General features: G+C 36.8%; 2 protein-coding genes across 2 annotated transcripts; both read right to left on the bottom strand.

Annotated features, from left to right (window-relative positions):
• Positions 1-1,757: 1,757 nt before the first annotated feature.
• LOC127550426 (lipopolysaccharide-binding protein-like) lies at positions 1,758-29,804 on the bottom strand. Its single transcript, XM_051979361.1, has 15 exons — positions 29,604-29,804; positions 27,515-27,629; positions 26,375-26,503; positions 24,025-24,180; positions 22,477-22,540; positions 19,990-20,053; positions 18,429-18,520; positions 15,224-15,400; positions 13,048-13,107; positions 11,829-11,996; positions 10,287-10,354; positions 6,907-6,952; positions 4,871-4,934; positions 4,211-4,287; positions 1,758-2,235 (listed from the first exon to the last, which is right to left on the bottom strand). Exons 1-15 carry the CDS (start codon positions 29,728-29,730, stop codon positions 2,191-2,193), a joined length of 1,452 nt encoding a protein of 483 aa, XP_051835321.1. The 5' UTR covers positions 29,731-29,804; the 3' UTR covers positions 1,758-2,190.
• Positions 29,805-39,260: 9,456 nt separating this feature from the next.
• LOC127546770 (bactericidal permeability-increasing protein-like) lies at positions 39,261-69,570 on the bottom strand. Its single transcript, XM_051973717.1, has 13 exons — positions 69,449-69,570; positions 68,115-68,270; positions 64,605-64,668; positions 60,798-60,861; positions 58,536-58,627; positions 52,819-52,995; positions 51,806-51,865; positions 49,483-49,653; positions 46,500-46,567; positions 44,593-44,635; positions 42,438-42,501; positions 41,445-41,521; positions 39,261-39,664 (listed from the first exon to the last, which is right to left on the bottom strand). The coding sequence occupies exons 1-13, from the start codon at positions 69,568-69,570 to the stop codon at positions 39,626-39,628; spliced, it is 1,197 nt and encodes a 398-aa protein (XP_051829677.1). The 3' UTR covers positions 39,261-39,625.
• Positions 69,571-72,089: the final 2,519 nt, after the last annotated feature.

The raw sequence follows: 72,089 nt of genomic DNA, 5'->3' as shown, positions 1-72,089 counted from the left end.
GGGAATTCCAGTATTCAGAAATTCTTTTACCAAGAAATCACAATCAAGACCAAAAGGTAAAGAGAGAGTTTAAGCTGAGTATAATCCTACAGGAGAAAAAAAATAGATTTTAAATGTAATAGAGGATTTTCAATCATCTCTGATCAAAAGACCAAGGCTAAGTAGAAACTATAGGTTATCTAGCCCAATGGTTTCCAAACTTTTTTGATCATATATCCTTATTGTTAAAAAACTTTTTGAGCACAAACTTTTAATAAATACCTATTTACTTACATATAAAATATCTACATGTACTGCCATCTAATATATTACATGGAGTATAAAATCTACACAAATCATCGAAATTTTCAAAAAGATCATATAAAAATTATATGAATATTTTTAAAATTTATTTTAAAAAAATTTACCTATTAACAGTAGGTAACTAAAAAATGAAAATTATGTGATTGAATATGCTTCATTATTTTTTTAAAGTTCTTTTATATGTCTTAAGAGTAAGTAATAATTTCATTAGTATATTGGATATTGGATTGGAGTATACTTCATGTCACTTCCAGGAGAAATGTCCTTAATAATAAGAAAATGGAGTTTTGGAAGGATGAAGTATTCCCTTGATCCTTATGACTTACACGAGAAGATGTATACAAAAAAGGGAAGGCCACTGAGTCAGAAAGACCTGTATACTTTAAAAAGCTTACTAAATTTTAAATTTAGTAAATAAATCCTACTTTTGTTTTCTTTCTTTCCTCTGGTGTATGTGATATAAATATTTTCTGGGCTTCCTAAGATAGAAAGAAAAGAGACCCAAACTAGAGTGGTAGCTGAATAAAGAGAAGGGGATAGAGGTGAGTTATTGTGATTTTGGTTTTCTAGACAGAAATAATGTGCTTTGGTCATAAATAAGATGTGGGGATTGGGAGGGGGAAGAGGGGATTGAAAGTGAGAAGCTGAGTTTGACTCCAAAGTTGTGAACCTAAGTGACTTGGAAGGATAATAGTTTTCCAACCAGAAATGAGGAAATTTGGAAGTGGGGTAGATTGGGGGAAGGGAGAGGGGAAGGTAATATAATTATATTTCTGATGTACAGCATAACTTGTCCATGTGTATTTATTCCAAGGAATGAAAAGTGTGAGAGAAGGTCAGTCATTGTCTTACCAATTAGTATTTTTGATATCAGAGCTTCCTCCCCTTCCAACCTGAGACTGCTTATAGCCAGAAAGTAGTCCCATAAAGTGGGGTGGGAAGAAACAGAATTTTCCCAAAGACATCTGCACACCTGTGGCTGTGTGTAGGTCCCAATTTCCCTATAATGTCCCTGAGGGATCAACAATTCCTTGTGTAGAAAAGGGGGAGTGAGAGCTTATACAGCAGCAGGAGAGGGAGGAATGGAGAAATGTTGGCAAAGAGGAAAGAGAAATATGATTATGTTCTCAATAAACTCCACAATTTACAAAGAATGAAGGATGTCCTCCATCTTCCTGCCTTCTCACTGATTGATGGCACTTCCTGGGGTCATACAAAGGCTTACTTTGGAGACTGCTGCTCTAATATAATTCCCTCATTTTATGAATAAGGGAATGGAAGTCCAAAAAAGTTGCCCTTAGTCACAAAGGTATCACATTACAGAGCTAGGATATGAATCCAGAGTTCTTCAACTCCAAATCTACCACTTTCTCTGAAGTACATCAAAACCAAAGATAGACAAACCTGAAATGTGTGACCATGTCTGGGAACAATATGGACCAAGACAAGAGGGATACAGTCATTCAGTTTTTTTATTGAGTCATTTGGGAGTGGGGAAAGATTTATTGGATATCCACATGGAAAAAGGAAGAGTACATGGAACTGGGGGCAGAGAGAGGAATGGAACCAAAATGCAAACAACAGTATACAAACTCCAGGAGAAGCCTGCTGTCCTGGAGAGCAATGGGTGTCACTGAAAAAGCTAATTTATACAGAGAAGGGCATGGCAGTACCACAAGGAACCAGAACTTGGAATCCGCAGGCTGAGTCCCACAGTGACACACTTATCTTCAGCAGATCCATGTCATAGAACAGAACCAGAGAGATCCAGACCATGGGAGAAAGAGCCCAGCTACAGTGTTTAATTCTCCATCAGAAATGAAGCCTTTCCTGCAGAAGAGCAATCTTTCCATATCCAGCTATGACTCCTGTCAGTTCTCTTCCTCTTCAGTTTTTAATGTACTGGACATTGGATCCCAAAAGCAGAAAGTTCTAGAGATAAAAGTAGAGAGAACACAGAAGAGAAAAATCATGCCCTACTTTTCAAAGAGACAACTCTAATTTAAGGAGAGACAAGTCATTTCCTTTGGAAACCCTTGGAAAATGGAAAGTCCCATTCTAACTAAAATGAAATCAACCCCTAGAGGTTATAAATACTCCCCAGACCCTGTGATCTTAGTAAAACACAGTCTCTGTCAGCTGCTTCGCTATTTATCTGTCATTTTATAAACGGATGCCTTTCTGGAGGACCGGCATAAATGCCACTTTCTGTCACCTAAATTTTCCTTCCCAAGCATACAACAGCAAAATTGTAAGCTGTCTGGCATTACACTCCTGCCTCCTGATTCATTTCCCTTCACCCAAAAGAGAATCTATTTCTAAAACTCAAGGCAATGTCAGCTGTTGTTCACTATTGGACAATAGCAAGTAGACACCATTTTCAGCTTTATCAGCTTTATCATCATCATCATCACGGCAGTTTGATAACAATGGAAAGAATTTTGACTCTAGAGTCAGAGAACCTGGATATAAATTCAGCCTCTTAGATTTAGTAAGAAGCCATATGACCTTGGGCAATCAATCCACAAGCATTTATCAAGTGCTAGTTACGTGACTGAGTGAGGTACATAAAGGGGACATAAGACAAAAAAAAAAAAAGGAATAATCTCTACTCCCAAGGATCTTCTAGTCTTTCAGAAAAGTAACAGCCTCTCTCAGGCTCAGCTCCCTCATATATAAAATGAGGACACTGGGCTAATTGATCTCCAAGGTCTCTTCAGCTTTATATCTCACCACTCTGAGTGTACATTCTAAGTTTCTATTAATTATGTGCTTCCAAGTAGTGTACCCAACACAAATGAATAATGCCAGAGTTACCTGACTTTTGCAAATAAGAAGTGAGAATGTATTTGCTGAATTTCCTTTGGGTACTAAGCTCATTTTGCCATTTCTCCAACCATTGGACTGATAATGGCTAATGGCATGGAAAATTGATCAATATTTTAATTCTTATTTTGACACTGAGTTATGTAGGCTGGATTTTTATATGTTCCTTATTTCTCACATCATTTCTTATTCATCCTATCCAGGCACTAAAGAAGAGCTGAGAAAATGCATCTCTTCTTTACAGAGTTGAGAAACCATAGATATAGAATGTTACATAGATGGTTATGTTCAAGTCATGTGATCAGTTTGCTAAATTGTTCTTTTTTCCTTTATCATTTGTTACACTGAATGGCTTGCTGAATAGTAAAGGAATATTATAAAAATAAAGGTGAAAATAAAAATATCAATAAAAATTTTATTTGACTCCTGGGTACCTACTGGGCATCTTTGCAGACAGAGTGGATTAGGAGTGTGGAATACAATACATAATGTCAGACTTAACTGATGGTGATTAACTTTGTTACCCTTTCTCTCCATCCCCTTCTTTTTTATTCTTTATCATAAGGAATGGTTCACTAGGAAAGGGAGCAGGCAGGGAAACATTAGAAAATATAGTTGTGTTAAAAACAACCAGAAAGATGCTAATAATTTTTAAGAATCCAAGGACCCTGTCTTCAGTTGTTTCAGGAGGTATTTCAAGTTCTATTCTTATCCCTTCTTCTTGGGTCCCCATTCAGTTTTGGGTTCTTTTGCCAATTCAAAAGTTCCAGTTCCTAATTCTGGCACCCAGAGAGAATATGCCTCTGAATCTGAGCCATTTGCTGGAACTAAGGCAGGTGTGACAAAAGACAAGCTAATAGCAAAGATATTCAGATCAGTCCCCCAGTTCCCCCTTAATAGTAGTCCAAACATCCAAACCTAATTCCTCCTTGAGATTTCCCATGCTGCCATTTTCCCCTTTCCCTCAACCCACCCATCCCATCTTCTACTCTTGCCACTCTGCTCATAATCCCTAAAGGAGCCCCCTCAAATACATTCCTACACATTTTTCCATCTTGGGGTTCAGCCTCTTCTCACTGACCTGATAAGGTTGAACAATAATGTCATACAGGTGAATATTTCTCGGCACAGGGAGAGGAAAACCTATCTCCAGATTTTCTGAAAATTATCACATAACAAAGAAGATTATTACACAGAGAATTCAGGAAAAGTAGAGAGACCACCAAGAGTTGCTTTGTACTATTAAGGTAAATAGAGCCCACCTCCTCTCCACTTCTTTATTTTAGTATTTCAGAAGTTGTAAAATTTTTACAAGGGTTGCTGTTAGTTACTCCACCAACGCTGATTACAACCCCTCCAAATGATGAGCCTCCCATTTAGTGAAGCTAGTCACTGGGCCCAGGCGCAAAAGCTTTCTACCTCAGCTGGACATAGAATCTGTGCTCAGCTTTCCCAGACCTTGAGAGTCCAGAGGATACTCCACATACCCAAAGAAGACACTCCCCATGTGGCACTTGGTACTTCTTAAAAACATTCATAATCTCAGTGAATGCCACAAATGTTCTGAGAGGGAAGCTAGGAGTTTCTAAACCCATTTTATAGATGGAGAAGCTGACAATTTGCTTAAGGTAAAGTGAGAAGCAGAACAGGGAGTAGAACTGAGACCTCTTGACTCCCCAACCTTTTCCATGTCCCCCACCCAAAGGGGATGGACCAAAGAAGTTTCCCAGCTGCCTCTTACCATTGACAGCAGGTAACAAGGTGCTCAGAGCATAATAATTCAGGATAGCCTGGATTAAGGGCACCTGGAGGAGACAGGAGATGCAAAATAAACATACACACAATGCCTGAACTGAAGCAAAGGGAAATAAACAGAATCAGGAAAACAGTATCAACAATGGCAACAACATAAATAGAAAAAAAAAATGGGGCACTATTTAATTACTAAATTTGGTTATGAAGAAGGAAAAACAAAATATGCTTCCTTCCATTACAGAAGTGGGGTACTGCAATATGAAACACAAAATCAATTAATATATTAGTTAGTTTTGCTGAATTGTTTTTTTTTTTTCCTTTCATTTTTATTTCTGAGTTCAAATCTGATCCTGGATACTTACTACCCATGTGACCCTGGGCAAATCAGTTAATTTCTGTTTGCTTTAGTTTCCTCCTCTGCTATCTGGGGATTATAGTTATTTATTATTTCTTCTTACAAGTTTCTCTGAGAAGGGAGGGGAGGGAATCTATACAAGTGGTATGAAAACAAAAGAGAGCAATCAAGTTTAAAAGAAAAAGATTAAAAGAAAATCCACCCACAATGTATATGGATATCATAGTTAACTGGAACGGCCCTTAGAGATCCTCTTATCAAGAAGTGTAAAACTCAAATAGAAAAGAGAGCCACAATGATTCCTTTTACAAAGAAATATTTCCAATGATATAATCACAAATGGTGGGGTTGATCTCAAGCATCTCTGACTAGTAGTAGAAGTTGCCCCAGTGGGAACCCAATTGGAACTAGCTATTTGGGCAACACCGCTCTTTTCTTTCTTTTCTTCTCTTTTTTGCTTTCTTCTTTCTCTCCTGTTACCTCTATCTACATAAGGTATTATATTTTTATCTATAGATACTCTACTCAAAAGAATGTAAATTTTGATTTTTGAAGCCTCCCAATGTCTCTTGGTATTTACAGGCTAGACTTCTGTTTTAAGGACCATGCCTTAAACCTAAATCCCTCTGGCTCTCATAGATTGACCAACAATAAGTTCCAGATCAATACCCATTGTTAGTATTGTCTGGGTCCTGATTTGTTCAGAGTGAAATCTCTGAGAGGGAAAGACTCTCTCAAATTGATTTTTTTTTTTTATCTAGGAAAAAGATCCATTTTCTGCCTCTTTTCTTCTTTTCTTTCCCAGTTTTTTATTGGGTGTTGCCTCAGTTAAACTAAAATTTATTAAAGATCTTAGCTTAAGAGCTTTAACAAGATCTCCCACTGTGTCTAGGACCATCTCCAGTCATCCTGATCTTGACACTGGACCCACACGACTCCAGAGGAAAAAATCATACTGGTAACTTTGCACAGTTCTCCCTCACTTAAATCCAATTCACTTGCAGATCATGGCATCACCTCCCAGATATCATGATCCTCTTTGAGAATAAAAAACCAAACAACAAATACAACACTGCTTAATGACTCACTCAAACCCCATCCTCTACAGAAAGACTTCCCAAATCTCTCCACTATATTCTAACTTACTCTGAGATCCCAAGACCCTGATTCTCTGTTCCTTCGTAAGGCCTTCTTTAGTCTCCTTACTTAACAACTCCTTCTTCCAACCCATACTTCCTACAACACTTTGTTTCTACTTTTCTCACATTTATCAGTAATGTTGTATATTATGGTTCCCTATATTTGCATTTTGTCCCCTCCTAAACTGGGAAGCTCACTGAGATTAGGAACCAATCATGTTCTTTCTAAACTAATCCTCCCATTACTCTGAATAAAGCAAGCCTTTAATACATGCATGCTGAATAAATGAATATATGTGTTTGTGTCTTCATTTTTAACTCTTTATTCTATGCTAGTTTATATTATTTCTTAACTTCTTCCTATCTCTATACTCTGTCTCTCCAATTAGACTATGATGCTATATTCTATAGGAAAGAGAAAAATCTCTTCCTCCTCACTTTCAATTGCCATAACCCAGAACCGAAGTGGGCACTGAAAGGAGATCAAGAAAGATGTAGAACGAATAACAAAGAAAAAAGATAACTTACATTGATTGGACCGATGTCTGAGTGTATTAGTTTCATGGTCAATGGACTATGTGAGAAAAGAGAAAAGGATATGAGTTAGCCCCACAATGTAGATTTTGCCACTATATGGACCAATATATGGGCAATCTCTTTGCCTTCAACCCACCTCCACCCTTAAAGAATTCTTGGGAAGAGTGTATCTGGCACTATCAGGCCAGAATGTTTGGAGTCCTAAGAATTTTCTTTCTCATGTTAGTTCCTGCATTCCCTGAAGAGTTCTATGCTTTAAGAAAAAGCATAAACATTTGAGGATGGAACAAAGTAAGATGTGCATCAAGGAAAATCAATATTTACTTAGAAACCTGTAGAGAATCAACTAAAAATTAATTGAAACAATTTAACAACATCATCAATGTTACAAGATATAAAATAAAACCAAACAAATCATCCACAACATTATGTTACCAACAAAATCCAGTATGAAGAGAGAGAATGATAAATTCCATTTAAAATAATGATAGATAGCTTAAAATACTTAGAATTCTATCTGCTATGTCATATATAAGTCCTATATGAACATAATTGCAAATGCTCTTTATGATAATAAAAACAAACCTAAATAATTAGAGAAATACTAATTCATGAGTAGGATCAAATCAATATAATTAAAATGACAATACTACTTAAATTAATTTGTTTATTTAGTGCTATGCCAATAAAAACTACCAAAGGTACTTTATAAATTCATCTGGAGGAACAATAGATCAAGAATCTCAAGGGAACTAATGGGAAAAAAAAAGTAGACAGAAAGTAGACTTAGTAATACCAGATTTCAAATTATGCTACAAATCCATAATTATCAAAAACAATTTGTTTTGGGGTAAGATATAGAGAAATTAAACTGTGGAGCAGATTAGGTATACAAGGAAATGAGCACAGTAACCCAAAGTTCTATAAATCCAAAGATCCCAGCTATTGGGGCAAAAAAACTCACTCTGACAAAAACTGCTAGGAAAGTTGGAAAGTAGTCTGTCAGAAACTAGGCAGACTAACATCTCACATCATATATCAAAGATAAACTCAAAATGAGTACAAGATTTAGACATAAAGAGTGACATTATAAACAAATTGGTGAAGAATGGAAGAAATTTCCTGTCAAATCTATGGATAGGAGAAAAGTTTATGACCAAATAAAAATGAACTTATCTGAACAGCCCTTGACTATATAATGTCCTACATCAGGGAGCAGAATTCAGAGGTAATAAGACAAAGTTTGTTGGATAGGATGAAGGTTGGAGAAAGTCTAAACAAGTCAGGGTATTTTTGAAATATTATTGTGGAGTACTTGTGGAATATTACTGAGAGATTAAAAAATGACTATAATGTATATAGGAAAACATGGAAAAACTTAAAAGAACTGATGCAAAATGAAGCAAGCACAACCAGGAAAACAATGTAGAAAAGAGGTATTGTGATAAAAATAGAAAGAACAACAACAAAAATCAAAACTGAATACTGAGAAATTACAATAAGCAAGCTCAGACCCAAAAAACAGATATGAGAATCTATCTCCCTCTTGCCTTTTTGGAGATAGAGAAATTGCACTATATATAAGGCTAGATTTTGTTAATGCAATGCTTGTTTTTTGAGTAGTTTTTATTTTTTAATCTTTGTTATAGGCTCTATGGGTTAGAAAATAGTTGGAAAAGGAGGAGATATAAAAAATTTTGATGCAGATCAAAGTCAAGAAAGATCAAAGGATGAGGCAGAAAGGACAAGTGCTGCTCCTGCATCAAAAGATCAAATCAAGTAGGAATCCATAACAGTGACCAATAGCATGATGAAGAACCTAGAGACCTTATATAAGGATTGGTTAGAACAATGGGAAAACTGGTCTAGTTAATTTGGAATTGTACCTCAAAAGTTGCTAAATTGTGTATATCTTTTGATCCACCAATACCACTAATTAAGTCTAAAAGAAATAAAGAAAAAAGAAATAAGATTTTATAGACAAACAATTTTGAAAGACTAAAGAACCTTGGTCAATCAAATGACCAACTAGAACATCCATGGAGCTATCTACTTTCTAACAAAGTGGTGTATAAGCTCATGTTGCAAAATAAGACATATTTGGGGGCATGGAGTATCATGCACATTTAATATTGTGGTTTTATTTTTCTTTTTCCCAATTAAAATACAAAGGGGGAAGAGAGATAAAACAGAGTCTTTTTCATTGAAAAAAATTAAGTTAATTTATTTGTTAAAGGACATAAAGGAACTAGGAATGTTTACCCTGAAAGAAGACTTTGAAAACAGAAGAAGTAACACTATAAATTTGAAAGCCTGACATATGGAAAAAGTTAAACTTTGGCCCCACAGGATAAAATTAGGAGCATGGAATGAAAATTGCAGAAAAACAAATAGATTTACACTCAATAAAAGGGAAAAAAATAGTTCCATCCAAAAAATGGAATGGGCTATCTCAGAACATTCATAATAGATTCCTTTTTCTTATTTGTTTCCCCAGATCTGAGTATAGTGCCTTCTGCATAATAGGCGTTTAATAAATGTTAACTGATTATTGATTAATTGATTGTTTTTCCCTTACTAGGGATCTTCAAAAGAAGGTCAAGTAGTCACTTCTCAGGAATACTATAAAGGGAATTCCTAATCAGGTATAGTTTGGACTTGGATGTTATGGGAGGATCCTTATAAATGGAAAAATCTAAGGTTACAATCTAGAATTTTTTCTAGAGTGGTAGAACAAGCCCCAAAATTTTAAATTTAATTAATTTTTGCTGGCACTAAATGTGTCCATTCCTCTAAAGGAAAGTTTACTTATTAGGAAGTCTTACTAAAATTGCACTTTCTTTTCTTGAAATACACCAGAAAATCCAGGATGTATGATTGCCAAACCCTCCTCTCACCATTCACTCATTCCATAGCCATTAGAAAAAAAAAATAAGCTAGCAATTCCCAGAAAAAGTACAGAGGCTAATCAGACATAAGGAAAGAAAATTACACGTTATAGAGCAGAAAGACACAAACTTTCTTTCTCACAGTGGGTTGACAATAATAACGTATTGGAACTATTTTCATTGTCATGTCACCAATCCTGGGGAATTAGGTATAACTTTCCACAGCAAACTGTGGAAAATTGAAATTATGAGTTATGTGTAGGTAATTTATTGTTATATATTTTTAATTCTCCCTGATGTTCTGCTGGACACATCAAACTGCTGTGTTGTTTTATTTTGTTTCCCTTTTCTGTCTTTCTTCTTTTAATTCTACATTTTTAACAAAATAAAAAAAATAAAGTGCTATATAAATAATAGCTACAAAAAAAATAAGAAATTATGAGGTTAGAGAATAAAATAAGAGGACCATCCCTTGCCGCTTACCTTCCTGGATTCACAGAGGAGACAAGTCTGCTGGCATTCACATCCATGGTGGCCCAGACAGTGGTTGTCTAGGAATAAGGAGCAATCTTGTTAGCACCTACACTTAATCTGTGATTAGAATACCAGCAAAGGGATCTGGTGAGCCCTCTGGGAATAAAACTTAGAAAATCAGTGGGAAGGAAGTGGAACAGATGGTAAAGTAACATCTATCTAATCCTAGATAGTTAGAACTGAAAGGAACCCGAAACTATGACTGACAGACAGACAGGTAGATAGATAAACAGATAGACATATGGAAATAAATAGCTATATAGATAGAAATCATTTTGCTATATAGAAAAATAGATCAAATCTTAGAACATAAAAAGTCAGGTCTAAAGGATAGTAGAACATAGCTTTTTATATATTTTCACTAACTTTAAACAAAATTTAGCATTTCCTTCAATTACTAAAAATTTTTAAAGCATGATTCTAAGAAAGGGTCCATAGCCTTTATCAGATTGCCAAAGGGGTCTATAGCACAAAAAAGTAAAGATCACCCAATCTAATATTTTTACGTTTTACAATATGTTCATTTTAGAACATATTTTACAATATATCCAGAGACTATCTTGCCTAAGTTCTTAGAGTTAATTAGTATTGGATTCTGGACTAAAACCTAGATCAGAAGCAATAGATTTGGAATGATGGGGAAATGGATTTGAATACTGATATGGCAACTTTCTATGTGACCTTGGACAAATCATTTGACTTCTCTATATTTCAATTTCCTCATGTGTAAAATAGGAGTGTTGAATTAGATGATTTATAAGGTTCCTTAAAACTCTTTATCCTACCAGCAGCAAGCAGTCTTGTATTCTTGTCATCTCTGCTGTTTAAGCTAAGGCTGGTGAATCATATAAGCTGGGGAATCCCGAGCTTCAGTAGAGCTAAAATTGATGGGATATTCATACTAAGTCTGTTGCTGTTATGGTGAGCAATGGACATCTCCAGGCTGCCTAAGGAGAGTTGAACCAGTCCAGATAAAAAAAAAAAAAACTGAATAAATTAAAGTTTTCATGCCAGTCAACAATGGCACTGTCCCACCAGTGGCTATCATACTTCCACCCTGAAATAAGGAGAGCCAAAACAAACAAAACTCCTCTAAATCCCATGATCCCAGTGTATTTTTTCTTTATCATTTTCTTTATCATCTTTATCATGTCTACAATTTCATAATTGTGTAAAATTTTTTAATTCAGCAATATTAGGAGGGAGTCAACAAAATCATAATTGAGGGGAGTAAACATGCTCTGATTTTGTAATTGACTGCATGTATGGAATACAGATAATTCAGATAATTAGGGTATAAATTAGGCACCCCTATCTACAAGGTAGCAGTTTATCCAAACAACAAGAATGATGCTTAGAAGAAAATAATCTCTAGTGCAGCAATTTGCAAACCCAAATCAGTGACAGCAAATGTCAGTACTATTGAAGAGCTCCCTACTTCTTAGGGATTTGTGAGTCAATTCTTCCCATATTGGCTAACCCCAGACTGACCATACTGAGCAGGAATAAAGGCACCCGGAGGGAACTGGGTAGAATGACAAAGGCCTGGAGCTCCATTTCTGGTGTGAGAGTCACATTCCCTTGACTGAAGACCATGACGGGAGGTGAAGGAGACGATATCTGAAGTTCCATTTGCATATTGGGATACAGCTTGCCCAACTACAGAGGTCAGAAAAGGAAAGTCAAAGACACAGGCAAAGGGAAAGGGATGCATTGCATGCTTCAGATAGATTCATCCCTACAAGTTCTCTAGAAAAGTAAGTCTTAATTTTTTATAATCTTTTGATAAGTTACTGGTAATGGGAAGGTAAAAAAAAAAAAAAGGAATTGGCATTTAAATAGTGACTAATTTGTGCTAGGCATTGTATTAAATGCTTTATGAATGTTATCTCAGTTCATCCCTGCAAGGTAAATACTATTATTTCCCCCATTTTTCATTTAAGGAAACTGAGGCAGATGATTGACTTGTCCAGAGTCACATAGCTGATTTGAACTCAGATTTTCCTGACTCCAGGCCCAGCTTTCTATCTACTCATATGACATAGCTGTTAGCTCTTAGTAGTTAACAAGGAAAAAAAAAAACTTAGGCTTCACATCTAACTATTGATATCTATCTACTGTGTCTATAACTCAAGTCAACCTTGATCACATTAATCAAGATATTAACATTTACTCTTGTCCAAATATTGTGATTTTGCTACTTACTATTTGAGTAGCTTTGAGTAAGTCATTTATTTTCTCAAGATTTCAATTTCCTCATCTGAATGAATTGAAAGGTGATTTCCAGTTCTAACCTACAAAGTTTCTACTGGAAATGAATTCTTTTCAACAATAGCACATTCTCGCAGAATTGTGGGAGCCCCAGGAGGCCATGGATGGAGTACCAGGCCTATAATCAGGAAGGCTAATCTTCCGGAGTTAAAATTTGGCCTCAGACACTTACTAGCTGTATGACTTTGGACAAGTCACTTAATCCTGTTTACCTCAGTTTCCTCATGTATTAAATGGACTAAAGAGTAAAATGGCAAACTCTCCAGTATTTGAAAGAGTCAGACATGACTGAAAAATGGCTGAACTGAAGGAGGCTAAAGGATTTTCTTTTAAAAGGATTTTTCTTTTCCAGGATCACCAAAGGTTTGGAAGGACATGTAACTGCTTTGAGATTCCATGAATTTGTGTTATTCTGAAAACTGTGAGAGTGGAGCCTTACCTGAGGGATCAGAGCTCGGAAGGAAGAGGTGACCAGTCGGATGTGAAAATTCGAAGGAATCTGGACCAAAAGAAGCATGGTAGAAATTAGAACTGGCGGAGGGCCCAGAGCCCTCCTACTAAGAGGGAAAGACTGGCAGTTGGCTAGAACTAAAAGAATTGGGATGAGATGAAGGTTAGCAACCTATCTATTTCTCTCCCACTCCCAACCAGTGGGTGTTGCTGTGGTAACCGGGAGCAGTACTTAATTACTGGAGTAAGGGAAGGGGGTCCCACCAAAATCCAACATATTCCCACCCACTTTATCCTTTTGGTTAAAGGGGGATAGATGATCTAGAGAGAGACATTTTTACATATAGGCACCTTCCTTTGCAGTTGACACATGGTCCTTGAGTTTATTGTGAGCAATAAAATCTTGGAAAGAGTCTTCATCAGACACTCGTTCCAAGAACCCAAAAAGCAAGATACCAAAGGCTTCTCCCTCAGCTTCCCTATCATCCACTACCCTATCCTTGGGCTGCTGGTTAAAGTCAGATTTTCTCAGAGAAAAAAATAGAAGTCCTTTTGCTACTATCACTTTCTTAGAAAAACGTTTGAAATTTCAAATTCACCTTTTTATCCAAACCTTTAATGATCACAGAATCCTAGAACTTCAAAAATATAATGGAATTTCATCTAGTTTAATCCATACCTGATAAATTCATTTTGTAAATATAGTGCTCTACCTCCCTCCCTTCCTCTTCCCCTCTCTCTTCTGTCTCTTTATTTCTCTCTGTCTCTCTGTCTCTTTCTTTCTCTCTGTCACTGTCTCTTTGTCTGTCTGTTTCTGTCTCTCTCTCTCTTTCACTTTCTCTCTTTTTTTTCTCTCTCTCCTCTGACTGCCCCAAAACAAGAGTGAAGGTCCAGTTAACTCACAGCATAGAAATCATGTACTGCCCTGGATGAAGGAAAGAACTATCTTTCCCCATTCCCTTTTAAGCTACATGACTCTGAGAAACAAGCATGGGGTTTTGTTTATTTTAATTTGTCCCTTTCAGCTCTAGCTGCAGGTAGTGGAATTCCTGGAACTGTACCCAAAGCATGATGTCTTGTTGACAGAATTCCAGACTGAGTATTGCAGCTGGCTCAGCAAGAAAGCTTGAGAAGCCAGGTTTACTGGGACTCAACCAAGAAAAGCTTCAGACTTGGAATGTAGTGGGATTAAGTAAGGTAGGAACTGAGTTAATTTATGAACTTAATTCCCTATCTGCTCAGAGAGTCAGGTGGTACATAGGTATACTACCACATATTGGAAAGTAGGTATGTGTATATTTGTGTTTATCATGCTTTTGAAGTGAATATTCCTTTATAAAAGTTAATCTGATTGTTTAGTAATTAAATGGACCAGCATCAATAGGAGTTTGGGACAGTAGCAGAGAGATTTGACTCCCTCATCTCCTTTTAGGGTACCAGAAAACCCTGGGGGAAGGGGTGAAATATATCTATTCTTTAGGGAGTCAGTGTTACTTGTATTTTGTATGTACAAAGTTGTTTGTTTATTCTTTTCCCTATTATTAGAATGTAAGCATAAGCAGGAAATATTTTTTGCCTTTCTCTATCTCTCCCATACTGAGGAAAATTGCCTCATAATAAGTACTTAAAAATGCTTATTGATCAGTCGATTTTTGTACCTTCCCTTCCATTTTAGACTGTAAGCTCCTTGAACAATTTACATTATATTAATATTGTAAAAATGAACAATTTTAAAAGACTTGAGGACTCTAGATAATACAATGACCAACTATGATTCCAGAAGATTAATGATGCAGAATGGTACCCATCTTCTGATGCAGAGGAGTTAGATTCAAGATAAAGAATAAGACATATTTTCATTATTGTGGTTGTACATGACAAACATAGGAATCTGCTTTTCTTGAGTTGGAAAAAGGAGGCAGGTGGGAGGGAGAAAATATAAATTCCTGATAATTGGAGAGGAAAAAAAACCTAAAAATATAAGGTACTTCCGAATCAATGTCCTAGCTATCTTTGTCCCTTCTAGAGCTGTAATTCTAGGAATTCTATTAATTTGCTGTGGTCCTTTCTGGTAGAAAGATAATGGGACTTTAGTCCCAATATAATCAAGCTCTGATTGTACCTTCTGACCCTAGGGATCACTTCCTTTAAACTTCCTTCCTTACCATGTCATCTGTGATGGTATAATTCATGGTGCCTGCCTCCCAATAAACTTGGCTGGCTGTATTGAAGACGCTATCAGAAATTCCAAAGTAAACCATGAGATCATGGTCTTCAGGGAGATTCATGGCAGCAGGTACAAAGGGAACAGAGGATCGATGACTTTGCCTGAAAAACTCTCCCTGAAAAAGAGAGAGAAATATCATTACCCAAGGTTTTCATCTGAAAATGTTTTTAGTTTTAATCATTAGTTTTCTGAAATCATACAAAGATGCAGAGTAGGTAGTCACCCATATTGTTTTGATATGAAGGTTGCCTTACATGACTGCCAAATTCTCTGTCCCTCAAAATCTCCCTCCTCTAGTGCCTACAAGTCCAACCATTAGAGATTTATTCCTTTTCACCAAATATAGTCTTTGTTTCAGAGCGTTAGTTTCTTTTTCTTCTATAAAATAGCATTTGAACTGTCCACCTCACAGGACTGCAGAGAGGAAAATATTTCATAAACCTCAAAGTGCTACAGAAATGGGAGCTATTATTGCCATGTCCTAAATAAATGTGACCATTCCTAGGGATCATTATATGCCTAATTATAGCACACAGGTAAATTCTTTCTCATATTCAAAGGTCAAAATAGTCTGGAAAATAATTTTTTACATAGTACTTTGAGACGTACAAAACCTTTTCTTCACAACTGGTCCCTGAGGTAAGTAGTGGCAGAATTCTTATAACCTGTTTCATGGATGAGGAAACTAAAGTTAACAAACTAATTGCCTTGCTCATCACATAGCTTGTAAATTCTGGAACTACAATGGATGGAACTTCCAGTGCTATTTCCTCTATATTTCAGCTCCTGAGTTCCTGAGAGTGGGGAGAATCTGGGGTTACAAATGATATCTGAGAGGGATTTTTATATTCTCTAGTGCCATGACCACAGGACAAATCAATGAGCAATAAAGGAAATCTATAACCGAGGTCATCCAACAATTAGGATGGCTCTACACTTCAAAGGTTCTGATGTGCCCTAGGGCAGAACTAATGAGAAATACAGTCTCTCAGGGTGAATAGCACCTAAAGATGGAACCATCTCAGAAGTCACCTAGTCCAAATCATACCCAGATCGTGAATTCCATCTTGATCATTCTTAACAGTTCTATGTTGTACATAACTTGCTCTGTTTCTTTTGTCTTGCTTCAAATGACATTTTTTCTTAAAGTTAATTCATAAACATACAAAATTCAATTCATCAAACATTTAAAATTCATTGTAAACATGTAAATGTCAATGCAACAAATCCTTGTGTGCAAGATTCCATATGAGGTATTCCTGATAAATTAAAAACTTATCAGCCCCTGCCTACAAGGAACTTATTTTTTTATTGGAGATGAGGGAGAAAGCATGTAATATGAAAACAGATAAATGTATTAAGGGGTATAGACTGAAAAGGGAGGCAGATAGAGCACTGGGCTTGGAATCAGCAAGACTCATCTTTACAAATTGAAATCTAACCTTAGACACTCAATAGTTGTCATTATAGCAAGTCACTTAAGCCTGTTTGCCTCAGTTTTTCATCTGTAAAATGAGGTGGAGAAGGAAATGGCAAATGACTTAAGTATTTACTCCAGGAAAATCCTAAAAAGGGGTTCACAGAGAGTCAGACATGACTGAAATGCCTGAATAACAATAGCAAGGCAGTGGTGAAGCCATGATCACCCAGAATATTTAAGAGCCCAAAGAGCTAGGTGAATTAAGGAAGATTTTATACACACACACACACACACACACACACACACACACACAGAGAAAGAGAGAGAGAGAGAGAGAGAGAGAGAGAGAGAGAGAGAGAGAGAGAGAGAGATAGGAATAATAAAAGAAGGAAGACATTACAAGTAGAAAGCATGGCTGATATAAATATATGGAGGGAGAAGATGGATCTTAAGCTTAGGCAATAGCCAAAAATACAGTTTAGTTTAAAATATAGAGTAGCTGAAAGGGAATAATATAAAATAGACTGAAATGTTAGTTCATATCTATATTTCAGAGGATCTTAAATGTCAAGTTAAAGAATTTGTATTTATGTTGAAGGCTATCTTTGCATGTGTTTAGAAAGATAAAATACTGTTGAGAAAAAGAATTTATATTTGTTGTGGAATCATAGATCTTGAATTAGAAGGGGCCCTAGAGATAACTTAGTCCAAAATCTTCATTTTATAGATTAAGAAGCAGACTCAGGGTGTGAAGTATGCTGGGTTATCGCCTCAGAAGATTCACAAACCCTTTGACAAAGAGAAAGTGTATTATGGTTACAGAATATGGGATATTCTTAAAGACATGGCTACTGTGCTTATATATTATGAAAGGGGATTCTTGAAGTAGCTAGATGGTATAATGGATAGAGTGTTGGACTTGGAGTCAAGAAGATCTGAATTCAAATTCAACCTCCCTTTATTAGCTATGTAGTAAATTAGCTCAAGTGAGCTAATATTTGTAAAGTACTGAGCATAGTGCCTGGCACACAGATGTTTGTTCTCTTTCATTAATCATTGTGCAACCCCAGACAAGCCATTTATTCTCTGGATGATTTAGTTTCTTTATCTATAAAATAGAAATAATAATATCTACTTTCCATGATTATTATGAGGATTAAATGAGATAATACTTTACAGTGTTTGCTCCCTTTCATTATTCACTGGGCAACCCTAGACAAGCCATTTATCCTCTGAACGACTTAGTTTCTTTATCCGTAAAATAGAAATAATAGTATCTACTTTCCATGATTATTATGAGGATTAAATGAGATAATACTTTACAGTGTTTTATAAACCTTAAAGTGCTATGTAAATGCTATCATCTTCATGTCATCATCATCATTATTTTTGGACAGTCTTTGGTAAATAGCCAAAATGTTAAAAAAAAAAAAAGAACATCAATAAAACTTTTTTTCAAATAAAGTAGAAAACAGTAAGGGGATCTTGAAATGGATAGATAGGAAGCAAGGCATAAAAACCATGTCTCATGCCTTCCTTTATAGTACCTAGTTCTAGGCTCTGTATAGTGCAAATCCTTAGTCAATAATTCAAACTGTGGGATAGGCAAGGCAGCCTGGTGACTGGGAATATAATTTCTCCAGCCATGCTCTTTGAGGAGGATCATCAGGAGGATTCTCTTCCTGCCTTAGCTTCTCAAAGTCTGCTGAATGGAACTCCTCACCTTAAAGAGGGTGTCCAAGCTGTGGGATGAGGCCTGGGGCGGCCCAGTCAGGGAATAATCCATGCCGGCAATTTGGTCAATCTTGGCAATGACTAGAAACAAAGAAAGAGAAATACAGTCAGGTTTTATCTGTTATTCCCAATATTCTAGACAACTCTGTCTGACCTGTGGTTCCCACAAGTCCCACCCAGAGCCCAGATCTTTGTTGGGCCAAAAGTAGTCAATGTATCATCAACATTCTACTTCCCCATTCTATATGTTATCCCTAGAAACTTTATAAAAAATTTGCAACCTGTCTATCCTAATCATCACCAAACACCTGCTCCTCCAGACCTATCACTCAGCCAATGGTTCTCTCTGAAACTATATGATGGAGAAGAGTCTCCACTAACCACTTCTGCTTCGGAGTAACTGGAAGCTTTCCCTGGTTCTGCTTGGGGAAAGCAACCTCTCTACCAGAGTTGAAGACATGACCTTCTTTCCCTTTAATGAAGGGTAGGGAACTATGAGTATGAATATTGCATATACAGTCAAATGTGATGACGTTCTAGTTAATTTTGCTAGACCTTTTTTCTTTTTATATTTGTGCATATTTACTTCAAAAATGATACTGTAGGAGGATGTATTCTGATGGAAGTGGATCTCTTCGATAAAGAGAAGATCTAACTCAGTTCCAACTGATCAATGATGGACAGAAGGAGCTACACCCAAAGAAAGAACACTGGAAATGAATATAAACTGTTTGCATTTTTGTTTTTCTTCCCGGGTTATTTATACCTTCTGAATCCAATTCTCCCTGTGCAACAAGAGAACTGTTCGCTTCTGCACACATATATTGTACCTAGGATATACTGTGACATATTTAACATGTAAAGGACTGCTTGCCATCTGGGGGAGGGAGTGGAGGGAGGGAGGGGAAAAATTCACAGAAGTGAATGCAAAGGATAATGCTGTAAAAATTACCCTGGCATGGGTTGTGTCAATAAAAAGTTATAATTATTTTTAAAAATTGTGTATAGTTAAATCTGTACAGGGAAGAAATATAGAATAATGATAGAGATCTGATCTGGAAGCCAGGAAGGTTTAGGTGTGAGCCTTGCCTCTTACACATACTGGTTGTGTGATTCCAAGCAAGTCACAACCTCTTAGTGATGTAGGCAACTCTCTAACACCCTAAGCTTTAGAGAAGGTGCTGACCTGCACTGGTAGAGGAAGTTTCCTCATTCAAAAGTTTCCCAAACCATTGAAGTCATGGGGCTAGTTCTTATCTCTATCACAGAGTCCTAGACTGCATTACACATGACCTTTCCAAGGAATTCCCTTCCTGCACAGGTATAGAAGAGATATTATAATCAATGAGTCTCCAATCAATAAGCAGAACTGACTTCATTTTAACCAAACAAATAGGAAGAGAAATCTGATGTGATTTAATCCCCAAATTCATTACAAATGAGATTGATATCCTTCTTATCTGTGCCCCAGCTTCCACGTTATGGATAATGGAACTGTAGCTTTCATTTCCCACACATAATCCAAAAATGGAGCCAAGTAGGATCCATACCTGGGAGAGTCTGAAGATAGGGTTGAAGGTCTGAAGCAACGGACTTCTTGACTATCTCGCAGATCTAGGGAAAGTGAAATAGGTCACAGAGTCAGAAGCTGTGGGTAAAACTGCCCTGGGAGCCACCAGCACCAGGGCTGAAGGTCTGCCCTTGACCCACATTGACTGTGTAACTCTGAGTAGTTACTCATTGCTCCAATATGAGTTGAGGAGAAGGCGCCAGAGGGACTCCATTTACCTGGGAGTTTCCTTTAACAGTGAAATTGTAGATCCATTACCAATTATATAGCCAGAGATGATTAGAACCTGAAGCAGCCTTGGAGACTAATTAGTCTAACTCCTTCACTTTACAAATGGGGTAATTGAAGTCCAATGAGGGAAAATAATTTGCCCAAATTTATTCACATAATATGTTATCTGTAAAACTGGGATTAGAACCTGAGTCTTCTTACTCCCTTTGCAGAATTCTTTGTACTATAACTCTGATCCATCCTTTACAGCCCTTTGTACTCCCTAATGGTATTTTATTTCTTTTTTTTAATAGTATTTTATTTTTCCCCAAATATAGAGAAAATTTTAAACATTTTTTTTAATTTAAATTTTTTAGAGCAATGTTGAGCAAGATAATTGAGGTATCTTCCAGTCCCAATGGATGGCATAAAGAATTCTAGCTTGAATCTACTCCTACCCCTGCCCATCTCTGATCTTTACTGAGAGGCAGGAGTGGAGAAAAGAGCATGTGGCAACTATGAGCAAGGTCATCAAAGGTAACCAGCAAAGGTAATAAAGATGAAGTATGGTATAGGAGAAGAGCACTGACGCTGGTGTGGGGAGACCTAAGCTCAATATCACCTCCGGCATTTACTACTTTGGCATTTCTGGGCAAGTCACTTAATCCTCAGACAAATCTTTGTATCTGTAAAATGAAGACTTAGACAAGATAGTGCCTGAGGTCCCTTCCTGCCCTAGATCTGTGATTCTATGACCTTGGTACTCTGCCATCTCATCCTGGTCATTGTTCAGATCGTCCCAAAGTACTTGGACAAGACAAAGAGTCTCTGTTCTTTTGACACAGTGTGTTCCTGGAAATCACATCATAAAGGAGATTGTCCTAAAATAAAATAGAAATGAGTTGGTGACACCGAGGAGAAAGCCTCAGACATTTTTTAATGTGTGATTCTGGGCAAGTCACTGTATCTCTATCCCTCCTCTGTCTCATTATCTCAGGAATAATAATAACATCGAACTTCCAAGGTTGGTTGTGAGAATAAAAGGAGATAATATTTATAAAATGCTTTATTAACCCAGAATTCTCCCCCTCCTTAATACTGTCTTCTGGCTTCCTTCAGGTCCCAGTAATCCCACCCTTTGTTAGAAGTCTTCCCTTCATGTGAATGCCCTTCCTCTGATTATCTCCAATTTATCTTCTTTTGATCTTGTTTGTGCTCGTTTGCTGCCTCCCCCTTTAGATTGTAAGCTCCTTAAGAGCAGGGATTGTTCCTGTTTTTCTCTGTATCCACAGCATTTAGGCACAGTATTTAGCACATCCTGTTGTTTGGTCATTTCAATCATGTCTGACACTTTGTGGTCCCATTTGGGGTTTTCCTGGCAAAGTTACTGGAGTGGTTGACCATTTTCTTCTCCAGTTCATTTTACATATGGGGAAACTGAGGCAAACAGGGTGAAGTGACTTGCCCATGGTGACACAGCTAGAAAGTGTCTGAGACCACATTTGAACTTAAGAAGATAAGTCTTCCTGACTCCAGACACAGCTATCTATGGCACAACTTAGTGTCTTTTCCGGCACATAGCAAACAATTAGTGAAAGATCATTGACTTTACATGGCTTACCCTACTAGGGAAGGCCCAGTTCCTTCCTATAAATGATCTAGGCCACAGAGGATCAAAGAGGATAAGAGTTCACATTTTTATAGCACTTTAAACGTTACAAGTAATGCTGGAAGATAGGTAGTACAAGCACGATTATTCCCATTTTATAGATGAGGAAAGTGAAGTTCAGAGGGAATAATAATAATAATGGATATTTTATTTAGCCTTTTAAGACTTGCAGAGTTCTCCTTTGAAGAAAACTGCAAGGTAGGCAGTATGGGAATTATTATTTCCATTTGGCAGCTGAGAGGGAGGAAGAGTCCTCACTCATAAATAATTCATGGTAAAGATGGAAACTTCAGCCCAGTTCTTCCATCTTGTGCTCTTTCCACCCCATTAGCAGCCTTACTAGGTAGCTCAGTAGATCTGAATTTAAATGTCACTTTAGATATTTTGAAACATTGCACATTCAGGGAAATAGCACCTATCTCCCAGAATTGTTGTGAAATACTCTGCAAACTTTAAAAAAAATACTCTATAAAGCTCATGTGTGATCATAGTGCCCTGGGGTTCCATTTTGTAATTGCAACAATTAGTTCTGGAGGAAAAGGTTTGAAAGGGCTTAATTGTGGTCCAGAGCTCCCTTCTCCTTGTTACCTTATCTTCCAAGATTCTTCTGAATTTGGACTCGATATGGTTTTGGAAGAGGTTCAGCAGCCACCTGAGGCAATAAACATAAGTCAGACACAGACCAGAAAGACCCACCATGACCAGAGCTGCTCTGGGTATAAAGGGGGAGAAAATTCAAATCATCCCCTAGCTATGGCCCAGGCCTATCTGGAAGGAAAGGGCATCCAGAGGACTTTTCCTAAATGTTACAAGTACTTGGGGAGGCATATGAAACTTCAAATAGAACCAGCACATTTATTCAGCACCTCCTACAGTATACGGCAATGGCAGCTGAATTAGGATGTTACCTGGGGAAGAGAAGGAAGGGAAGGAGTCAAAGTTCTACCTGGACAGGCCTTGGGACAGGGTGATAAAAGGACACTAAAAACTAGAGAGCACAGGCAGAGACAGGCCCTTCCATCCTGAAAGATCCAAATGACATTTCCTTAGAAAAGTCCAAAGTGACTGAGGGATCCCAATCCTGATCCAGATCCATAAACTACATCAGTTGCCAAAGTATCCAGCCTGTTGCTATGGACCTATGGAGGATTTGGAGACAGAAAGGATATTACAGATTATCTAATCCAATCTTCTTATTTTACTTAAAAGGAAACCAAGGCTCACAGAAGAGAAGTAGCATGTAGGAAAAGGTACACATAGGCATTAAATGGCAGTGTCCATGGGATTCCAACTCAGGCCTTCTGACTCCAAATCATTCTTTTCATTAGAAAGCTGTAGAATGGATGACTCTAAAAAATTCATTTTCTTTTCTTTTCTTTTTTTTTTTTTTTTGAGGAGATTAGATACAAATCTGCAGATTGATTGCCCACTGGTCCAATTCCCATGACCCTTTAAGGAACATTTTTGTTGACTTGGTCATTTTATACAACACATACTAGAACAAGAATCTTCTTTAACACATTCAACCATTGGCCATTCAGCCTTTGTGTAGAATACCTCAAACGAGGGGAGAATTTACCACTGTACAAGGCAACTAGTCTGTCTTTGGATGACTCTCAAGAAGTTTTTTGTTTGTTTGTTTTCTCAGATATTCAATCTCAAATTGCCTCTTTGCAGCTTCATCCTCCTGCAGGCTCTCCTTTTCAATCTACACATATTCCTAAAATTGCATGATCAAAACAAAGCATAGTATTCCAGATGTAATATGATTAGGGCAGAGTATAAAGGGGCTTTGCCTCTTAGTGCAATCAATTTACTCTCTTAACTTTTTAGGCTTCTAGTCTGTCAAAAACTCCAGGCCTTTTTCAAAGAAACTACTATACATGAGGCTGATTTTTTGAACCCAAGTTTAATACTTTACATTTATCTACATTTTGCCATATTAAAATTCTACTTCAATATTCTACTCTATCATGAACTTTTGGATTCTGACTGTTGCCTATTATCTTGGCCACCAACATCAAGGAGGACAATGATAGTTGACCTTTGTGCCCCCATTAGAGGAAGAATTGCGAGGGGGATAGACTATGACATTGACCCACAGGATAATTCTAGAGGATCATAAGAATTACCTACCCAATTTTCCCAGAAATGTCAAGATCAACATCCGCAATGTGGCTGCTACATTGTTTGTTGGTGACTGTGGGTCTCCCAGAACTATCACTGCTCAATGCCAGAGATACCGAAATGGAAATACCTTTAACTTGCAGATCGAAGGAACCACTTACTTTCCTAATAAAGAAAAAAGAAGAGCTAAATTGGAACCAGGAGGGGCTCTGCCCGAGAAGATAGATATGTTTGTGCATATGATGTTTTGAGCATTGTTCAAGAAAAGAAAATTCCTCTTTTTAGCAAAATTTTGCTAAATTCTGCGGTCATGGAAATGACCTCTGGGTTTTCAAAAGCCATACCAGCTGAAAGGAACTCTGGCAGGACCAAGCTGGAGAAACCGAGTAAAAAATGACCTTTTGCCATCATTTGAGAGCCAGACTAAGTTTGGAGATGTTCCTTGCCAGTTTGATTACTGGGGGTGATTTTTAAGTACAGAGAGATTGGTATCTTCATTAGCAGAGGGAAGTCCATTTTAGGGATATCAAGCAGCCTTGAAATTTTGCCAGGGACGTACTTCCCTGCTGTACAGATGCACAATGATGACTAATAAACGGTCTTCATAAGGAAGAAGCATGTTTGCTCCTGAACTGCCACCTCCAGCTTCCCCAACCCTAATAGTATCACCACCACTATGTTTGTCTTCCAGGATCATCTTGCCTCATTGCTATGTCGGTGCACCCATACCTTGGGAACATTGATGATGGTGGGGTATGCTGGCCCTGGGTGCTTTAAAGGTTCTTTCCCGTTCTCTGCCTCTCCAAGATTAATTCGGCTGAGATTCCAAGAATTCCTTCTTACATATTACTATAGAAAGATTCTTTGAGATTGTTTTCCCATTTTTCTTTTAGGAAATATGGTTATAATAAAATCTAGAGGTTCCACTAGCTTCTCTGACTCATCAGTCTGTCATAATTCCTTTCCCTCTCTTAATTTGGTTAAAAGCCAGGGACAATGAATGGGGAAGTGGGAAGAGGGGGAAGAGAGGAAAAGAACTGGTCTTGTAGACATGGAAAATGTGAGTCAGTGATGTAGATAAATTCTGTTAATGATTTGGTTAATGTTAGGAAGGTCTAAGGAGAAGCATCAGGATGCCAGGCCTGAGGAAAATGAGATGGAAGAGAAAGGGACATGCTGAAATTCAGTTTTATGGTTTTGCTGTGGGTAGGACCCAGTTGGAACATGAACATAATGCCCCAGCAGGAATGATAGGTCCTTTCAGGAAGGCACTAATCCCAGGCAATGATGGTGGGCCTGAGCATTTTCAGAGCTGGGATCATGTGAAGTGCTCATGTGATAATTTCTTTACTACTTCCTCCATCCTGAGAAGATTAATTAGTATGACAGTAGAGTTGAGAGTTCAGGATTCTGGTCCTTGTTCTGCAACTATTGACTGTGTGACCTCAGAAAATTTTTTTTGCATTTATTTCCTTGTCAATAAAATTGGGGAACTGGACTGGATGAGCTCAAAGATCACTTCCTATTCTGACATTTTGTTGTTAGATCCCTTCCAACTCTGATACTTTTTAAATTATAGCTTTTTATTTTCAAAATACATGCAAAATTTTGTTTTCTTTCTCAGGTTTTTTTTTCCCTTCTTGATCCGATTTTTCTTGTGAAGCAAGAGAACTGTATAAATATGTATGCATATATTGGATTTAATAGATATTTTTACCATATTTAACATATATTGGATTACTTGCCATGTAGGGGAGGAGGTGGGGAAAAATTGGAACACAAGGTTTTGCAAAGTTTAATGTTGAAAAATTATCTGTGCATATGTTTTGAAAATTAAAAAGCTTTAATAAAAAAATACATACAAAGATAGTTTTCAGCATTCACCCCAAAAAACCCCATGTTCCAAAATTTTTCCTTCCCTTCCTTGAACCACCTCCTTTCCTAGACAACAAGCTATTCAATATATATATAAACATGTGCAATTCTTCTGTATATATTTCCATATTAATTATGCTGCACAAAAACATCAAATCAAAAAGGGAAAAAAGTGAGAAAAAAATCAAGTAAACAACAACAAAAATACTATGTTGTGATCCACATTCATTCCCCATAGTCTTCTTTTGGGTGCAGATGGGTTTCTCCATTCTAAGACCATTAAAATTGACCTGAATCACCTCATTGTTGAAAAGAGCCACGTCCATCAGCAACTCCGATTTTTTTAAATTCTATTTTCTAAGATGCTTATGAGTTTTGACCTCTTAGATTTCTGTGACTAGGAATCCTCACCCCAGAGAAGAAAGAATTGCTAGAATAGAGAGATTACTGTGAAACTAGAAGCTTGCAACAACACCCAACTTACACAAAAGACTTGCGTGCTTTCCAATCTCCATCTACATGGATAAAAGAATTGGAGACAGAGGCCTTTAGACCTTCACCAGGCACCAGATTCAGTTTGGTGTTCTTCAGTTCAACACGTTGTATCCTAAGGCTAAAAAAGAAAAACATATATGGTAAAGTGAAGGGAAAACAAGGATGTGGGAATGGGCCTGAGCAGAAATATCAGGATCCTGAAATGGTCTCTGGAGGCTCATTCTGATGGTCTTCTTCCTCAAAGAGCTTTCCTTAGGGAGTTACAGAGCCTCAGCCAAGTCATATTCTTAATAGCTTGCCCAGCATGTTAATAGCTCAGTTTTTTAGAGCTTTAAAGTTTATGAAATGAACAGTATAGTATTTGTTTTATCATTCATATTTTATCAATAAGGAAAGTGAGCTTAGATGATAGGAAATGATTTGTCCAGGATGACAATGAAGGCCAGAGCCAGGATTTGAGCTTTGGCCAACTGAATCCAAGACCAGTACCCAGTCCATGCAGACCCTCAACTCTATTACTCAAGAACCTCTGAAGCACATCATTTTTTCACTCTCTTGCCTGCAATGATATCTCTTTGAAATCAGGTCAGAATGAAGACCTCTGAATGGGGAAAAATAAGAAAATAACTCATATTAATCATGAGAACAGTTTGCATTTCTACAGCACTCTAATACTACAAAGTACTTCCCTTAAAATCACGGTTCCCTCAAGTATAAAAGGGAATAGTTGCATTTCATTAACTCTGATGATGCTGGGCCTATAATGGGTAGGAGGCATATCAGCTGAATATTTTAATAAAACTCCTCCATTCATTTTTTATACTAATTCTATCCCTTATTAGTTTGCTCTTCTACGTCTCTTTAATGTCACCAGAAGGAATCCCCAAAATGAGGGCAGATGATTACCTTTATTGACCATAACTTAGGATGACGCTGCTTTCCATTCCCCAAGCTCCCTGAGTTGGAAATCAATTACTTTGGAAAGATAACCATGTTTCCAAAGCTTCCTCTGAACCCTATATCCAAAGAGCTCCTTGATCCAATAGAGCAGGATCTTCTCTCTTCTCTATGACTGCCCAAGACCAGTCCTCTGTATTGGCACCTCTGGGTTCCAAACTTCCCACCTTACCTCTTGAAATTATACTCCCCGCGTCCAAGTGCTTTAATCTTAAAATCCCCTTTAAAATCAGGCAGAGTGATCATCAACAATTCTTTTTCCAAGGTTTTCACTCCCTCAACACCAGCTGCAGAGATAAAGAGTTGAATGGTATAGGAGGGTGGGTAAAGGAGAGTTGTAAACAATTGCAAGTGCCAAACGAGGAGTTTATGTTTGATTCTATAGGAAATAGAGAGCCATTGTAAGAGTATGTGTGGGTATCTATAAAGCTATCCCTAGCTATCCCTGTAAAGCTGTCCCTAGTCTAGATAAATATATAGACAGACATATAAATATATACATATATACTACATAGGATTGGAGATAGATTAGATAGATAATCAGACATATACATGTTACATATACATATATTGCATAGAACTGGAGATAGATAGATAGATATCCCATAGTAGTGGTATGGGGGGTAGGACCTATGTGTCCAGCTCTGCCCTAACTGATGGTTAAGCAAATTTCACTCTGTTCTTCTTCACCATTGGGATTTCTGTGCAATGAGGCTAATATTTAACTCCCTTCCCTGCTCAACCCTCATCCATTTCAAATCCTAAAGCTGTAGTCTAAAGTGTCCTGTACCTTTGACCAATCTCAGTTCACATCTACTCAGAGATCAGGACTAGCTGTCAGAGAAGCTGCATCCTAATCCTACCCTGACACTAGCTCAATGTGTGACTTTGGACAAATTTCTTCCCCTCTCCAAAGTAATGAAGCACTTAGACTCCAATGTCTGATGTCCCTTCCTGCTCTGACAGTCTGTCTTTTAAGCTGGGAAAGATAGATTGCTAGCTAGTAACTGGGAGGAACAAGGTCACTGTTGGGGATGTTGCCCAACTACTGCCTTGGGACACTGTTGCTTCCTCTTCCTCCTCCTCCTCTTTCCCCATCTCTTCTTCCTCCTCCTCTTCCTCCTTCTCTGTCTCTGCTTGTCAGTTTTTCTCTCTAGACTCCTTTCTTTTTCTCTCCCTTTGTTTAGCCATTCCTTTATTTTAATAAAAGTTTCTGGAAGAATTCATCTTGGATTTTACATCCCTTTGGTTAGCTTCCATCTCACAAAGCAGTTAATGAGAACTGTTAACATTATATATTATTTCATTTTATTCATCCAATGGTCTATGCTTGAGAAAATGACTTCCTTTTAGTTCTTAAATGCCTCCTCTTTCCCCTCCCTTAACATGCCAGGGCACAGATTATTAATCTTCATTTGACAGAAGGGGAAACTCAGAAATGAGAAAGTGACTGATTGAAGACTATAAGATTTAGAGTTGTAAGAGCTCAAAGGACATTGTCTAATTCAACCCTCCCATGTTACAGATGAGGATACTGAGGACCAGAGATAATATAGTAAGTAAGTAGCAGAGCTGGGATTCAAATCCAAACCCTATGACTTCATTTAAGTCTCAGTCTAACTTCCCATGCTACTTTCTTAAGGTGCTGACTAGGAACACTTGGTTAAGTAGAGAAAGAAAAGGAAAAAGCATATATTAAGGGACTTCTATGTGCAAGCACTGTGGTTCCATGCTTTACAAGTATTATCTCATTGGACTATCACAACAACCCTGGGGGTTAGGTGCTACTATTATCTCCAGAAAAACACACAGTCTACAATAGTGCTTGAGACCTCATTTGAACTCAGGTCTTCCTGACTATTCATTACATCATGTAGCTGTGCTAAATAAGTCACTAAATTACCTTGAAGGACTAATAAGAAAACAAACTGCAATGTCAAACATCCAGTCAATAAGACTGAAACCAGCTTCTCCTGATAATTTTTCCAGTGAAATAGCCTTAGAAAGTTACGCTATATGTCTGTAGCAACCTTGTGGGGGCAGATAGAAGAAAACACAAATTTTGTATTTTACAAATGAAGAAAGTGAAATTCTGAGAAGACAAATGATCTCCTTTGATCTTATCATGCTAATAAGTAGCAAAGTTAGGGCTAAAATCTAGGGTTTTTTTTTTTTTTTTTGCCAACCCTACCCCATTCCTTAACAGGTTTATCTGTGCAAGTAAGATATGGGAAGCCCTCAGAGATGTTCCAGTTCCTTACCATAATTCAGACCCTTTTGGGTGATCCTGGCCACCATTCCTGGATTGCTGCCATCAACCTGAGAACACAGAACCTCCAAGAGAACCAATAAAGACACCAATATGCAGCTCTGGGCCCTCATCATCATTTCAAGGTTCTTCCTTATAAAAAAAGAAGTGAAGAGCTTGCTGATGTCTCCCCCAGTGTACAGGGAAGCTGGAGGAGACTGTAATTTATAGCAGGGTGGAGGAAGGATCTGTGAAAGGGAGGGCCTTCCTGAATTACTCTGGAAGTTCCAAGGTTCTGAAATGAAAGATTATGGGTGGAAAAAAAGGGAGAATAAGGAGGGAAACAAAGGGAAAGTGTGTATTTATACTTGGAGAGTTTACTTAGCACCTTGCTAGTTTGGTCCTAAGGCCAGAGACTATGTTTGCTTTGGCAAAAATAGCTCCCATAATCCTTCTGTCTCTGAGCAATTTCCCGTTAGCAGTCTGTAGGGAAATTGCAGAAGAGAGGAATTAAATTCAAAACATCACTGCAAGCCCCAGAGACTGTCAGAGCTCCAATCCTAGTCCCCAGCTTTGGAATCAGAATCTCAGAGTTGGAAGGACCTTAGAGACCATGTCTTCTAACTGAAAATAACAAAAATCCCTTCCCTTAATAATATAATAATTTTGTCTGGGCCCTGCAGTTTTTGCCTGAAAACATCCAGCAATGGGGAACTCATTTCTAGAAGCCTATGGTAGTCCACCCTATTTGGATAATTTGAATTTGTAAGATTTTGTTTTTGTCTCCATGAAGTCTAAATCTGTCTTCTCCCCTTTCTTTCCCATCTCTTATAAAATGGAAGTAAAAACATTTAATTCTTAGGGCTATTGTGAGGATCCAATGAGATAACAAATATAGTGTTTGCTAACCTTAAAATTTGATACAAATTTTTATTATTATTATTGATACAAATTATTATCTCCATTTTACAATCGAGGGAACTGAGTGGGATAGGTAAAATGACTTGCCCAGAATCACACAGCCACGAGGGTTTGAAGCGCCATTTGAAACTCTCCTCTCTTTTTCACTCATATCTCCATTGTTCCCAGTCCTGAACTGTGGCCAAGCTTAATAATTATTCCACACAAAGGCCCTTCAAAATCCTGGAACTTAACTAAAAGTTCTCTTAGCTAGGTTAACAAACCCCAGTTCCTTCAGCAGTTTCTCCATTTGGCATGGATTCTGGGTCCTTTTCTCCATTGTCTCCCTGAATAGCAATAACAATCATAATAAATTAATAATAATAATAACTAACATTCACACAGCTATAAACCTTTCATACCAAGTGCTTTACATGGGTCTTCTCCTTTGATGCTCATAATTCTACAAGTAATGTAGTATTCTTATCTTTATCTTACAGTTAAGGAAACTAGGGATGATCCAAGGTTATCCAAGTAGCAATTGTCTATGGGTTTTTTAAACTTAGGTCTTTTTGACTCAAAGTACAGCACTTTGTGAACTTTGTCATCTAATTGTTTCAATAATATTAGCAAGTGCTAGCATTATTACTCTCAAGATTCCTAATTTTTTTTCTCCATGTAGACTTTTTTTTTTTTACTACTTTTTCTAGCTCTATAAAATACTTTTTTGGCAGTTTGCATTAATAAGTAAATTAATTTAGATAATATCATTTTCATTATATTGGCTTAAGTAGTTGATGTTTCACCAAATATTCATTTCTTCATTATTGCAAAGTGTTTTTATAATTAGATTCATATAGTTCTTGATCAATATTCATAGATACAATCTCAAATATTTTATATCTTCTACAGTTATTTGGAATGGAATTTCTCTTTCTAGGTCTTCCTGATGGGTTTTGTTGGTTTTATATAGGAATGCTAAGGATTTATTTTATAACCTACAACTTTGTTTACATTATTATTTCAATTAATTTTAGTTAACTCTCAAGAGGTCTCCAAGTGTATGATCATATTGTTTGTAATAATAACAATGTAAACAATAGCATTTATATAGTACTTTAATATTGGTGAAGCACTGTATGTGTCATCTCATTAGACCCTCAACAGTCCTGGAAGATAAATAATGTTATAATTTCAAGTTTACAGATGAAGAAACTAAGGCAGGGAGAAGTGATTTGGCCAGGGTCATAACGTTCAGGGAGGATTTGAGGTGTTGTTAATCATTGAGTTCCAAATCTACTCAACTATATTATTGTCCAGCCAAATCCCTTGATTTTGTCCACAGGAATAAGATAAACATTTCTTGTAAATGCTTTACTGAAATCCAGATAAACTCCATCCTATGTACAAAGAACAAGAGAGCCCTCTATTACATTACAACAGGTGGTCATGTACCTTAACTTGAGAATCTTTAATGGGGGAATATCTACTACCTTCCCAGGACTCTCATTCCTCTTCAGGACAGATCTCAAGGTTCTGAAGTTTTTCCTTTTATCTGTAACCTCCTCCTCCTCCTGGTACTATTTTCCCCTTTCCAACTTTCACTCAAAGGCTGGGTCTCCAGGGAGGTAACTGGAATTCAAGGTACTCTTGGGTCCATACTCTAGCTCCCGAACTTCTACCATTTATCATTTGATAGTCTGCCAGAGAACAGAGCCCAGTGAAAAGGAAATTACGGAGCTAATATCTTAAGAACAATTATGAACTGAACATCTCTCATCCACCTCCCCATAAACCAAGGCATGCTATCCCACAAATATACATAGGATCAATGGAAAAGAGAAGACAGATTCTTAGAGTATCATAGCAGAAAGGTCCATACTTGAGGAACACACAACTCTCTATCATTGTAGACTCCCAGTATTTTTTCTCCATTAATGGCATCCTCATGCTCTTTCCCTGGGAACTGCATCTTACTGGGAAAGTCCCTTAGCTCAACTCTCAGGGGTCTTTTCTTCTCTGTAGTTCCACTCCTGATTGCCGAGGTTGGCTCTCCTCTTAAATTCACTCCCTCAGTGCTGGCTCCTTCCTTGACTCTGGGGCTGCTCCCTCCTGAGTGAAGTGAATCCTATTGGACTTTCCTGTTAGCTGCAGGATCAAATATGAAATCCTGTTTGGCTTTTGCAGTCTTCTTAGACCTTAATTACTTCCACATATTCTAATATCCACTCACACAGGAAAGCAGCCTTCACTGTTCCTCTTAACAACACATCCCATTTCCCAACTTGGAACATTTTTATTGGTTAACTCCTATGCTTAGACCACTCTTTCTTATCAGATCCTCCTCATATATTCTCTGGGTTCCTTCAAGTCTCAGCTAAAAAACTACCGTCATCAAAAAGCATTTCTGGATTCTCTTTAATTTTAATGCTTTCCCTCCGAAATAACCCTCAACTTATCATGTCTATAGATCTTATTTGTACCTAGTTATATGACTTCCTCATTAAACTATCAGTCCTCTAAAAGTTTCTTTTTTGCCTTTCTTTGTATCTCTAATGTTTAGCACAATGTCTGACACATGTTAGATACATAATAAATGTTATATGACTGACAAAAATGATTTTAAAATATTATTTTATATTATTGTGATTATTTTTGTTAATTAAAAATATTATTATCCCTATTTTTAAAACGAAGAAGCTAAGGTTCAAAAAGCTTGTCATTTGGCTAGTGAACATGAGAGCCATTATTCAAATTCAAGTCTGTTTTTCACTGTACCAGGCAGCCTCCTCAAAACGATAACAGTAAAAATTAGTTTTCTAGCACTTTTAAGTTTCACAAAACATTTTATATTTTTAAATCTTTTTTAGTCCTTATAACAGTTTTGTGAGGTAGATGCTATTATCTCAATTTTATAGATGAGGAAACAGAATCTGACAGACATTGTCTTTTGCACTGTGCTGGACTCAAAGGATGAGTCTAGGAAAGAAGTCCTTGCAAGTTTACTGACTCCCCATTAGTCCCTTCCTCTGTGCTATGCCTTGAGTGGTTTTCCAGTTGTGGAGAAAGATTTCTCAAAATAGTCCAAGCCCCCATAGCCACACCTAGAATACCTAGTAATGCTCTCCTCAACATATTTTGCTTTAAGTGAATTTTTAGCTATAACATCATACTTAAACACAAAATTAAAAAATAGCAGAGTTGGAAGAGCACTTAGAATACAGAATGTCAGTGCTGAAAGGGAAGTTGGATGTTAAGAACATTCTTAAGACAGAGAAGTAGACTATTAGGCCTGGAGTTTAGTGGACTATAAGATCAATATGATTCATAGGGGTGAGTTAGGTCAAAAAGACTAATGAAATCCTGCACAGCACTAAGAAAGTAGTAATATCTAGAATACAGGAGTTAATAACCTTTTGAAAAGCAATTTGGAGTAATGGGAAGAGGGATTAATGTCCCTTTAACTCAGAAATTTCAGTTGTCTGGAATATGTTCCAAAGAGGTCAAGCACAAAAAAAAAAGTCACTCTATTCCATAATACTTATTCTATCCCTTTTTGAGAAAGCAAAGAACTGGAAACAAAGTAGGTGCCTACTAATTGAGGAATGGCTAAACAAATTGAGCTACATGTACTTACTAGATTATTACTGTGCCATGGAGAAATTCTGAAAATGATAACCATAGAAAATTACAGGAAAAGACATGAATTAAAGTGGAACCGAGAAGATGATATGCAAAATAAAATAACAATAGAAATAGAAAGAACAACTACCACAAAATTATAGAAATTAAATGCTGTGACATTATAATGACCAAGCATGGCCCCAGTGAAGATACCTTAGAAGGTACCTGAGGGACTATTGGTGTGGAGCACCTACGTAACATCAGACTCTGAATACATTGATTAGTTTTAGCAAAGTCTTTTTTTCTTTTTCCCCTTCTTATTATAAGAATGGATCTCTAAGAGCAGGGGATTCAATGGGAAATGTAGATAATATAAAAACAAAAGAGGTTGATAACTATTTAATTATTAACATTAAGTATTAATATTAAATAAATATTATTAATAATAATAATCACCTGCTAAGACTTGCCCTGCTCAGACCACTTTTAGAATACTGTTTTCAGTTCTGGTACATTTTAGAAAGGACATTCATGTATTGGAAGGCACTCAAAGAAGCACGTCTAGATGATGCAAGACCTTGAGACCATGCCATATTAAGATGGGTTGAAGCCTAGAGAAGAGAAGAGTCAGGAGATAACATACCACTCTTCAGAAAATTCCTTTCTCAGCCATGAAAAGGAATCATCTATACTTGATGCTTAAACTTTCTCTGCTCTTATTTCTTTTTGTTTGTTTTTTACTTTTTTATCTTTTAAATAATATTTTATTTTTCCCCATTGCAAGTAAATATAATTTTTAACATTCTTTTTTTTTAACTTTGAGATCCAAATTTTTTCTCTCTCTCTGTTGTCTTCCCTTTCCCTGAGATAAGTTATGCTTTTTCAATCATTTCAAAACATATTATCTTTTTCTTAATATCTTTTTAGCCTACAATATAGTCATGGTAATATTGACACTGCCTATACCATAACATAGTTTCGAGGTAAGCATTTATAAACCTTACAGCTAAGAAATGTGAGTTTATTATTGTTTTCACATAGAACAGTGTCTCCATTGATTTTGCTTCCAACTCAGTATTCAATAAGCATTCAACTCTCCGAGTCACAAGTCTGATTGGGCAATTCCCATTACAGTCAAATAGAAAGCCTGTAAAACAGGCAAGAAAGGATCAAAGAATCTGGGATTGGAAGGGACCTAAGATATCTAATCCAACTTCATTTCACAGAGAATTGACTTGCATGATTTCTCCACTAGTATCAAGAAGATAAGAATAAGCAAAGTTCTCGTTTGAATTCAGGTCTTCAGATTTCAAATCCATAGTTTGTTTGTTTTTTCCCACTATATATCATGCTTCCTCATAAAGAAAGTAAGACGAATGTGAGAAAGATAAGGATAAAGGGAAGAAAAAGAAAGAAAAGATTGTGGATCTATCTACTATTAACTAGTTATATGACTTTAGACACATCATTTTCCTCCTTCATGCCTCACTGATTTCCTCTAAAAGTATGAAGTAGAGGCAGAGTTCAAACTACAAAAACTACAAGTTTCATTATTCCTTTAAAAATCAGTCAAAATTATCTTTGCATGTTTTTTGAAAAATAAAGTTATTAAAAATAAAACAAAATAAAAATCAATTAGTCTGGGGAAGCTGAATGGCACAATGGACAGAGAGCATCATCCTGGAATCAGGAGGATCTGAGTTCATTCTGGTCTTACTTACTTACTAGCTCTGTGACTTTGGTCAAGTTATTTAACCCCAATAATCTACAAAAAAAAAAAATCAATTAGTCTACTATCTATCTATCTCAGGATAATTTTGTAAATTATAGTAATTCCTCTAAGAACAGCTATATTTGTATTAAAAAAAACTCAATATTATCATCAAAACTAATGGACACCAACCTTTTCACAGTTGTATTATCCAGTAGTTTTTTTTATGGGTGTAGAGGAATAATGGAAGGGAGGTTTCCCTTCACCATGGAAAGTAAGGTGGGAGAAGGCAATAGTGTAGTTTCTGTTTGCTGTGGTCTGGCCTTATGGAACAGTGAAAAGGAAAGGAAAGGAAAGTTTGGGATACATGACAGGCAGCTTCCACAGAATATGAGAGCTCAGTCATTTAGGAAGAAGCACGTTGGCCCAGGCTGGCTTCAGAGTCAGATTTCACAAGAATAAAATTGGATTTGGAGCCAAGATGTGATGAAGAGTTGATGTGCTCTCAAAAGCATAAAAATAGGTTGTATTCCCAAAAAAACATCCACACGTTTTTCTCCATTCCCTTTCCTCTGTAACCAATGATAGTCATATAAATAGCTAGCAAAAATCAAGAGGTGCCAAGGTCCAGGATTAGAGTGAAGTGGCCTTATTCATCTCTTTAATACTTGTTCTATAATTGATTAAAGCAAAACTATTTTAATGGGGGATCTCAACCTTACTCTATCAGAACTAAATAAATCAAAACACAAAATAAACAAGAAAGAAGTTAAGGAGGTAAATATAATTTTATAAAAGTTAGGTATGATAGACCTTTGGAAAAAATTGAATGGAGACAAAAATATTTTTTTTTCTCAGCAGCACATAGAACCTACACAAAAATTGGCCATGAATTAAGGTATAAAAACTTCAAAATCAAAGGCAGAAAGGGAGAAATAGTACATGAATCTTTTTCAGATCATAATGTAATAAAAATTACATGTAATAAGGGGCCAGGGAAAAGCAGACTGAAAATTAATTGAAAACTAAATAATCTAATCCTAAAGAATGAGTGGGTGAAACAATCAATAATTTCATCCAAGAAAATGACAATGAGACAACATATCAAAATTTATGGGATGTAGCCAAAGCAGTTCTTAGGGGAAATTTTATGTTTTTAGATGCTTACTTGAATAAAATAGAAAAAGGGATCATTGAATTGGACACGCAACTATAATTGATTAAGATTTAGCACTGGGTTCTAACCACTTTCTAAGTTTTCCTTCATTATTTGAATGCTGAGTGATCTCTTCATTCTTCAAGTTCCTATAGTCTTCATTCAATACAGCACATGTAGATAACATAAGATTGTAGGAAAAGCAGGGGTTTTTTGAAATCAAAACCTAGCTCTCTTACTTAAGTGACCCCAGATAAGTCACACACATGATCTCAGTTTCTCTATCTGTCCAATAAAGGGCATTGAACTAGATAGCCCCTGATGCCCCTTCCAACTCTACATCTAGAATCTTAGATTCTGTCAGCTCTAAGTACTGTGTTTTAATGTATTATCTTTATGATGCTGAATCTGAGAATTGGTGGTCACCTATAAGTTGACCTGGTCCAAATTTTATCCCCAACAAGAACCCCCTTTATAATAATATCTCTGACAAGTGGATGACCTCCACTAAAAGTCCACTACTTCAACTTTCTCTTCCATTTAGAGAGCTATAACTGTGGAAAAAAATGTGTATTTGCTTATTTGTTTTCTCTACCTGTATTGAACCAATTTCAACCCTTCTACATGTTCAGACACGAGCTACCACATCTACTTTCTGGAACGAAATGTAACAAATCTAATCCTTCTTTAATGTGACAGGTTTCCAAATGCTTGCAAATCATCGTTCTATGACTCTCTTGTGAGGTTCTTTAATGTTTTATGTGCAGTAGAGAGAAGCATGGAAGGCACAACACATTTCCAAATACCTGTATGCAGAATGTGACAAGGGATATATTGAGAAACTGTACATTTTTTTTCCTATACAGCCAAAATGACCATTCTTTACACATAAAATTTCATTTCATATCCCAAAATCTTTGTACCATTGGATGTCCTCCATGCCTATTGTAATCTTCCTCCTTATCTTTGCCTCTTAGAATTACTAGCACCAATAGGGGATTTTTCTTGTTTCCCCCATCATCTTACATTTGCTTTGCATATATTTATTTGTGTGCTGCCACTTCAAATAGAATATAAGTTCCTTGAGGACAAGAATTAATTCATTTCCATATTTATATTCCCAGCATTTGACACATTATGGTATTTATAAATGTTGGTTGATTGACAGATAGAATGACTGAGGTATGACATCAAAAATAAAGAAGTGGACAATATCAATCACTCCAAAGGGAAAGATAATGGAGGGACCAAGATAATTGAATTTGAAGACCTGGAACCTGCATAATATTACTTAACCTCTTTTGTCTGTTTCTTTTCTGTAAAATGAGAGGGTTAGGCACATAGCCTGAGTATGCACTAATACTCCAAAATGTAAACAGACCTAGAGGAACCAACTCATTTGGCTGATACTCTGTGGAGGAACTACAGAGGATCATGGATGACAGCTCATGAAAGGAGACCATGATGCTCATTACAATTCAGCCATCTTCAGGCTGCCATGTTCCTTTGCTCCAGCCTCTGCTTCCATCAGGGCACTCGCAAGTTCCTGCCCTAGGACTCTACATTTCTTATTAGTAAACATATGTCACAGACTCAATATCACCATACTGCAGCCTAGCTAGCTTCATATGCCCACATACATGCATCCCTCCCATTCTATTCTATTTCTTACTGCAGTAAGAACTATAATCAAATCAACATTATCAAACATTATTCCCTGGTCTCTACTCTATTTGTATTATCTTCCCCAATGAAAAGACAACTCCCTGCGGGCAGACACTATCTTGCTTCTAATCATAGTGCCAGCACTTAAAATCATTCCTAAAACAGTTGTTTTCAGTCATGTGCTACTCTTTGTGACTCCATATGAGAGTTGGCTGAACTGATTTACCATTTCCTTTTCTAACTCATTTTACAGATAAGAAAACTGAGTCAAATAGGATTAAATGACTTGACCAGGGTCACTCAGCTAGTAAATGTCTGAGGTTAAATTTGAATTCACAAAAATATATCTTCCTGTCTCTATGATTGGCACTTTATCCATGTTGTCACCTAGATGCCCCACTCATAAAACATAGTTAAGTGCCTAATAAATGCTTTTCCAATCCATTCTGTTACAATTCCTTCAGTTGTCCCCCATCCCTCCCCCCACCCCACCCCCACACAGATAATATATAACTTCATACTTCACCAAGGACTTGTCAGATAGAGCTCAGGATTTACATATTACCAAAGTATGTTAACATAGATTCTGTGTTTATTGGAAGAGGGTGTCTTTATTAAGGTTATAATGAAAAATGCATTAAGAAGGTTCTGTATTTATTGGAAGAGAGTGTATTTATTAAGGTTATAATGAAAAACATTGTATTAAGAAAACCTCAGTAGAATTCCCTCCCACCCCACAACTTCCCACTCCAATGGAAAATTTTAGTTGCTTTTTAACAAAACAAAGACCTTCCCACTGAACGGTATCAAATTTCCAATGTCCTTTCTCTTCATCAATTACAAATACAGAGGTTCTTGGTGGATCAAGTTTCAGAGTAGTGGAATGATAGACAGTTCCCCAACTATCTATCCTGATGGATGCCATAGGATGGAGATGGTGTATGAGATGCAGATGACCATGGCAGTCAGCCAAATGCCCTCAGAAATAGTTAAAATCTGATCCAAATACCAGGAAATTCTAGAGAGAGATGGAAATTCAGTTTACTGGAAAGAACTTTCTTTTTTTTGCTGTTGTGTGTTTAATAGAAGAAATTTCATCAGCCCATATATTGGGAGGGAAGAGAATATAGTAGGATCTCAATGAGTACAGGAAATGTAAGCTCTAGGGAGCTTAGGGAAGCTCAATTTCTCTGAAGGAGCCAAGATTGGTCAGGGAGCTGGGCTAGTCTTGTAATAGTGGATTTGCTGTGAGTCTAGCAGGCAACAGTTGTTTCTAGTGACATGGGGGAATTACCGGTTGTTTGGAGTCCCCTTCATTTATCATCTTTGCTTATGACAGCCCTTACAGGAATCTATGCTTCAATCAAAGTAGTAAAACTTTCCCTCTTTTCCTTTTCTTTCCCTCAGAATTTTCTAAAACTGCAGTTATACAGCTCTGAGATTGAGAATTCTCAAGTCAAGTCTGGAGGAAAAGAGAAGGAGAGCAGGCATTCACCTATCTCATGGTTATTTATTCAGGTATTGCCATATTGCACACACACACATCACCGTTCTTATCTTGACAAGTTGGAAGAGTGTTTCAATTTCCAGAATTGTCATCTCAAATTCTAGATGGCTAAAATTTAACTTCTTGAAGCTTTAGTTTCCTCTTTGGTTGGAAATAAAGAGAAGGGAGAGGCTATCATCTTAATGTTATCTAAGTTGTCCTCCAGTTCCAGTCCCACAGCTATGAAAATCAATCTTCCCTTCTTTTCTACCTTAGCCAGCTGGCCCTTGCCAGCTCTTAGAGTGCTGACATTCTTCTCCCAGGCCTAAAACCTCAGAATCCTCTTGGACTCCTATTCTCTTGCTCCAGCACATGTCTTTCCCCAATGGCCAATGTTTTTTTGTCACATTTGAAAAAGTACTGAATATGAGTCTTGGGGCCATGTGGTAAAATACCAGAAGAGATTCTATAGATCTAGTCTAAGATGGTGTGGTGACTTTGCAAGTGGTTTAACCCCTTTGGGCCTCAGTTTTCTCATCAGTGGGCCTCAGCTCACTATATACAATTTATATGAACCTCTTCATTTTACAGATGAAGTATCTGAGGCACAGCAAGTTTCAATGACCTGCCCAATGCCACACAGGTAGTAATGGAACAGAGATTTGAACCCAGTGTTCTTTCCCCTATTTCATATTATCCATCAAAAGATTTGGTTTCAAACTATAAAATATCTCCTGCCCAACACTGCCCAAAAATATTTCTTCCTTCTTCCAACCTATTGTACTTGTTTGGGAGCAGGTAAGAGGGCCAAAGGGCTTTAATAATAAAATGAATTGAATTTTTAAAATTATTCTTTTTATTTGATGCTCATCCTCTCTCCCCAACAAGATCAATAGTTCTATGTGGACACAGATCTATATCTCAGGTTTGGCTCCCCGCCAATTTAACATCTCAGAGCTGAGTAATACTTACCAAATATGTCTATGGATTTTCATTAATATATTTTATAATTAGTTTTTTGGCTGCCTTTAAATAAACAAAGAATTCCATTGTTGCCGTGTATAGGTAAGTGGGGAACATTCAGCATGGTGTGGCACAAAGAGCACTGATCTTAGGTTTCTAGTTAAATCATACCTCATCTGTTTGTTATAAATTGTGTGAAATTAGCTGAGTCATTTTCCCTTAACTATTCCATTAATAGTAGAGGTGGATGAGATGACATCTAAGGTCGCTTTCATTGATGAAACCTATGTTCTAATATGTTATTCTAATATCCCTCCTGGATCTGAGTCTATAAAGGGCATTCACTGACCTTATGAGGATATACAATATAGTTGAAGAAGTGGAGATTAACTGGTATGGGTAGAGGATAACCTTTTCCCAGCCACCCTGGAAAGGAAAACAGAATATAATGTAAGAAGAAAGTGAGGATGCAGGAAGAAAGCAGATGACATGCTTATTCTTTTATACCAGCTTGGCAGTTCCTGAAAGGAAATACTGTCTCCTAGGGAGCCAGGAAGGGAGAAGGGAGGAAGGAATGGAACCATGCATGTACCTTTGAGTTTGGAAATCTTTTTGTCTGCTTTAAAGGTCAGAGAATGCTAAGGAGTGAAGATTGGAGAAGGGGAATCAGTAAGAGCTCATAATAGAAGCACTTGACTTGGACTTTCAAGCTAGGTTATGTGTAATACCTCAAAGTGATCATCAGTTAAATCTTTACGAGGAATGAACAGGAATAAAATCCAATTTTGGTACCTAGCACTGTGAGTAGACAGACTTCACTAGTCCCTCTTATGTCACATAGCACAGATGGACAACTTTTGGCAATTTCACAGAAGTGAAAACAAAGAAAACCCAGTGCTGCGAGCTTCTCATTGTGGTATATCAGAATAGTACTGAATTCCAAGCACTTTTTACATCTGCCAGACTGGTGTCCTTGAAGAATGTTAGTTTCCTTTGCCTCTTAGAATTTCTCGACTTACCTCACCTCCCACATAAAGCCTTTTGGGATCCCTGCACTCTCCCACCCTAGCACCTGACCCCAGCTGCTAGTGCACTGTGTATAATGCCTATCACGTAGATAATGTGTAATAAAGGCTTAATAATGTATTAATTGATCTACAAAATGGGGATATTTGTTACTTATCTCACAGGACTATTGTCAGGAAAGTGCTTGATAAATATTAAAGAACTGTAGAAAGAGGAATCAGTAGCTAGAAATTGGGCAGAGGCAGGGAGAAAGGGGGAAGAGATAAGTAGAGGATCATTTGGACCTAGGGTCCCCCAATTCTCCCAAGCTTCTTACTATTAGTTATAGGAATCCAAACTTCATTCATGTAATAAACAAAAGCTTGGTGCAGCACAGACTCCTGGGAACAGAAAGAAGGACAAAGAGATGGTAAATGCCCAAAGTCCTAAGCAGTCAATTCTAGTATCCTACTGTACTTCCATCCCCATCCCCTCTCTCCAAGAGCTTTAGCCCTATCCCAAATGAGATTGCAGATTGCTACTCTCCCCCCACCCTTGCCAGACCATCCAACCAAGGATGGAGGGACTTCCCTAACTCAACATGGAGTTGTCCATCTGCTATAGGGGGATTCTACTGACCCATCACCAGTCCTTCAAGCTGTTTTCCACAGGGTGGAGATGTGCTGCCCACACCCACTCAGTCTCTCTTTGTGATTCATGGCAATGGAATATAAGCTCCTTGTGGACAGGCCCAGCATAGGCCCATGCTGAGAAACCATGGAATGTGTAATGAAGCTGGCTTACACTGGGAAATTCTGACACATGTTTGTAGAAGCCAAGCCACATAAAGATTTAGTCTTAGAGGCAACTAGATGGGACAGTGGACAGAGCATCAGTCCTAAGTCAGGAGGCTTGAGTTCAAATCTGACCTCAGACACTTAACACTTCCTGGCTGTGTGACCTTGGGCAAGTCACTTAACCCCACTTGCTTCAGCAAAATAAATAAGCACACAAAAAAAAACAAATAAATAAAAATAAATAAATGAAGGAATAAAGATTTAGCCTTAAACTACTTATTATATATGTAGCCACATATAGAGACATAATTAAAAATATACAAATTATATGTAAAACAAGTATGAAAAAAAATAATATTTCTTCTATGTTCAAAGCAATGCTACAGCACCATACCATAATAGTTTTGGAGTTAGAGGAGCAAGATTCAAGTCCTGCCTCTGTGACTTATTCTATGTGACCTTGAGCCAATTACTTAACCCCTTTCATTCCTAGGTTCCTCTTTTATAAAATGAAAGGGACCTCTTTCCTTCCATGTCTAAATCTCTTGTTGTTGCTATTTTTGTTCAGCCATTTCAGTCATGTCTGATTCTTTATGACCCATTTGGGCATTTTTAAGTAGATACTTGTAATGGGCTGAGGCTTGAGTTGATTCACTGAGGTCCCTGAGGCTAAATAGTAATTGGACCATACTCTATTAATATATAAGCTTGGAGAAAGAATGGTCCCTGCCCACTCTTTGTGCAAGTCCTGATGTGTTGTATAGGAAATGATGATTTTGGTGGGTGGAGGCAGGGGAGTGGAAAAGGAAGGGGAGGAGAGACTTTTGGGATTGCCATTGCCACGGTTGGCTCAGCTCACATCTCTCTCTGTTAGCTGGCTTCCTGTCGCAACTGCCCATATTGCTATCGCAATCTTTCTTGCCTATATTTGCTATTGCAATCTTTATTCACCTCTTCACTTCAATAAATATTGAAGATTTTTCCCTTAACCTGAATTCCTGACTCCAGCTGATTTTAAATACGCGGTCATTACAGATACTGGAGTTGAATGCCATTTCCTTCTCCAGATCATTTTACAGATGAGGAAACTAAGGCAAATAGGATTAAGTGATTTACCTAAGGTTGTACAGCTAGTAAATGCTTGAGGCCTTATTTGAATTCAGGTCTTCCTGATTCCAGGCTCAGAATTGTTTCCACTCTGTCACCCAGTTTCCCTAAATCACTTTTACTCCAGTTTTTAAAAAAATGAAAAATTCAGTCATTCAATTATTTTTCTATGATATCACAAAATCATAGGATTCAGATTAAAGATTATTTAATCTAGGGGTTCTAACACTTTTTGGTGTCATGGACCGCTCTGGCAGTCTGGAGAAAAACAAATTTCATTTTGATGAAATTTTTTCATTCACTCATAGGTGAATGAAATGTTAAATTTCAATTAGAGGTTAGTGAAAATAAAGATGAGATTTTCTTTTTTCTAATCCAATTTCACATATTCCCGAGAAAACTCTTCAGGCACCTATTGGTTCCCATCCTAACTTTTTTATAAACCTAGATGTGGTCCTCAGAGGATTTCTCTTAGAGATCATGAAATAGCAAAAGTGGCTCACATTTCTACAACACTTATCAAGTTTCAAGGTACTTTCCCCTCATAGTTTTACATCCAAAAAGCTGTTGGTTCTACTTCAGACTCACCTGGAAATTGCCGACATTTGAGTGCTTCAATTTAATTTTGATGCTATAGAGAAGGAAGAGAAGAAAGAAGAGAAAAGGAGATACTTGAATTCTAGCCTCTTCAAGTATTCTATCCTGAGGATCAAGCTTTGGGAATTAGAGGAAAATGTTAAAGGGGTTTGAAGTAGAAAAAAATTAGGGGTAGAAGAGAGAAATTATAAATATTTAATTATCATAAAACCTCCTGTAGAAAAAAGGCACAATAGATTAGGATCAACCAACTATAGCATTTGTAATCAAAACACAGTCTGGAATCATAATTCTGACACTTAAGAACCAAGTCACATCTCATTTCTGAGATTGTTTTCTTAACTGTAAAATGGAAGTAATACCTATACTACTGACCTCACAGCCCAATTGCAAGAGTCTTTTGTGAACCTGAATGCAATATAGGAATATTTAATATTATTCTTTTTGGCAAAGATTCAAACTCATTATTAATATTAAGTTTCCAACTCCATAATTTGCTAGGCTTCCTAGTAAGGAGGAAAATATAACTAGCTGCCCAGTCAGTTCCTTGCTCTATTCTGAAAACTCAGAATTTTTCTTAAATTCATAGGTGAGTCATCAAGAGTCTCCCTATTCCTTCCTTCTTCTCTACTTCAGGGGCCACTTATACCTGAGAAAATAATAATAATAAAATAAGAGCTTCCAATTATATCAGTCTTTCAAAATGTAACTCATTCTCACAAAAAGAGTGGTACCTTACTGCAGCATATTCTAGGTTTAGCAGATTCATAGCTATATTTACTCCAAACCCTACTATGCTAAAAAAAAAAAAAAAACCTCAAAGGATATTAAGTTCACGAATCATAGCAAAAATTACACTTGTCAAAATGATATTGGGGAGAAAAAGAGTAGTAATAGGTTCTGAATGAAGGCTTCACCATATTTAGTTCTATTCATCAAAAATATAGTAAGCATCTACTATGTGGCAGACATAACATTTTAGTGTTAAAACCCTGGAGATACAAAGGTAAGAAAGAATTGGTTCTTGCCTCATATAATTTACATTCCACTTGGGAGGATTCAATATATACTGAGTATAAAACTGAATCAAATTTATAAAAATTTACAAAAAAATTGGCAAATGTTCAAAGGATATGGTCAGTGTTCAGAAGAAGAAATCAATGTTATCTATGCTCATATGAAAACAAAAATGACAAATGCTAAAGGGGATGAGGGAAAATTAAGTATACTGATGAATTGTTGGTGAAGTTGTGAACTGGTCCAACCATTCTGAAAAACAATTTGAAATTATGCTTAAAAGGGGAATGGCATGTGATAGCATACTATTGTGCTAAAAGAAATGACAAGGAAAATGGCTTCAGAAAAAGAAAAAATTAATCATGGAAAGACCAATATGAACTGATACAAAGTAAAGGGAGAATTAGGTGATCATTGTACATAGTAATAGCAGTGTTGTAATGATGATTAACTGTGAAACAGTGGCTACTCTGATCAACACAATGAGCTAAGACAATTCCAAAGTACTCGTAACAAAAATAAATACTCTTTCCAGAAAGAGAACTGAAGAATCCTGAGAACAAACCAAAATATAATTTTCTCTCTTAATTTTTCTTACTTTTTTTGGAAATATAGTTAATATAGAAATATGTTTTGCTTGACTTCACATATGTAATTGAAATCATTTTGCTTATCTTCTCAGTGGGTGGGGAAAGGAGGGAGAGAATTCAAAACTCAAAATTTTAAAAGAAAAACATGTTAAATATATATAAATATATGTATATTTATATATATTTAAATAAGAGAACTGGGACTCCTCAAGGGGCAATGAATTACCCAAGTTCAAAGAGTAAGGAGAAGGAAGAACCTAGACTCAGAAACTTCTCTTGGCATTATCTTACCTTTCTAATGATAAGTGCCCTGAAATGGTACCATTCTTCACATTAATGTGGAGTGTAACACTTATATCCTAAAATGAAAACAGCAAATGATACTGTTATATTAGCTCCTGTTATTAGGAAACTTTTGAGCTATAAAAAACTTTGAAAAGTCATGTTCTTAAACCCATGAAAAGCACTTTCTTGGAATAGTCAACAAATTTTTGTTGTTGTTGTGGCAATTGGGGTTAAGTGACTTGCCCAGGATCACACAAGTTATGAAGCCTTAAGTGTCTGAAACCAGATTTGAATTTAGGTCCTCCTGACTTCAGGGATGGTGCTCTATCCACTGCACCATCTAGCTGCCCCTAATTCTACATTTTTTTTTAAAGGAGCACTAGAGATTATCTTATTGGAGCAATTAAAGAACTGATTAAACAATTATAGATCTTTCCTTCCTAACTTGCCTTTGAGTCATTCTAGTGCTATAGAAAACTAGAAAAAGGTATGGGAGAGGGGGCTATGTGTTCAATTAGCAAACAACTAGAAGTTGTAGAGGGGCCACAGGTAACCCTAGAGAACTTTTATCTCATCAATTCCACTGAGTTAACACCTTATTTCAAGCATACTTCTCCAGAAGCAGCAGACAATAGATTGGTTTTGGACTATCTCTTGGCTGCTGAAGGAGGTATATGTTTAATTGTTATTTATATACCCTCCTTCTAGGACTTATGAACATATATAATTCCTCATGTTGATTCATATTGTTTGTTACATCACAACTAGCCTGTGTTATATTACATACATATTATATGTGCTAGTGTAATACTTCCCATGCTGATGGATTTATGTATACTTGTTTCAAGCATACTTCTCCAGAGTTCTAGCCTCTACAAGAGGTGGGCCAGTCCTTTCCTTATTTAGAATAGAAGCTCTTTGCAGGATAGGGACTAAACCTCAGCAGAAGGAGGGCAAGCACTTAGTACTTTAAAAATGTTAATTGATTGATTCCTTCCATTTCATTACCAAAGATTCTGAAGAGTGGATTCTGTTCCCTCTCTTGTGGCATAGTTGTTTCTAAGATACAGCAGAGGTCATTTTGGAAATAGCGTTCAGGAGACAGCTTGTCTCAGAGGCAGGAGAAATGAGTTCAAGCTTGGTCAACCTTCCAACACATTGCCCGTGTAATCCTGTTCTAGTAATTTAACCTTTCAGTGTCCCCAAACAATTCTCTAAAACTATAAATGCAGAGCAGATACAGATCTACACGGGTACAAGGGGTTAGCTCAATGAGTGCTTCCTATATTAATAAAATCATAAGTCTTCATTCCTCCTAACTTGAAGGGAAAAAAAACAGTTACTCTCCTTTCTTCCAGCAACATTAGGTAAGAATTCTGAATTTTGCTTCCTAACTTTTTATTCCCCAGCCCTCAACTCTTCCAACCTGGAGATCACCTTTATGGAATTTCCAAAAGAACATTGGAATCGTTAGATGATAAACTCCTTGAAGACTGGATATGTTTTCTGCCTGTTTTTGTATCCACAGTGCTTAGCATAGTTCCTGTCATATAATAGGTTATTGATTTATTGTTTGACTTATTGATCCCAAGACCTACACTCCAATCCTGTCCTTGTCACTCATTTACAGTGTAATTGGGGCCAAGTCACATCACTATTTTGGGTGAAATTCCTTCAGCTTTAAAATGAAGGTAATCACTTTTCCCCAATCTCTCTCCCCATGGCTGTTGGGAGAATACAAAACATTGATTGTAAATCTCATTGTAAATGATCAAGCACAATGTCAATGGGGCATGAGAATGCTGTCATTTATACATCTCAATGCCTATCCCAAGAAAGACCAGTAGGTCACATCAGGATTGGTATTACCTTCCTCTTAGGAATAATATTTTTTACTGTCAAAAGGGCTTTCATAGACATTATCTAATTTGACCCACACATCAATGCAGTGAATCAAATGATATTTACCTCATTATTTTGGCCATTAGCTAAAGAATTTGGAATTGGAAAGGATTCTTTAGGTCCTCTAATCCAGACACTATCATTTTGTAGAAAAGTAAACTGAAACCCAGAGAGATAGGTGACTTACTTAGAAGCCTTACTGATAAGTAGCAGCAGAGCAAAGATTTGAATTCTGCTTCTCTGACAAAAGGCAATATGGTTTAAAATAGGAGTTCTTAACTTCTTTGTGTGTCTTGGACCCTTTTATCAGGCAAGTGAATCCCAAGGACCTGTTTTCAGAATAATTTTTTTTTAAAACCATAAGATATATAGGATTGTAAAGGAAATTGATTATATTTAAATAAACTCAAATTTAAAAAAAATCATAGAACTCAAGTAAAGAGTTCCTGGTTCAGTGGATCTGGCAAGAGATTTGAGATTAGGGAATTAGGAAAATTGGGATGAAATCCTCCTCATACACTTTACTAATTGTGTGATCCTAGGCAAGTCACTTAACCGCTTATCAGTTTTCTCATCTGCAAAATGAGGAGACAAGGACAAGATGAACTTGAGAACCCGTATGGTTTCTTCTGCTCTAAGTCCATGTTCCTGATCTAACTTTATGATTTTTCATCTTCAAATTCAGATGAAGAAACAGGCCTAGAGAAGTGATATGTATTTTCCAAGTTCATAAAGGAAGTCAAGAACATAAGCCTAAAGCTAGAAATAAGCTTGAGGTCTTCAACTTCAACCTCTTTATTTTTTAGAGGAAGGAACAAAAGCAGAGGGAGGAAAGGGATTTGCCCACGAGTATGGTAGGTGGGATTTAAAGCCAGATCTTCCACCTCCAACTCTAATGCATTTTCCAGAATACACATTAATTAGTATTAGAACTAAAATTTAGAATCAAAGTCCCCAACTCTACATCCTGTCTCCAAGATTGTTGATTTTTGTTTGTTTTTGTGGTGTTGTACATGTGGACAGACCAGAGCCATCCAGTTGAGCTACACCACTACCCAAGAGCTCTCCCAGAAGAATGCAAACTGACCAGGCTCAGTGTAAAGAGCAGAATAGGAGAAGAGTTGGAGGAAATCGCATTGACATGGGCTGAAAGCACAGATGTAAGGCTCATTTTATGTCTAGAGTTGTAGACAACAGTTGGTAGAGAGGGGAGGCCGACATCTATTTTCATTTCCAGGTTGGGAAACTTCTTGGACAACTGCAGGAACAAAGAAAGAGAAGTTGCAGATGAAACCCTTGGTTCTCATAAATTTTGGGAAAAGATGGGGTAGTTTTTTACATAAATCCTCTTAGCTGGCAGGATCCTAAGTAACTACAAGTGGGCACCTATTCAAAACACTTTCCCTACTCTGTTCAATTCTAATCACTCAAAACTAATTTCAAACTATTCACAATCTGTCTCTAAACTATATTTCCTGTATCACTTCCCACTATTCCCTTTCATTCATTCAAGATTTATGCTAAGCTAGCTTTATTTGTTTCCCCTATGAGTTGGGTTCTATCTCTAGAGGGAGAACTAGAATGTTCTCCCATTTCTTAATACCCCTCTATTATTGCTTTGTATTTGTTTCAAATAGGTTTTGTATACTTGTCTGTATATATGCTGTTTCCCTAAGTAGAATGCCCCACCTTGAAGGCAGAAAATATGCTCTTTTTTATTGATAACTTGTGTTTATAGGACATTTATTTTTCAATACATTCTTATGCTGTTTTCCAGAGATCATCCATTATGATAAATAAAATATACCTAAAAGTGGGAAGAAAATAAAAAGCAGTTCAGGGAAATTAACCAACCCAATAACCAAATTCTCAGAACTCACGTAGTCTAGGATTCCACATCCCAGAGTACCAGAAATAACAGCTCCCTGCTGTAGTTAGATTACCAACTCTACTTTCAACTTCCATGGAACTCTATTATCCTTCAGAGGAACAACCATTGTAAAGATACAGTCTGTCCTCTGTAGCTATTACAGCCCCCTCCCCTTTCCCCCCAAGAGTCACAGCTTCTAAAGAATTAGAAAAGATAACTCTCAACAAAGTCCCTAGCACTATCAAATATCTCCATTCAAATGTGGTTTTTTTTTGTCAATAGAAATGATATTACAAGACAAGCATCCTTAGCTTTGCTGCTGATCCCTAAAGATGAGAGTATAGTAGTAAATGTTTAACAATTTGCTCTCCAGAAAAAAGATGCCATTAAGACATAGTTTTATATTTAATTTGCATTATTAACATTTTTCATCACTTTCTTGACTCTATCTAATCAACAAAATAATAAATCAAGCCTTGTTTTGTAGTATTTGTCATTTCCAAAGTATAAATGTTCACAATGAAAATTTATGTGAACAAGAAAATCTTGTAAACAAGATAAATTGGGTCTACTATACATCTGAATAAAGACCACAGGACTTTTCTATTTGCACTGCAGCTAAAACTGTCTATATATATTATCTTTCCCATTAGAATATGAACTCCTTGAGAACAAGGGACTAGCTTACCTTTCTAGTGGTATTAATATTCTCTGTGCTTAGCACAGTGTTTTGCCTATAAATAGATTTTAAGAAATGCTCTTTCATTCATCATTTATTCACACAGAGCTGCAGGAGAGAAGGTTCAAATAAGGAGAAGTCACTTCTAACTATGTTATCATGAAGAAGCCTGGGTCTTAAAGAATGAGAGGGATTTCTATAGGGAGAGCATGTTTTCAGACATGGTAGATGACCTAGAGGCAGTAGAAAAAGCTCTAGGCCTATAGTCAGCAAGACTTGAGTTCAAATTTTTATCTCAAGCACTCACTAACTGCAACCTTAGACAAATCACTTTTACTTCTGACAACCTCGGTTTCTTCATCTGTGAAGTGAAAATAATAATAGCACCTACCTCTTAGAGTTTTAAGCACCTAAGTTAATTTAAGCTTAAATTTAAATTCTAAGCACCTGTTTCTTAGAACTGTTATGGAGATCAAATAAGATAATATTATTTTTTTAAGTGCTTAACACAGTGCCTGGCACATAGGAGGCATCCTTTTCCAAAGTCAGTAAAATAGGGAATAAAAGGAAATTATGAGAAGGCGTATGGATTGTTTCTACTGACATCTCTATGGCTTTTTAACAACACTTCACATTACATCTGATATATGAGGCTGTCAGCATGACCTGTGGGCCCTGTTAATCATAGATGGTTGGGGGATAGGTGCATCAATTCATAGCTGCTGTCTCCTGCTACCCCGTTGTAATCACTGCAAGCTTAGCACCTGCCTCCCTGATGTCAAGTTGTCTTAACAGTTTGGCAAAAAACTCCTTCCTTCCCAGACTGGTTCAAAGACTATTACAAAAAGATGAACAACTTACCTCAGGGATCAGAGTTCCATAGTAGCTGGTTGCCAATGGGAATTTGGAATTCTTTGGAAGCTATAGTAAGAGAAAAAACAAAGAATCCTGAGACTTGCAATCCAGCTTTGTTGGGGAACCAAAAATTCTGTTTAAGGTAGTAGAGATGGCTCAGCCACACACGCCCCTCGAGCAGCAACATCTTCCCATAGACGAAGAACTGCACAAAATCCATGATTCCAGCCGCATACACCACCTGCCTCTGTGATAGTTATGCTCAAGACACCAGAGCTTTTAATGATAGGACTACGAGCTTGTCTGCCTGCAGATTGCTCATGCTCAAGCTTTCATCACTGTCACTATGCTGAGTAACCTCAACACACACCTTTAACTGACTTTGGGCATTTTCGCTGGCTGTCTCCGATGCCTAAAATTCTTTCCCGCTTCATTTCTTCCTCCTAGCTTCTCTTGGCTTTTTTCAAATCTTGGCTAAAATCCGATCTTCTAAGAAAAGCCATTTCTTGCTCATCCTTAATTCTAGCATCTTCCCCTCTGTTGCTTATTTCCAATTTATCCATCATATGTCATGCTTTTGCATAGTTATTTGCCAGTTATCTTCATTATTAAAGTGTCAGTTCCTGGAAAGCAGGGACTTTTTGCATTTCTTTGTACCCCCAGAAGTATCCCATACATAGAAGATATTTTATAGAAACCTGATTTGGTTTAACTTGATTGGGGGCAGGGGAGAGGAATCTTGGCTTTACTCATTCCAATCATCTCCTCCAACAAAGAGAAGTTTCAGAGAAACAAGTTTTGGATCCAAATAAGGAAAAACTTCCTAACAATAAGGGCTATCCAAAAATCAAACAGAAGTAATGACTTCAGAGCTAGAGATTGTCCTTCATTAAAAATGTCAGTAAAAATGTCATTTATCGGTGATGTGGAATTCTTGTTTAGGTACAGGCTGCACTAAATGACCTATGAGCTTCTGTCTAGCTCAGGGATGCTGTGATTAATTCCACTTGCCTTCTTACCTTGAAATTAGTCACTTGGAGGGATTTGATTCCAGCATCTTGGTAAACATGTTTGATTGAGTCATAGACGGTATGTGAGACCGCAAACAAGATCATTTGTAGTTGACTGCCATGGAAATTCATAATCGGAGGGTGAGAGGGATGTGACTTGTGCTGAATCAAACTGAAAAAGTGGCCCTGGGAGTAAAAGTAAAAGAATATAATCAAGGACAATGACTTCCCATAGAAAGTAATCATCTCTTGAAAACAATCAATTCTCCCCTCCATCCAACCCCCCAAAAGAAAATACATATGATTATTAATCATGGTGAAACAGTGTTCAACCCACTATTAAATAAAGAGAACTGAATTAACTTTCAATCACTATTTTACGCTGATCAAATTGGCAAAAAGAATTAAACGTAAAGGTATATAGCAAAAGCTATATATTTCTGGTAGAAGTGCTAACATGCACAATCTTTTTTTTTTTTAAATTTTTATTTAATAATTACTTTATATTGACAGAATCCATGTCAGGGTAATTTTTTTTTACAACATTATCCCTTGCACTCGTTTCTGTTCCGATTTTTCCCCTCCCTCCCCCCTCTCCTAGATGGCAAGCAGTCCTATATATGTTGGATATGTTGCAGTATATCCTAGATACAATATATGTGTGCAGAACCGAACAGTTCTCTTGTTGCACAGGGAGAATTGGATTCAGAAGGTAAAAATAACCCGGGAAGAAAAACAAAAATGCAAATAGTTCACATTCGTTTCCCAGTGTTCTTTCTTTGGGTGTAGCTGCTTCTGTCCATCATTAATTAATTGAAACTCAGTTAGGTCTCTTTGTCAAAGAAATCCACTTCCATCAGAATACATTCTCATACAATATCGTTGTCAAAGTGTATAATGATCTCCTGGTTCTGCTCATTTCACTTAGCATCAGTTCATGTAAGTCTCACCAGTCCTCTCTGTATTCATCCTGCTGGTCATTTCTTACAGAACAATAATATTCCATAACATTCATATACCACAATTTACCCAGCCATTCTCCAATTGATGGGCATCCATTCATTTTCCAGTTTCTAGCCACTACAAACAGGGCTGCCACAAACATTTTGGCACATACAGGTCCCTTTCCCTTCTTTAGTATCTCTTTGGGGTATAAGCCCAATAGAAACACTGCTGGATCAAAGGAGATGCACAGTTTGATAACTTTTTGGGCATAATTCCAGATTGAGAGCTAATTCAGTTTCAATTGATCAAGGATGGACAGAAGCGGCTACACCCAAAGAAAGAACACTGGAAAATGAATATAAACTGCTTGCATTTTTGTTTTTCTTCCCGGGTTATTTATATCTTCTGAATCCAATTCTCCCTGTGCAACAAGAGAACTGTTCGGTTCTGCATATATATATTGTATCTAGGATATACTGTAACCTATTCAACATGTAAAGGACTGCTTGCCATCTGGGGGAGAGGATGGAGGGAGGGAGGGGAAAAATCGGAACAGAAGTGAGTGCAAGGGATAATGTTGTAAAAAATTACCCTGGCCTGGGTTCTTTCAATAAAAAGTTATTTAAAAAATATCTTAGCCACATTACATGTAATTTTAAAAAATTAAGAAAAACTTTTAACAATCTGAATGTCTTACAATGGAAAGTGAAATAAATTGTGACTAATTTAATAGATTACTATAATACCAGGTTAACTGACAAAGAAATCTAGAAGGACCTCTAGAATCATAGGTTTTAAAACTAGGGGAGACTATAGAAACATTTACGAATTAATGCAAAGTTTAAAAAAAAAAGAAAAAAGAGCGGAAACTCTCAAAATGAAATTTAAAATACAAACATGAAGAAATCTAGATGAGAATCAATAACCAAAGAATCCTTGTGAAGACTTAAAGATTGTGATTAAAAAGGTGTTATGATATTAATTTAGTTTAATAATTTAATTCATTAAATTAATTGAAATAAAATTTTATTTGATGAATTTAATTCAATTAATTTAGTTTGGTTATGAATAATCCTAAACAAGTTTAGTTGTTTGTATTTATATACTTGTTAATTTTACAATACATTTTTACAATTTATTAGAAAAATGTAAAGAAAGCTACCATGCTAAAGGGTTAGGAGTAGGAAAAATGGCAGAGGAGTGCAAACAACTCCAAAACAAAAGAAATCTCTAATTCTCTATTTTTCCTTGGAATTCCTTATGGTTTTTAAAAAGACTAAACAAAACATTACAGTTATTACTTCCACATGGGAAAGAGGAAAGGATATTAGGGGCACAGTGCTCCAGCAATCTGAAAAAATCTGAGTAAAAATTTTGGGCCCTTCCTTCATACTCTGAATCATTATGGAATCAAAACATATAATATTATACATATATGTTATGGATTTCTGACTTTCTGAACATTTTCTGTGTAATTTGCTTGCCTTTGTGTGTCAGTTTTCGCTTCCGCAAAACTCTCCCAGATTTCACATTTAATTTTTTTAGACCAACATGAAAAATCATGTGGAGAACATTGTAAGGTGGATAAGATAATTGTTGATTTACAAACTATGATCTTGGCTATTCCTCTTTCTGGGCTTTGGTTTCCTCAATTGAGGGGAGATAGAACTAAATGATCCCTCCTGGCTCAGATTTTCTTTCTCGGATTCTTCCAGCTCTCACATTCAGTAATACTATGAATCACCAAGTAAGGTGACTTTGACTTCATATACTTTGGATGGATACTAAAAGGAATTGTACTTTCTGTACCAGCAACTACTTTGAAGGCAGGCTGCCCAGAATTTATTGTACAACATAGGTATACCACAGAAAATGCATGTATGCACCATAGAAAACTCTCCCAATCCATCTTGAAAAAGGAAGGGAGGTAAAGGCAAAGAAAGGATTAAGCAAACTTGGTCTAATCTGTTTCTTCCTAACCTCCAGCAACTAAACATTTTACATCTCACTTTTTTCCTACCCCTTCTGAACACCTGAATCATACCTGCTTTTCAGAAATGAAACAAAGGAACATTACAATGCCTTACTTTATATTTTTCAAAGATCCTTCTTTTCCTGAATTTTGTTTAATCTTCACAAGAATTCTGACAAGTTTCTTTTGTAGTGTCAAGGAACTGGAAACTGATTGGATGCCCATCAGTTGGAGAATGACTGAATAAATTATGGTATATGAATGTTATGGAATATTATTGTCCTATAAAAAACAATCAGCAGGATGATTTTAGAGAGGCCTGGAAAGACTTATGTGAATTGATGCTAATTGAAGTGAGTAGAACCAAAAGAACACTGTGTACACAAAAACAAGATTATGTGAGGAGCAAATGAAATCATCAGGCCAATTCCAAAAGATTTGTGATAAACAGAACCATCTACATCCAGAGAAAGGACTGTGAAGATTGAATGTGGATCACAACATAGTATTTTCCCCTTTTTTGTTGCTGTTCTTTTCTTGCTTGTTTTTTTTTTTCTCATTTGTTTTCCTATTTGATCTGATTTTTTTCTTGTGCAACATGATTAATGTAGAAATATGCTTGGAAGAATTGCATATGGTACTCCTATATTGGATTACTTGCTGTCTAAGGGAGAAGAATGATAGGAAGGGAGAGAGAAAAATTTGAAACACAAGATTTTGCAGGGATGGGTGTTGAAAGCTATTTTTGTGTGTATTTTGAAAATAAAAAGCTATTATTTAAAAATTTTTTAAAGATCTCTAGCAAGGAAGCATGGACTGAGGGATGGGTTGAATCCAATTCTTACCCTTTCCCAAGCTGCTGGTTCAATTTTTCAGTGTATATATTTAAACTTCAGAAATCAATGAAAGTTATGAATCAAGACTTAATGTATTGTTTTGTTCATTGTTTAGATGTAAGAAAGCAATGGAGGAAATATTAATAATGCAGATTACCTAAAGATCATCTAAAAGTCTCTCATAAACACATTTTGGGGAAGAACTAGTTGTAAAATATTTACCAGTGCACTCTGCATGAGTTCTTTTTTTAAGTTATTGGTTATGGTTATTAAGCAAAGTAGAGATTAAGATTTCACTTTATATAGCTTGAGTTATATATTATAAACATAATTATATAAATTTATGATATATTTTATTATTATATTGTTATTATATTAACTTATATAAGTATATAACAAATATATATTTATATAGCTTTGTAACTTGAGAATACAAGGTCTAAAGAGTGGATTTGATCAAGTTCTTGTCCAAAGTAATAGAACTCATTGATGGCAGTGCGGGAAAATAATTATAATTAGAAAAATGTCTGACATATAGTGTTTTAAGGAAGGTATGTACACACACACACACACACACACACACACACACACACATATCCCTTAGAACAAGTCTGTGAGGAAGATATCTCAGGTACAGAGAGACTCAGAGATATTAAGAAATTTTGTCCTTGCCCGAATAAGTGTCAGGTTTCTTAGAGCTCCAAGAGGATTGCTTTTTTCACCATACCATATCTAAATAAACTCCAGCTCCATTTCCTCCAGGAGGATTTGTTAATTCTCTTCCTTTCCTTAAACTGCTTCCCCATATACACCCACCTCCCCTTCCCCACTCTCCACTCCCTCTAAAATTAGCTTCCTATTTTGAATGTGTGTTTATTCATTTTCTCTTCCCCTAGAATATAAACTCCTGGAAGGCAGGAACTGCTTTTGCTTTTTCCTTGTATTTGCAAGACTTAATAATTCAGTACCTAGAACCTAGTAGGAGTTTAATCAATGTTTATTGAATGATCCAATGATAAGACCACAGAATTTTGAGTTACAAGGAACTTTTAAGAACATCAAGTCCAACTTTTTCATTTTACAAAGGAGGAAGCTGAAGCCCACAGAGATTAAGGTCACACAATTAGTTAAAAGTGGGCGCTATGATTCAGATCCACGTCCTGTGACTACTGGGGAAATTATCTCCTTTTTTTTTTTTTTAACCACATTGTAAGTTTATTTACTATAGAAAGTCTTGAATTTTTGAGACAAGTATAGGTCATTATTCATATTACAAAAAGACTTAACCACATGTTTCATTTTAAAAGGAAAAAAAGTAATCCTCCATATACTTGTTAAATTTTGTCCATAGACAATTTACTACTTGACCTGGAGGAAATGGAGGTGTTTAAGTGAAAATTCAAATTCGTGTATTAGGGCCCGATGCATTTGAAGACCAATGAGAAATGGAGTTTAAATACCAGAAATTATATTTTGGGGGTAGCTCCATTCCCTGGGCAGAAATTTTTATGTTCTAAATAGAAATTGAAGGAATTTAAAGATTATGACTTTTTAACGTCACCCAAAAGAGATTCCAGCTCTTGCACTTCTCATTTTTATTTCCTTTTTTTTTTTTTGGGGGGGGGGGCAACAGACTTCCCTGATCACTTGGTTCAGTGGGAAAGTGTCTCTTAGATGGCTTATAGAGGAAGATCCAAAAGCACTCTAGCAACATAACCTGAGATTTAAATTCCCAGAAAATATTTGGGGTTCTGTTTATTAGCAGATGAGACCCAGGTAAAGGTGCAGTGGACTGTTCCAGAGTTACAGAGTCCATGAATCTGAATCCAAAGTTACCTATTAAAAATCTGTTTCTGAAACAAGGGAATTTCAGCTTTGAGAGGAAGGAGCAGCCAGTTTGAGGTCCTCAGATCCTCACCACCCCCCTGGAGTCTGTTGAACAGGAAACCCTTCCTGCTTTTACTGTCACTCACCCTCAGAGGAATATCCAGGTTATGATGTGAAATTTGTGGAGGCTTCATTGGAGTATAATCGATTCCACTTATTTCATCCACCTTTACTTTCACTATGAAGAATCACACATTTACATAATAACACTTTATCATTAAAAAGCAGCAACCTTAAAATGCACCTGATAAAATGAGTAATGCCAAAGTTAATACTCCCCTTTCCACGAGGGAACCTGATGCCTTTGGGAAAGATTTATTAGGGACCATGAAATGATAGAATCTCTTCTGAGAAAGGATCTCAGAAATGATGATTATTAGATGAAGCTAAGAGATGCCCCAGATCACTTGTCCATAGTATCACAGAGAATATATGGCAATGCACTAAACCTCAATCTTCATTCCTAGATCTGAAGTCCTTGGATCTAACCATTACACCAAGGTCAAAGTGGAAAGTCACAGACTCTAAACTCTATGAGAGCAGGGACAAGGACTGATTTCATCTTTGTATTCTTTAATGTTCAGCTCAATCCCACCTTCCAGTTATGTTTTTTTCTGATTCCTCCACTCCCATCCCAGTTCTATTGTCATCTTTTCTAAGCTTGCCTTCTAGTTATCCAAATTTACCTTGCATGTTCTCATTTTTAACTGTTATCTCCCCTATTAGAAAATAAGCATCATGAGGTCAAGAATTAGCGTTCTTTCTTTGTATCCCCAAAGTTTCGCACAATGTCTGACATATAGTAAAAGCTCAGCAATGCTTGTTAATGGGCTGATTGTGTCCCTAGGGCCTAATAAACATTTGTTGAACTGAATAGAATATGATGAGAAATTTTCTATGGCCTACTTATAGAGACTAATGCCCCTAGATGTGGTTCAGAGAGCGTACTGTCTGCTTTGTTATGTGGCAAGCACCTAATCTGGTGTCCTGCAGCAATACTAATAAGATCCAAAGTAGAAGTGGTATCAAACTTAATCAGAAGAGGACCACTTTTCTTTTCTTTTCTTTTCTTTTCTTTTCTTTTCTTTTCTTTTTTGCCATACAATAGTTTTATTGAAAGGTCACTTTCTTAGTGCCAGAACATAACAGTACTTTGTTAGGTTGCTCCAACCAACTTAAATTTGCATTGATGAATTATAAAGGACATTTTTCATTGAATCAGGTGTTTAGAAGTAACTGAAGAGTACATCTACAAAATGCTTTACAAAATGAAGTATAAGACATATGAAACCTACTGGGTTTCTTTAAAATCTCACTTTTTACAGGAAACCTTTTCTAACTTCTCAATTCCAGTGTTTAAGGATTTCCTCTGTTACGGATTTCCTATTTAACTTTAATTTATACATATGTTTTTTACTTATTGTCTTTCACATTATATTGTGATCTCCTTAAGGATAGGGACTTCTTTAGCCTCCTTTTGAATTCCCAGTGTTTAGTTCAGTGCCTAGAACATAGCAAGAGTTTAATAAATGTTTAGTGCCTAATTGATTTAGAATAGGAAGTTGGCTTTAATTTTTAGTAAACCTCTCTTTGAAGCAGAATTGATATTTGTTTTCAGTTGAGAGTGCTGGATTCAGAGTCAGAGAATCTGGGCTTGAATTCTACCTTTGTTCTTATGTGTTGAACAAGCCATGCAAACTTTCTGAGTCTGTTTTCTTCACCCAGAAAATAAGGGGCAGCCAATGTGGCCCCTTCAACTCAGACCTAAGATTTCTTAATCTTCCTAATTGATCCTACTCTTACTATTTGGGGCCAGATCCCAGCCATTCCACACAATTCCATACATTAAATATTTGAAGAATAATATTTCAAATACTTGACACAAGTTGGAGAATTCTGAGACCAGAGAGCAAAATGAACATTTTTTCCAACATGAACAACATCATCAACAATAAAAAAGATAGCTGATTGTCAAATTGTACATTAAGTTTACCAAAGAACTTTACAAATATTATTTAATTTCTCAACAATCTTCTAAGATGAGAACTTTTGGTATTATTATTCCCATTTTATAACGAGATAATTGAGGTTAAGTGATTTGGCCAGGGACACACAATTAAATGTCTTCCATAGGTTCAGGGACTTTCTTTGCTATATTTTGGATATATATTAGATATATAAATATCCAATTTACTCTTCATGACTTACTAGATAGAAACTATAATCCAACTCTGCTTCAAAATGGGCTGTTGCAGAACTATTGGAAGAATGAACAGGATATGTTATCACCCTCCCACCTTCTTCCCATCCTCTGACTTTTGGGGTACTATGATGAAACTACTGCATACCTGGCATGGTCTGGAGGTAGGGTTCCATGTAAGTGGTTGTAGTCTCACGTATCACTTTACAGATCTGAGGAAAGTCCAAAAATATAGATGTTTAGCCCACTTCTTTCCTTCACTTGGTCCTCTACAGGGTCTGACTCCTTACCCTTCTAACTTCCTGGGAGGCAGCTATGATTTGGTGGAACAAAGAATAGATCTGGAGTCAGAAGACATGCATTTAAGTACCAGCTCGGCCACCTACCTATGGAATTGTGGGAAAGTCCCTTTATTTCCCTGAGCCTCTATTTCTTCATCTCTAAAATGAATTGTACTAGAAACCTGCAAGTTCCCCTCTAACACCAATAAGTCTATGGCAGTGGCAAGCACTTAGATTCCCAGCGACAGAAAAAATAATTTTTATCAAGGACCTCCAATCCTTGACTTTCCCATCAGAAAAATGAAGATTGAATCTAGTGTCTTCTAATTTATATCCTCTCCTGTTCTAACATATAATCCCCAGGATTCCTTTTTCACCAGAGTTTCAAATAGGATAAAGAGTCAAAAAGAGTTTTTGACCTAATTTGGAGATTTGCTGTTTTCCATTTCTTTTACTGTTAGACAATCATAGAATCTCACTATTCAAAAGGCACTTCAGACCATCTATTCCTGAAAAGTAATCCTCTTGGAAGATTCCTTACAATAGTCATCCAACTTTTTTCTCAAAAGCCTTCAATAGTGGGAAACCAACTTTCTTCCTTGAAAATATATTCCAGTTGGGACAATGATAATTGGGGAAAACTTTTCCTAATATTGGTATAAAAATAATCTGTTCATCATCTTCTATCCATCCTTCCTGGTTCTGCCCTTTATAGTAAGCTGAACAAATCTATTATCTCAACTACTTTAGGTCTGCAGGTACTTGAAGATAGTATCATCTCCCATGCCTACTCTATCCAATCTTCGGGGGCGGTACTGGAACTAGTTCAAATCACCTTTGAAAAGACTGTTAAATTTTCAGCAATATGGATCAAAGCATAATATTTCCAGCTTTGTTTGTTTGTTTGTTTCTCATGGGGTTTTTTGCTCTTTTGGTCTGATTTTTTTTTTTTTTGCACAATATGACAAATAGGGAAATATATTTAAAAGAACTGCGCATATTTAACCTATATCAGTTTGCTTGCTCTCTTGGAGAAGAGGGAAAGTAAGGAAGTGAAGGAGAAAATTTTGGCATACAGTGTCTTACAAAAATGAATGTTGACAACTATCTTCGCATGTATTTGAAAAATAAAATATATTGAAAAAAATTTAACTGTTCAGTAAACTGGTCACAAAATAGGGCTTTTGTCATTGTTTTAATGCAATGATAGTCTAGACTTAAAAAGAAAGTGATGGAGTTAAACTTAAAAGTGTATTCATATTGTGTAAAATATATATGTATATGTATATATAATTTAAGTATATATATACACACACTTTTAAGTATATATGTGTATATAGACATATACTTAATATATAGATATACTTAATATATACGTAGTAATATGTTTGTAGACATATACTCACACATTTCCCTGCAGGGAGCCAGGTGTGAAATATTTACCAGCATACTTCTGCTTACATGCCTCATCAGACTTTTTAGTATCCAATCTATACAAAATCATTCTCTACTAACTGACTTTTGTAGGACAAAGACGCAAATGTTTTCCCTGTCCTGGCTGCTCTCCTCTGAATAAACATAAAACCATCGAATTTAAACAGATGTCACACAGCGCAACTTGCTCATTTTACAGATTGAGGAAACCAAGACAGAGAAACTGGGGGACGTGCTGAAGGTCACACAGCTTGTAAGGCTCAGAGGTCTTCTGTCTCTAACTCCAGAGCTCTTTCTACACGACCACTCAGTTTACCAATGTCTTATAAAAGTAGGGATGCCCAAAGCTGGACATAATAACCTAGATTTAGGGAAGAAAAACCACCACTTCGTTTCTCTGCACTGATCTGCTTTCTGGAAATAAAAAATCCTATAGCTGACCAAGTGAACTTCAGTAGTGGGATAGAAAGGCTTGACCCATCCCTGGTCTATTGATTTCCTTGGTCCCGGAGCCTCAGCATTAATGACTCCAAAATACCACCAGATGGTGCCAAAACACAAGCATTCTGGATTTATAACTGTTCTTTGTCTAGGATTTTTTTTTATTTTGGTTTTTGGGTTTTGTGGGGTTTTTTTTTAGGATTTTCCCCCCCACTAGGAATAATTTACCTATAACTATGTCATTCCTTGGCTATAGAGCTGGGGATCGCCTAACCCCTGCCTTCTATCACAGATCCTTTGTCTTTTCATTCATTCCTTCATTCCACAAGCTTTGAAAGAACATCATATCCAAATATCTGGTCTAGATGTTATAGGGCATAGAAAGTCCATAACTCCCAATAACTCCCTCGCTAAACTTCAGTTCCTCCTTTTAAAATAAGATGAATCCTATCTCTAAAAGGGACCTCAGAGGTTGCTCATTCCAATAAACCTCATTTTTGAGGGTGGGAAACAGATTCCCAGGAAAGTTAGGTCACAGAAGTAGTAGGCTATAGAACCAGAACTAGACCCTCTGACTCCCAATCCAGTGTGTTTTCCATTGTACTTGCTGGATTTGATGGCCTCTCAATGGTCCTCTAGCTCTGCCATTATATCTTCTCAAGGGTCTTCCAGTTTTTAGAGATATATAGCTGCTCTGTAATCTATATTTTAAGGTTTCTTTCAATTCCAGCATTCTATGTTCTAAAATCTCTTCCTAGCTTGTCATTCTATGATTTTAATTATATAAAAGTTACAGTCCCACAGATGAACTAAAATGTATTTGGGGAGACAAGGCTTATGTGAAACAAGAAAGCAAAAAAAAAAAAATAGAAATCTCTGACAATCTAGGAGAAAATATTATGTCTCTTCAGGACTGAGACTATTAAGAGCCAAGGAGCATTCCTTCAAAGATGGGGTTGATCCAGAAAGGATCTTGAATGTGAACCTTGCCCTTGGATCTGAACATTACTGGCATAAATTAATAGAAAAGAATCCATTAAGTCATGGATAGAAGAACTTTAGAGCTTAGAAAGGACCTTCATGATGATCTGATTCTACTTTTTATTTATAAAAGAGGATCAATAAAGGAGATGAATAATGTAGTATTATCATAAAGAATTACAAATATCAAATGTCAAAACACAAAGGGACTTTGGAGACCCTAGGAATCTCATTTTACAGAGAAAGACTTTATTGTATTTTGCCATTGCATCTAGATGATTCTGGAGGACAAAGTGAAGCTGGTGGCTTTGCCTAGTCCTCTTTCATTTCAGTCCAATTCACTTGCATGTCATGGCATCATCTCCCTGATGTCATGGTCCTCTTTGAAAATGAAGAACAAACAATAGCCTCTGTAAGTAGTTACCCCACTGGGGACTCAATTGGAACTGGTCAGTTGGATAACAGAGCTCTCTCTGTCTCTATCTCCATTTCTCTATGTCTCTGTCTCTGCTTCTCTGCCAAATCCTCTGGTTTTTCTTCACTAAGTGAAAGCAAAATGATGTGGTGGAATATGTTACCCATTCACCCAGAGGGTCCACCTAGTCAATTTTTATATAAATCATAGTCTATTAACTTTTGTGATGTGGGCCCTTTTGAATTCCCTCGCTCAACCTCCAGGCTCTGAAACCCTCTGGAAATGAATGGTAGGAAAAGGGAAGGACTAGTTGGGCATGAAAACTAAAGGAGGGCTATGCCCTCTATTTATTCTATCTATAGAAAAGGATTCAAGATATAGAGAAGATATCCTTAGGCCATACCTTTTTGGTGATGTCAGTTTGTAATGTTGCCTGGAAATTTTGCTTATATAGATCTCTCAGCCAACTAGGAGAAAGAATAGAATCTCAAAGTTAGATGGGTCCTTGAAGGATATTTTGTTTCATCTCTACTTAAGTAGAAATCTACCCTATAGTATCTTGGACAAGTGGCCATTCAGCCTTCATCTAATGCTCTTTAGAGGAAGTATGGTCTAATAGAGAAAGTGCTAGACCTGAGGGCCTCATATCTAATAGCTATGTGTTGTAGTTTAGTCATTTTCCCCCATCTAACCCTTTGTGAATCCATTTAGGGTTTTCTTGTTAAAGATGCTGGAGTGAGGTCTGCTATTTCATCCTCCTCATTTTATAGATGAGAAAATTGAGGCAAATAGGGTTAAGTAACTTGTCTAGGGTCACCCAACTAGTAAGTATCTGAGGTCAGAATTAAATTCAGGAAAAGGAGTCTTCCTGACGCCAAGACTAGACTTACCAGCAGTCCTGCACCATCTAGCTGCCCAACTAGCTGTGTCACCTGGAACAAAGTATTTAACCTTCTGAGTCTGTTTCCTTCTGCATTCCCTGCAGAATGGGGATAATTAGGCCTGCAATGCTTACTCTATGACAGTAGGAATGTTGAGAAGCTCAAAAGCAGCAGTATTCTTAAAATGTTTGAGAGAACACATTTTAGTTTGAACCAGACCAATGTCCACTATAGAAATATGTACAATTTGTTCACATCTGTGGTTCAGTCACCCAATAAATGTTTATCAAGGATAGCATATGCTGCTACTCTCCTCTTGTCCTAGCTTTTCTGAAGGGCCTCTCTTCCTTCCTAGCCATCCCTCAATTCTTACTCTTTTCCTCCCTTTTCTCTTCTCTTCTTCCCCCTCCTCCCTTTCTCCCCTTTTTCTTCCTCTTCTACCTCCTTTGTCTCTTCCTCTTCCTCTTTCTTTTCCTTCTCTTCCACTTTCTCTTCTCTTATAATAACTGACATTTATATAAAAGTTTAAAATTTGTAAAGCATTTAGCACAACGTACCTATATAAATTATCACTATTATTATCATCCCTTGAAAAACATTAGGAGGTAAATGCTATTACTATCTTCATTTTTACAAAGAAAGAAACTGATCAGAAAGAGACTATATGACTCATTAAGGTTCACAGAGTTAGTAACTGTCTGAGGCAGAATTCAAACCCAGTTCTTCCTGACTCCAAGTCAGGACTGGCTCAGATCTTTTCCTTTGAAATCTGGAGCCCATTGTATATTAGCTCCTCAGGGAGCTTGGTTGGACCCAACTTTGCTTTCTCCCAATTTCATTTTCTGTCTCCCTATTGGTTGTAAATGAGGCCCGAGTCTATGTTGTCTCCTATTTCAAGAATGATACACTTGGAAATGTGTTGTTGTTCAGTCATTTTTCAGTCATGTCCAACTCTCTGTGATCTTACTTGGAGTTTTCTTAAGGAAAACATGGGAGTGATTTGGCCTTTCCTTCTTTGACTCATTTTATAGATGAATAAAGATGAGGCAAACAGTAACTCCTGCAGAATTACACAGCTATTAAATGTCTGTTGCCAGATTTGAACTCAGGAAGATGAGATGTCAGAAATGATATTATGCACTTTGCCACCTAGCTACTCCATATTAGGAAACAGAGAGATATATAAAACATAGTTCCTTGGGCTCACAATCTCAATTCACACAGGAAGAGATAAATATTAATCCAGACAATCTAGAGAAGGTGCTTATATTTGTGATAGATTGTAAGTGCTAGAGAAATTTAGAGTACCACAAGCCATTTGGAATAAACAAAAAGAATTGTTCTTATTGCATGCGAAATTGAAAAAATGATAATTATTTGAACTGCAGTAGGGGTTAAATTACAATAGAACCAGAACTCTTTAGATAGCATATTGACTTTAAAAAACCACAAGTTAACATTAGCTGCAATTACATTTTAATTGCTCTAGGGCATATTGGAGAGTTTTGCTGAGTACTTGCTGCCCTTATATCTTAAGTCTGGAAACTCTGGTTAGAGAAGTTTTGGTCCTTAGCTTCTTCTAGCTTATAAAGGATTATAAAATATAAAAAGCTTATAAAGCATTTAGAGGCCTCTAACTTTAGATATGAGGAGACAAGAGCCCACAAAGATTCATGGGATCATAGCATCATTATCTAGGAACAGAAGAGACCTTAGAGACCATCTAGTCCAAATTCTACTCCCCCATTTCACAGATGAAGAAAATGAGACTTAGAGGTAATGTGATTTGCTCAGGGTCACCCAAATAGTAACTATAAGACATGGAATTTGAACCAAGGTAGGGCAAGTTTCTTACCCTTACTCCTAGGAAGTGCATAGATAGATATTCAGCAGATCTATGAACTTGGATGGGAAAATGTTTGATAACTGAATTTCAATATAATTGGTTTGCTTCCTTTGCAAACCTCTGTATTTAATTTTAAACATTTAAAAAAATTCTGAGAAGATGTTCATAGGCTTTACCAGATTGTCAATGGAGTATGACACCAAAAAAGGTTAAAAATTTTTGGTCTAGAGGCAGCTAGTGGTGCAGTGGATAGAGCACCAGCCCTGAAGTCAGGAAGATCTGAGTTCAAATTTGGTCTCAGACACTTAACAATACTTCCTAATTGTGAGACCCTGGGCAAGTCACTTAACTCCAATCGGCTCAGCAATTAAAAAAGATTCCTGGTCTAAAGTATAAGGGAAAGATAATACATAAAGACAGATCAATATAATATACACATTAGATGTATATGTAACGATTAATTCATCCAGAGTGCAAATGATGTGTTACACAAGGTCTGAAAGGGAAAGTTATTGATTGAGGAAAAGAAAGAGAGGCTTGTGTCAAGGAAGGTCCCATGAAAGATGTGGAATATCAATTGTGCTTGAATAGGCAGGAGTCAGAGGGTATTCAAGATCGTCCTCCTCCCTCAAGTGAGAAAAAGACATAGAGACTTGAGAGAATAGTAGAGTTTTGTTGGGGGCATAGGACAACTTGAGAGTAAATTTTTTTGAGTTAGTTTGCAAAGCCTATGGGGTGGAGTAAAGTATAACGATATGAAATAAATCTGTAAAGATGGGAGATGGTGCCAGATTTTGAAGGCCTTTTAATGTTAGACAAAGGGGCTTGAAGAAATAGAAAGCCACTGAAGATTTTTTAGCAGAAGGGCTATGTGACCAGAAGAAAGATTAATCTGGCAGCAATATAAAGAATGAATTCAAGGGGAAGAGAGTGAAAACAGAAAGATTTGTTGAGAAGAAATTACAACAATCAAATGAAGATTTTAAATGAGGATGGTGGCTATGGAAAAAGAGGAAAGGTGTATGTGATACATTTTGGAAAAATATAATTAAGCATAGGTAAGTGAAGAATATAAGAGGAAAAGGGAAGAGCAGAATCAAAGACAATCTGAAAGTTATAAATATAGGAAACAGGGTCCTAGGAAAATGTTCATAAGAATGAGCCAAAAAGAAGTATATAAACATACTTTTGGTTGGTTGAGCTGAATATATTAACATTGTCGATGTGGATGTTGCAACTCGCCACAGAAATAGTAAGATGGCCTTTATCATTCTTTCCCAGATAAAAGGTAACTGTGATGGTGATACGATCCAACTTCAGGTCAAAAGGAATATGTCCTTTTCTGGAGAAAAAAGTATCCTGAGTTAATAATACCATCAAACTTTTTCTTTCTCTAATTTCATGTGTGTCTGTAGTTAAGGTTCATGGGTTGATACATTTAAAACAAGAAGGGATCATAGAGGTCTTTTAGTTCACCCATTAATTTTTTTTAGGAACCTGAAACCTGCAGAAACTTGGTCATCATTAAATAGGCAAGACCTTGAATTCAGTTCTGACTGTAAATCCAGGACTTTTTTTCATAGCACTTTGCCTATCCTTCAATAAAGCAAAATGATTTGTTCGAGGTTATATAATAAAATGATCCTGAGTCCTGCCCTACTCTTTGGAATGGTCACAATTCCCACACTCCTTGGAGGAGGTTGCATTCATTAATAATTTCAGTTGAAATTTTGAACCTATGGATCAAATTTCTGAGCTTCTCTCCCCAGTCATTTTTCAATAAAATTTAAGCCAGTAACAGCAAAACTAAGATGGTCCTTAACAAAGCTATGAGTTCCAGTGATGATATTTATTGAGTGAACTTGAGCAAGTCCTGGATGACTCCCCCTTTCTAGTTCTTCTTAGCTCTTACACTCTCTATCATACTTTGTTCTAAGTACTCTGAGATTCAGTAACACTTGCAACCTTCCAGTTCTTCCCACAAGATACTCTACCACTCAACTTCCTTCATTTTTACTGGCAGTCTCCAGGTCTGGAATTTTTTCTCCTCTCATCTCTGCTTCCTAGCTTCCCTGACTTCTTTCAAGTCCTAGCTAAAATCCTATTTTCTACAAGAAACATTTCCCAATTTTTCTTATGCTAGTACTTTCCATCTATTGCTTATCTCTCATTTCTTTTGTAGATAGTTTCTTTATAATAGTTATTTGCATATAATCTCCTCCTTAGACTATGTGAGCCTTAAGATCATAGGACTGGAAGAGAACACTAACTGTGATCCTTAGTAGTTAGGATTAGTCAATGGGCATTGCCTCAGTCATACTGAAACCTGATAAAGACCCTTGCATACAGCGTTATTGTGAGGGTCACATGCAAAAATAGATAGGAAATTAACTTTGAAAAGTTATTAATACAAATTTTATTACTGAGACAAAGGAAAGAATAGAATTTGAAACCCTTCAGAAATTTAATTACAACTACAGTCAAGGGAGACACTCGAATGATCCCTAAGAAACAACTTACTTGTGCTTATCATCACTCCACTTTCCACTGATGTGGATCAAGACATCAGAGAGGAACAATTTAAGGCCTTCAGGCATCACAAAAATTTGGGATTGGGGCAACAGGAACTTAGTGATCGCCATTCTGCAAGAGAAAGCAAGGGAGAAGAGGCTTTTTGAGGCCTTAAAGGGTTCTAGAGAAGGACTCAGAAAAGTGATCTACAGTGTCTGAAGTAAGCACTTCACAAATACTTGTTAAGTTGATTTGACATTGCATTGGGCAAAAGGGAGGCTGCATAGAACAATGGGAAGACACTGGTTCTAGAGACAGAGGCCTTAGGCTTGGATTCTAGCTCTGCCCTCACTTTCTGTGTCACTTCAACCAAGATTCTTCAGTTGTCTGGGCTTCAGAGAGTGAAAGGATTGGATTAGACCAGGGTTTCTTAAATTTTTCCCATTAACAACCCCTTTTCACCTGAAAATTGTTTTGTGATCATAGGTAAACAAAACAGGTATACAAATCAAACATTTACTGATAATAAATCATAATTTCATGGCCCCCACATTCAATTATGCAACTCCACACGGGGTTGCAACCCAATTTAATAAGCTTCAGACTGCATGATCTCAAAATCTCTAATAATTTGATTGGTGGTTTGGTTGTTGTCCTTCATTCTAGAAGAGGAGCAAAATGACATCACTATGTTAGAGTAGAGATACACTGTGTCCAGCTGTGCCTAATCAAATCAATATGAGTTCAGAAGGCTCTAGTACAGGTTGGGCAGAAATAATCCATATATTTGGAATAAATGGCTTTATCTGCCATACAAGTATAGGATAAATTTAAGCCAGAAGGGCAAGTAGAGGTCTTCTAGCCAGCTCAGTGCTGAGGATCCCTGTGGATATATTGACTTTGAAAACCATACTTTAACATTATTTATGTTCCACTGTATTTTTATTTATTTTGTTAAGTATTTCCTAATTACATTGTACTCTTATCTAATAGCTCTCATCTAACTCAAGCTTCTCATTGTATAGATGGGTTGCTAAGGCCCAAAGCTGGGGAAGGGACAACACAGATCAGAAGAGAACAAGATCTCACACCTAAGTCTTTTGACTCCCAATTCAGTGCTCTTTCCATTTTAATATGCCATTCCTCTAATATTATCTTCCTGAACAATTTCACTTCATTGTAAAATTATTCACACTTATGTTGTTATTGATCCATTATAGACCAGTTTCATTATAACATTGTGGAAGGCCGTTCTGACATTCTTTATCTGTCTACCTATCCCAACTGGTATATACTTGTGCTTTGGTGTCTATTACTTTTGCTTTGGATGATTGATTATCATATTTATTCACCACTATTTGCTCTCATAGTTGGAAAGCAATCCAATGTAATGATAATATCTCCAGTCTTTATAATAACTTGCTTTCTATAACTTGCCACTCTCCCCTTTCCCCCAAATAATCTCCCCTATTCCTTTTTCTATATCTTGCTAGCAGATAGATAGAATGCTGGAATACTCATCTTTCTCTTAAAATCTGGCTTCAGCCACTTACTCGCTGTGTGACCCTGAGCAAGTCACTTGTTGCCACTGTTCCTCGTCTATTAAATGAACTAGAGAAGTATCTCTGCCAAAAAAAACCCTTCAAATGAGGTCACCCTCAGGCACAAATGAACAGCAGCAGCAAGTTAAAAGAGATCAGTCCCTTCTCTTATGAAGTAGTAGCTCCGTCAATCATTCCAGGTGAAGCCAGAAGGTGGCAGGAGAGAGAGATTCTGTAACCACAAGCCCAGCAGCAACAAAGAGCATCACTCAACAATGACTACATGAGAACAGCAGGGAATGATACTTGGCAGATACTATGTGACACATCAATCAAAAGTAGCAAAATGACATCCTCAAGAAGACAGCAGCCGGACTGCAACATCAGAGCCATGAGCTGCCGTGCCACACACACAGCATGTGTGGGTCCCTCTACATGTGTTCCCTGGCCACACAGGCTCTCTGTGTGGGGGCTTCTCCACACCTCTCAAAGCAGATCCACTCCTCCCACTGAAAATGTGTATATCTGTGGGTAATTATGCTCCGGGATTAAGGGAGAAGTACTCTCTGGCCATTTATCTTGCCATTTAAATATCATATATTTCACTAGTTTGCTTTGAACTAATTGTGTCCCCTCTCTGATGTAAAAGCAAATATGCTTTTGGGCTTATGACTTAAGATTTTGGGTTGATTTAGACCTAAAGAGTGTCTTGAATTTGGGGTAATTTATGGAGAAAGGATTACAAGTGAAGACAGATCTCCAGATGCTCCATTAATATTCTATGACTCTAGGAATAGAATAGAATCTTAGATTCTATGGCTCTAATATAAGAAAGCCTCAGCTAATGTAACCACAAAAAGCAAAGAATTTAACTATAAGGTATAAAGGGAGTGTTTAATTGTGGCATTTAATTGTAAAATATACGTTTATGTCCTGATTTCTTTATAAAATATAAGCTCTTCCCTGGGTCAAGAGGCTAACGAAGTAACTTCCTAAAAAAGCAAATTAGTTATACCTCTGGGGATTTTAAATAATTAAACCCCAAATGAATTTCAACAGTTTTGAGTCTGAAAGTTAGAGGGATTGGAACCTAGGTGCTCCCTATGAAG

The sequence above is a fragment of the Antechinus flavipes genome, chromosome 2, assembly GCF_016432865.1.
Source record: "Antechinus flavipes isolate AdamAnt ecotype Samford, QLD, Australia chromosome 2, AdamAnt_v2, whole genome shotgun sequence".
Taxonomy (NCBI): Eukaryota; Metazoa; Chordata; class Mammalia; order Dasyuromorphia; family Dasyuridae; genus Antechinus; species Antechinus flavipes.
This window is presented reverse-complemented; position numbering and strand designations above follow the sequence as displayed.

Excerpts from the sequence above, each read along its gene's own strand:
- LOC127550426 (XM_051979361.1), bottom strand. The coding sequence starts at position 29,730 with ATGATGATGAGGGCCCAGAGCTGCATATTGGTGTCTTTATTGGTTCTC. Across the intron at positions 15,401-18,428 it reads GCTTGGACACCCTCTTTAAG|GGAGAGTTTTTCAGGCAAAG; the intron begins GTGAGGAGTTCC and ends TCTCTTTTTCAG. Across the intron at positions 2,236-4,210 it reads TTATTGTTCAACCTTATCAG|AACTTTCTGCTTTTGGGATC; the intron begins GTCAGTGAGAAG and ends TTTTATCTCTAG.
- LOC127546770 (XM_051973717.1), bottom strand. The coding sequence starts at position 69,570 with ATGGCGATCACTAAGTTCCTGTTGCCCCAATCCCAAATTTTTGTGATG. Across the intron at positions 44,636-46,499 it reads GGGCACTTATCATTAGAAAG|CATCAAAATTAAATTGAAGC; the intron begins GTAAGATAATGC and ends CCTTCTCTATAG. Across the intron at positions 41,522-42,437 it reads TTGGATTCCTATAACTAATA|GGTGGCTGGGAAAAGGTTAT; the intron begins GTAAGAAGCTTG and ends TTTCCTTTCCAG.